Genomic DNA, 56,846 nt, shown 5'->3' on the forward strand with positions numbered 1-56,846 from the left:
AACTATCCAACCAATGGTCATTACCCGTCAATGGCTCATCAACATCGAACAAACTTTTAGCTAAATTAACAAGAGCCTCTACTCTCCTACATGAGATTGTCAAGACCAAACGCAAGGATGCTCAGGAGAAGCGACAGAGGACAAAACGGGGACTAATAGCCTTACAACGACTCCAACAGAGATACCCATCCTGTATTTGGATCGCAAGACAAGTCGCCACGGCCAAACAGGAACTTAGCATGGCAAAAAAGGCAATATATGACATGGAGTTTCATGGCAGCATGGCGCGATGGATTCGAGTAGGGGACAAAACCACAAAGGAATTCTTCTGCTCCAAAGGCCCGAGGCACACTAGAACTGTGATGCGCAGCCTCAACCGGGAGGATGGAACAACCACTGAGGATGGTGACGAAATGAGGAATGTTGCCTACTTACCGAAGACATGATATCTACAGGGGAAGACATAAGCGATGATATTATCCTCCAAAGCATACCCGAGAAAGTCACACCGGAAATGAATACATGGCTCGTGCGTCCCCTATCAATCATTGAGATATGGGAGGCCCTCACTGATTTAGATGCTGAGAGCTGCCCGGAATTGACGGTCTCACCCTGCAGTTTTTCACATGCCTTTGGGGCACTATTAAAGAAGACCTCCTCCAGGCATATGAGGAGATCATCACCTCTGGAAGCATGCCGAAGGAATTTGGACAGGGGATGATACATCTCATTCCTAAAAGTGGTGGGAATGCCAACGACATTCACAAGTGGAGGCCCATTACTCTTCTCAATATTGTCTATAAGTTGCTCGCAAAAATCGTGGCACGCCGTTTAACTCCACTTCTCCCTCAACTCATTCATCCATTCTAGACAGGTTTCGTTAGAAATCGGAGCATCCTAGACAACCTCTTCTCATTTTGGGAAGCAGTAGCCCTTGCCAAGCAGACCAACAAGAAGGTAGCGGTGGTGCTACTAGATTTTGAGAAAGCATATGACAGGGTATGTTGGAACTTTCTAGAAAGTGTGATGAGGAAACTCGGCTTTCAAGAGACATGGATCAAAGGCATTGCAGGATTTTATAGGAATGGCAGCAGTTGTGTTTCGTTGGCAGGTGAAAGGGGCCCCTTTTTCTGAATATCCCACTCTGTATGGCAGGGATGCCCACTAGCTCCATCCTTATTTCTATTATACGTCAAAGCACTCTCTTGCTTTCTCAACTCGCAGCATCTCAACCTACGTGGTCTTCCCATACCTCATTCTTACCAAAGAATCCTAGATATAGAATTTGCAGATGACATAGTAGTCTACCTGCAAGGGGACTTGGAAAACCTCCAAAAGCTAGAAAGTGGGCTAGTTTTATTTTGCAAGCGATCCAACGCCATGATCAATTGGCACAATCCTGTGCAATATGGCTCTCTCAGGAAACACATCCGGCGTGGCACCCACACCCCGCTTTCAAGTGGATCAATCAAGGAGCGAGCACCAAATATTTGGGCTTCCAAATTGGTTTCAACATACCGCCGAAGACTATGATTGCACCCGTTATCCTTTCCATTCGACAAAAGTTGATACATTGGAGCTCTAAAAATTTGTCGCTAGCAAGTCGCATCATAGTGGCAAATCAGGTACTCCTCGCAACAACCTGGTACAGTCTATCATGCTAGACAATCTCCAAGGAAAGTATACATCAGATTCAACGACTGGTCCGCAACTACATTTGGTCTGGTAAGGAAGACCATGTAGCTCGCACCAAGGTGGCGTGGCCTATACTCACAACACCTAAGTCGAGAGGGGGATTGGGTCTTATTGATCCCCTTTCACAATCAAAAACCTTACTTGCCAAATTTGTGGTGCGAGGACTCCAACCAGGAAATGATTGTTGGAAAATGCTATTGAGGTTACGTTTCGCTTACTTTAGGCCACGAAAAGGGGTCAATTGGGGCCCCCAAACGGGATGGAATCTAAACTTGGATCTCAAACCTAGTTTCTCCCGCCATTTGGAGGATAGATTCAGTGCATCCATGTGGAAGGCATGGTGTGACATTCATTGAGGGCTCCAGTGTGATCAACCGAGATCCGAACCTGCCTGGCTCAATCAACGTATCCTATGGAACCCATGTCTCAAGGATGGATCTAATCAACTACTAGGATCACGTAAGGGGTTGTCATGGGGATACATTGCAGAAGGTCCAGGCAAAAGTATAGAATGTTGGTGACGGTTTATGTCAATGCCACTACAAGATCAAGCGAACATACTCCATGGAATCAGGGGCGGATGGACTATGAGATCGGAAATCATTAACGCGCTACTGATTAGGGAATCTGCTACCCAAAGGATGACAATGGAGAAATGGATAGGCCACGAGGAGGAGGGTTCTCTGATCCCGAGAGGTAGGGGATCACCAGACAGGCTCGAAGGCCCTGAATTGCGAGACACTGAGGCACCCACACAAAATAACGCCATTCGAGTACTCGTGTACACTGGTCATAAATGGATTGTAGATCCTGATCCGATCAAAGTATAACCCGATTGGCATATATGTACTCATGAAAACACATGGCTACGTAAGGTCAGTTGGGACCCTTTGCAATGGATATGGCGTGATCCCTACGCGGGGCAAGGAAGCAAACCCATCCCTTTCTTCCAATTCACAACTAGATTGGGTCGCCACATTCTAGTTGCTCAAGCCGCCCGAGAACCGGCTGCTGCGAAGGTTTGGCACACATTTCAAGTTCCCTCCGCAATAATCACCAAGTCTTGGTAGAAAATCTGGAAACAACAACATGCGAGGCGAATTACCACTTTCCAATGGCTGTTAATACATAAGTCCCTACCAGTGGGAGCATGGCAACGTGGGAACCTTAGCTCTCCTAATTGTGTAGAGTGCCCACATGCGGTAGAATCCATATGACACGCTCTGTGGGACTGCCCAACGTCCCATAGAATATGGCGGGGGGTTGGCCGCTTGTTGCAATTATGCCAGGTGCAAGGATCAATCAAGTGGGGAAATATATGTTGACTATCATGGCAGACTGCAATTGGCCGATATGAGCATCAAGAGGAGGGGATGACTTTGGTGATAAAAGCACAAGAGGTCCTTTTCTCCTCCAACGGCAATGTCCACTCTATTCCTCTTAATGACAAATCTCAAGAGGTGTTGGAATTGGTCAGCCCAATAACCCTTTGGATTCTATGGAAACAATGATGTAGGCGAGTCTTCTCCAACCAAACCGCCTATCCAACAAGAGGTCCCACAAGAGGTCCTTTTCTCCTCCAACGGCAATGTCCACTCTATTCCTCTTAATGACAAATCTCAAGAGGTGTTGGAATTGGTCAGCCCAATAACCCTTTGGATTCTATGGAAACAATGATGTAGGCGAGTCTTCTCCAACCAAACCGCCTATCCAACAAGGTTACTGCAAGAGATATGGAGTGAAATTGTAGCCACGCTAAAGAGCCAATATGATGGCCTTAAAGGTGGCTCCGAGGGAGTTGAAAGACAACACATAGCCTTCATCCAACAATGGTCGTCCTCTCCCTTTCTTGAGTCAGTGGGCTTCCACATTAGATGGAACTATCGCGTCCCTTTAGGGATTTGTACATAATCGTCTCATTTGTAAAATTTTATAACTAATGGAAGGAGTTTTTTTTTGGGAAAAAAAAAAGTTATGTTTTTTATCACCAATCGACATGGTATTATGTTCTTTCTTACATCGTTATCCTTGATAAACAATCTGGTAAAGATTTTATGATTAGATGCGAGTCATGGAAATAATGGTGTAGAAAGACGATATGCTATGAAATGAAAGGATTTTTTGATATAAATGGCTATATTCTTTTGCATGTTGATTTTATCATATTTGTTAGCATTGCATTTATGAAGGATGCACACGACAATGCCAATACCATGAAGCCATTCGTTTAGGATGAAACCAAAAATGTGTATGAACTTAACTAAAATTATGAAGAAAAGTTTTCAAATAACACGATATCAAACCCATTCGCCAAGGCTCAAATCAAACCCTAATGTTGCCAAGCACACTTTACTCTTAGAATTTTACAATGCCAACATGTGAATTTAAAGTACAATCCATAAAGATCGTGCTTTTAAATCACAATTGTATTTAATGCCGATGCTATATATTTATTGCACCAAATAATCCAATGCCATTTTGCATGATAATACATAACACTCGAAAAGTAGGTGGATATATGACTAGACAAGAGTGGTTTATTGGCACATCTCCTCCTATTTTTGTTGAATGATTGCCAAATAAATAGAGTGAAGAAGAATTCCGAATGAGTTCTTGGAGGATGTATGGCTAGACAAGAGTGATTTTTATTGACATGTCTCCTTCTACTTGTTTTCAATGATTGCCAAATACATAGGGTGAAGAGGAATGAGTTCTTGGAGCTAGTTTTCTATTATGAGACCATCTACAAGTAATGCCATGTGAGGTTAGCTCGGAAAACGTCTACGTGGCATATTTTCAAATGACACCAAAAAGTTTATGCTAACATTAATTGGCATGTGTGTAGAAGGAAACATCATCTCTCAACGAATGTTCAAGGTGTTGTGTGAAGAAGAATGAATGAACTAATTTGCTTTTCATCATTGAATAATCGATTATTCAATGGAATGATACATGGAGAGGTTAACAAAGTTTCGGGTGGCATATTATCAGCAAACACACGAAACACAAAGCATGACAACTCATGGCAAAAATATATCATCAAGGATTCCCTAATAGACACAGAAGATGATGCAAACAATATATTATCATCATTCCTCAAAAGGCCTAGTCCAAAATTGATCTATGGAAAATAATGCACTTCACATATATGCCCTTCTCGATTGATATACGAGTATGGCGCATAAAATTATCATGCATGTCTAATGAAAGTCATCATACATCTCGAGGATGACCATATATGCAAGGAATGCAAGGAATCAAAAGTGATGTATTCATCCTGCAACTAGGTTTTCCATTCACATACATACATACATACGTCACATGTCTCGATACTTGAGTGGCAAATGCATGACGCGACCTCAGTATCTTACAACTTGTGTGAGTTAAGCTAGGAGAAGTGTTAAGGGGTTCTTCTAAGAGCTAAGGGAGTCTCAATCGACACTGTTGTCCACAAAGAGAGAATCGCTTCAGTTGGCCGAACAGGGGCGCTGGCATGGATAGAGAGCTCACATAATGTGATGAATAAAATACATACAGAACAAATAGATAGTTTAACATAAGATTTCATTATGTACATAATATAGTAAGTTGTAAGTTGTAACCATAGTATGAACCATACGTGCATTCGCATTCGAGACTGATTCAAATATTCGAGTATGGTAAATAGTAAATACCATACATACTGTTGTAACTTGAATTCATGATTTATTATAAGGTAAATTTTTTTTAAGGTAAAAGCTGTAAAAAAAACAAAACATAAGAATGTTGTGAGATCATACGCATTCGTTTTCATTCGTATTGAAAAGAATGTTTGCCAATGCATTCGAGTATATTAGGTGCTATGATAGTGAATATTAGAGAGAGAGACAGACAGACAGAAAGACAGAACAGAGACTGGATCAAAAAAGGCTGCTGCTTTCAGCTGGTTCTAGCTCTCTGTCTCCTGCTCTTGCAAGCCCCCCCCCCCCCCGCCCCTGGTTATCTCGGAATTCCCCAGGTTTCTTTGTTCCCCCCTCAGATCTGATTTGTCGACCCAGAATCAAAGAGAAAACAGAAGGATAAAAGAGAGAAAGAGCTGCTCTGAAGGAAGGGAGGGAGCAAGAAAATGAATCGCATTAGGCAGCTCGATGCCTTCCCTAAGATCAACGAGGATTTCTATAGTCGATCCTTGTCTGGAGGAATCATCACACTACTATCTTCTGTCGCCATGCTGCTTCTGTTCATCACAGAGCTAAGTATGCAATATCACCTCTCTCTCTCTCTCTCTCTCTCTCTCTCTCTCTCTCTGGCTCTGGATGTTTGAGACTGTCTTTAAGGAAGCCCATTGCCCTTCTTTTTTTGGATAAGTTTGTCATCAGGTTCGAGTGTTTAATGAATGTGTTCGAGTCAATTATTCTTTATTTGCCGCCGGTGCTTAGATCTAAAGCCCATTTTTAGCGTTGAAGGAAGCCTACAACTTTTCAAATCCTGCAAAAATGATCCTTAAAGAGCTGTCTGAGGTCACAAATACAGTATCTAAAACATTAAATTAGGCATACAAAGTTCTTGATTAAATGCAAAAACTCATGTTAACCTGACAATGGGCTTCAAATTTAAATAAGCTTTTCATGGTTCTTAGAAGTCCTATTGCTTTTAATCTATATTTCTGATATATCTTTGTAGATTGACAGGTATTTGATAGAATTTGAACAACCTATGCAAACTGTTTTTTTTAACATGGTGATGATTTTATCTTTCTCTAAACTCTTTATAGTGTATCCACGTGGGGTTGATGCTCCAGAATTTCCAGTGTCATCATATTGTCTGTATCATAAATTCTAATGTGATTTATGCTGAGAAACTCTGCCAATGGCATTCTTATTGAATTGATTAGTTGGCAAGAACATCAATAGTATTTCTTAGGGTTAATAATCAAGAATGCACCAATCAAAGATCCTTAGAGGAAAATGGTACATATAACAGGTTGTGAGATGGGGACTTTTGTAGCCATAGTGAGATCCTGAAAATACTAGAATGGTGTAAATATATTTGTCCTTCACCAATGGTGGAGTCCTAGCAGAAATGTGCTCTAATTCCTCGAGTGGTCCTAATTGGCAAGCAATTGTTAGATCCTACGAAATTCCGTTCAAGAAAGCTTTTCTCTCAATACTCAATTAAGATCACTTGAAATTTGACAGCCTTTCATGCTTACTTCATAGATAGATTTTATACTTTCTTGTTAGTCTAATCTTGATGTTGTTTGAGGATTCCATGACCTTTTGCTATTTATATATTCCATGATCTTTTGCTATATGTGATCTTTCGTCAGGTTTTATTTGTTCCTTAAATTGCAGGAATATTCCTCAACCCTGCGACAAAAAGTGAGCTCATTGTGGATACATCTAGGGGTGAAACTCTTAAGATTTATGTGAGTATACTATCAATCTTTCTATGCAACATGTGCTGATATATTCTATGATGTTGCAACTCTAATATCTCATGCAATCATACACAAACATAGTTCCACATTCAAAAAACGATCTTTACAATCTTGGAGTTAAATTTTCTTAGTAGAAGATGAGGCCTCAATGAGCAATGCTGAGAGTGTGCATCATAGTCATAAGGGGCTGGAGGGTGTATGGTGGGGATGTGTTGGACAAGTAATTGGGACATCCTGTGCCACATACAAGATTCATCCCAAACATTGACATTCTAGAAATGTCAATGTGAATTTAGCTTTTAGAATTAAGTTTCAAAGAAAGTTTTAGAAGGTTCTAATCTCCTTTGCCTCAACCTTTGGATGCCCCTATTTTTCCAATTCTAGTTGAGAGAGTTTTGCAAGATGGTTCCTCACAATTCTTGTCTTGTAATCCAATCCTTACTGACATTATGTCAAGTTTCCTTTAATAGGGATCTAGAAATGAAAACTATTAATGATAAGAACCTAGTTTTACCAATACTAGTTGGGAGACTCATTGAAGGGGAGACCTCTCAAGCTACCTTGGCTCAAGCCTTACATTGAGAGGTATCACGTTTTAAAGCATTGAAAATTTGTACTCTCTCTTATGTTTTCTAACAATAATATATTTTTAAGTCATACTGATTTTGTCTTATGCATTGAACTCTCAAAACTCAATAGTAACTGGCAAGACTAAGTGACTTTTAACACTTGATTTCTATTTATATTAATATCAAAAAGTTACAGCGTTGTCGAAAAGCCAAAGGAGGTCAAAACCTTTTGAAAAGCCAAATGCGGTTTTTTCTCGTGGCAAAGAAGTTTGCCACATTCTTGAATCTTTTTTTGATGTCATAATTTTTAGAATATTCTGGAAATGTCCAAGATCATCTGTGATTGTGATATTAAGAGTTTACGTCATTTCTGCTTTGTCTCTTCAACGTCTTCTTATCTTGCAGATAAATTTATTGATGTTACAAAATTAACTCTGAAAGACAATCTGCCTGTGTGACGATCTAGTTGTGTGCTCTCTCCCTCTCTCAGAATAGAAGAAGATGATGATGATTAAAGGTGTGGTGTGGGTGTCTGCTAAAGTTTGTCCTCCCAACCATCAGACATGCCCATATATAGTAGACCCGTGCATAAGGGCTACTATGCATGTCCACTCCCTCCCTTGCCCGCACAACATTCATGCTATGTGTCCGCACCGACACCTAGGGACATTCTAGAATTGTCTCATGACACTTACGGTCACAACAGTTATAGTCACTTTTCAATATCACCTCCATGTTGGGTCAATGTCAGAAAACAAGGCATATTGACCTGTAAGACCGTGCTTCATGTTCAACCCAATTTCATATCCTTGGCTGACCTTGTGATGTTGCATCCTCTTCGGTTCTTCTCTAGACCTCAGTCTCCTGGTGATTATTGATATTGGCACATGCAACTACAAAAGAGTGGTAAAACACCTATAATTCACAACTTCAGTTTTATTAGCGAAAGACCACATTCTTAATTTTTTGGACTCATTAAGACATAATTTCACCTCTGAGAAGGTATATTGCACTTGAACAAGGAATTTGACATGTTGACTCCAATTTCCTGGCCAACTGCAAAATTTTAATTAAATCCAATTCCGTCAACTGAACGTGACCCATAGAGCCTCCAGAGAACTCAAATGATGAAATCTGTAGAAGTTTTAGCTCTCACATGCCTATCTGTAGAAGTCCTAAATCTGAGTTTTGAGTTTTACACACATCTCGAAGTGTCCATCTCTACAAAAATACCCTAAACACTCAATTATCCCGCTCACTTATAGCTTTTAAGTGATTATGTTGGGTGTAACCCCTAACTTTCAAGTGATTATATGGGGTGGAACAAACAGGTAAAGAAATGCAGAATGCGCAACAGCTTCCAGGGATGATCACTTTGATCTTATTGATTGACTGCGCGATGAAACACTGAGCTTTTGCCTTATTGGGCTATGAGGTGGATACCCCATTCGTTAGAGAATTTCCCGAAGACATATTCATAAACGCACATACTGCCACACATCAGAATCTAATATTAATTGGACTGAGTGCACAGGGACCCTGGGGCCTACTAGCCTTGGCTCATCCAGTATGGGGATCAATGGCAAGCTGCTATCTGGCACTGGCCATGGAACACCTTCTTCTCTGATTTTAAAAGTTCTGGGGAACAAATAAAATAAATAAAAAATGAAAATAGTTTAGCGATTAAATTACACTACAAAAGAAAAACAAAAATAACATTCTAGTGATATTTGTTGCCACAAGTGAAAGCTATTGAACACCCATTCTGAATATGGTCCCTGGCGAAATCCTTCCTGCACTACAACCTGGGTACAAGGTTTTTCAATAATTTAACTGCATGAGTTTATTAGGATATGCATATACCCACAACTTTTGATAGTGTCTTTCTTCCCTGAAGCTCCATTGTCAATCTCTTTGTTTATGTGCAGTTAGATATAACGTTTCCAGCTCTTGCATGTTCTGTTGTCACCCTTGATGCAATGGATGTCAGTGGAGAGCAGCATCTTGATGTGGTATGACATTTTCCTTTTCCTATTGATTGGAATGTATATGTGATCAAGTTATTTCTCAGTGGATTAGTGTGCGCTATCTTTGATGTGTCTATATTCTTCTGTACCTTTGGCAGAAACACAACATCTTTAAAAAAAGGCTTGATTCAACAGGAAGGGTTGTGGAACCACCAAAACAAGAACACATTAATGGAGGCCATCAGGTTATTAGTATTCTGTTCGAAATCATTTCACAACTAAATTAGTCAGCTATTGTTAGGATCTGCAATAATTAGCGCTAGTTTCTTTCAATTAATCTTATAGAAATGCAATTCCTTATTGAGAATATAATAATATATGCTAAAGCCTATTACCATTTAGTCTACAAATATTAGTTTGTTCTGATATCCAATGAAGATTAGACAATAAGTGTATGATTAAGAATCAATCTTTGCTGTGAATTTAGAATTCTCCTTATATAGTTAGGAGAACTACTAAATAACTAAATGTACATATTGGTGTGCATGAGATCTCTATCCAAGTAGAGATGTGTGTGATAATTAATTAACGTTGATAGCTAGTGAAGTAATCACTGATTCAACAAGCAGATTATATCACAAAACCTAAGCCATTGTTTATCTAGCCAATTTATAGAGAAAGTAGGGGAGCAAAGCTAAAGTTGTAACTTGCTATACTAGCTAGACCTTACACGAGCCTATTATATTAATGCACTCTTCTTATTCATTCCATTATGGATCTAAAGTTTAGAGATGCTTGTGAGCTAATAAAATCTTTGCTCAATATTAACAGCTAGTAAATCAATCACGAATTTAACAACTAAATTGCACCATCAAATCTTAGCCAAAGTTTTATCGAACCATTTTGTAGAGGAACTATGGTAGCATTGCTAAATTTGTAGTACACCGTATTCATAACTAGACCTTATGCACTGCTCTTATTGATTCCATTTTGGGTCTTGCAAAGAGACAGATGCAATCTGGCAACAGAAATATCATTCATGGAATCCATTTTATCTGGCCCAAATTATGATTGGAGGGGAACTTAGATTTGAACGTTGTAATGCACCCTTCGTATTGATTCCATTTTGGGCCTTGCAAAGAGACAAATGCAATCGGTAACAAAAAAAATCATTCATGGAATCCATTTTATCTGGCCCAAATTATGATTGAGGGGAACTTAGATTAGGGGCGACTTACAAGTCAAATATTTACTCATGCTTGTGAACTCTTTTTCTGTGTTACTTTGAAGCTGATGAAGAGAGGCTTATGTTATATTACATTTATATCGTTACGCGATCTGCCAATTGATAAGGCAATACAAAACTCATTCATGAGAATCCATGAATGTCTGGCCCAAATCAGTGATAGGAGGTGCAAACTCTGCATGATCTGCCAATTGACAAGACAAGACAAAAATTATTCATGAGAATCCAGGACTACTTGGACCAAATCAATGATTGGGGGCGCAATCTTTACAGTGTGCCAATTGGTAAGACAGTAGAAAAATCATTCATGAGAATCCATGAATACCTGGCCCAAATTGGTGTTTGGGGATAGGGGTTACAGCTAGTTGAGTTGCAATCTTTGCATGATCTACCAATTGATTACATGAACTTCAAATTGATGAGTCAACACAGAAATCATTCATGAGAATCCAAGAATATGTGGTCCAAATTGGTGATTATAGACAGGGGTTACATGTTATTGATTTTATGGAAATTTATAAGGCAACACAAAACGGATGAGAATCCATGAATAGCTCAAGTTGGTGATTGGATATAGGGGGGGGCACATGTAGTTGATGCAAGCTTTACATGGTCTGCCAATCAATGAGGCAGTAACATGTAATTGACATGAACCAATATCTCAGTATAAGATGCCATTTCTAATAATTGTAATGAACTCTTTTGACAGGTCCCCTTTGTTCATGATGCCTGACTTGTTTTATGTAGATTACATTACCCATTATAACCTTGCTAAAGTTGTTAATAAAGGGCTAGTCATAGTTTCTTAAAAATAATTCGTTAATGATGAAATCAGCATATTTATTCCATGCACTAAGCAAATATGGTTATTTATTTGTGTAGGTTGAGAAACCCTTACAAAAGCATGGAGGAAGGTTGGAACACAATGAAACATACTGTGGATCTTGCTATGGAGCTGAACAGGTGCCTTTCATGATATCTATGCTAAATTGTACATATGCTGATTGTACAGTACCATTATTCTATGTTTTCTCTGGGATCATGATCTATTTTAAATCAATGGCTAATTGGACAATTTGGTGCTGCTATTAGACTGGTATTCTGGTGGATTCTTTAAATCCAGGTCTTTTATTTTCTGTTAAAACAGCATCCCCTTTTTCTTGGTTGCCATTGCTTTTCTTTAGTCACTTTTTATGTTCTCTTCAATTTATGGTTACAGTCTTGGTTTGTTACGAGGACATTATCACTGGAAACATGGTGAAGTGGCCTCTCAGTTTCAGATCCCTAGGGGATTCCAGAAACAGGAATAATCCATTTCAGGCAACATTCACGAGCAGAAAGAATTTCTGGCTGTTTGTCTTTTTATATAGTTTTTTATCAGCCCCTAAAACAGCGAGATAACTTATGGAACTAAAAAAGAGCATTACAAAGACTGTTCTCTGTTGGTGCAGAGGATGTAACCACATGTGGCTCATGGATTATCTGAAGGTTCTCCAAATATATGTGCCTAAAACATGCGCCATTCTTAATTTCAAGATTGTGGCTATGAATGTGGAGGAGAGTAATAGTGCTTCCAGCTTTAAATGGCATGGAGTGAATAAGTTGCTTGTGCGTGTCCCATCATTTCCTTTTTGGTGACACTTTCGGTTTATGTGAGTGCAATGGTATTGCAATTGGCTATTCTTAGCCTCCTTTTACCATTTGACTGTGAGTGCCTCTACAAGCCATAATCCAATGCCATTGTGAGCACATCATTGGTGGGTAGCACAGGTAAATCTTTCCATATTCTATCTCTTAAACCACTGGCCTGTGTCACATGAGTAGCTGCGAGAAATGAAAGGAAATGCTATATTAATGTAGTCTAAAGGTCAAAATGGTCTCAAGAGTTTAGGAAGTTATTGCTAACCTCGGAACTTTACCCATTATATAGTCAGATGAAGATTGCTGCAACTCATGTGAAGAGGTGCGAGAAGCATATAGACGGAAAGGATGGGCAATAACAAATCCAGATGTGATAGATCAGGTATATTTCTCTTGATTTCTAGTGTCTGATTTTGTTTGTAGCATTGCCATTCTTTTATAATCATTCTTGTCGCACAACCTGTATTGCTAATAAAAAAAAGTATACAACATTCTTGCCTTCAATTATTTGCATGTATATTCATGAATTAAAGGATGCATAATTCAACTAGGAGCTTTGATATTTCAAAGCTCAGGTAAGTATTTCAGGGTTGTTCACATGTGCAACTGAGCTTGCATGTATAACCCAGATTGGTTTGTTTCATCTTTAACAGTGTAAAAGAGAAGGATGGCTTCAGAAGATCAAAGATGAAGAGGGTGAGGGTTGTAATTTGTATGGTTCATTGGAGGTGAATAAAGTGGCTGGGAACTTCCATTTTGCTCCTGGGAAAAGTTTTCAGCAGTCCAATATGCATGTTCATGACCTTTTGGCATTTCAGAAAGAAAGCTTTAATGTAAGCACAAGGAAAGTTTTACATTCACTCAGTGAATTGCGCTTTTTTCTGATTTTTTGTGTTGGTTGACAAACTGAAAACTTCAAATAATCAACTTGTGCATCATTTATTAATTTTCAATATTTGATATATTATCATATTCTTGTTTTTGTCCTCTTTATCCAGGTAACCCATAAAATTAACGAACTCAGCTTTGGTCCTCACTTTCCTGGGGTCGTTAATCCTTTGGATGGGTAGGTCAGATTATTGTTATTTAAGTAGAACGTGTAGCTTTTTAAATGCACATATTTTTTGCACTTGTAGGTTTACCAACTTTTTATGAAATCATAAGTTCTATACGAGAGCTTGTTTAACATAGGAACTTGTGAAAGAATACCAAAGGATACTGGATACTTACTGATAGGTACTCATCCTTTCAATGAAATGCAGGGCTCAAAGAATACAAATGACTCCTACTGGCATGTATCAGTACTTCATTAAGGTACCAAGACATAATTTTCAGAAATAATTAAAGAATGGAATATTAAATATTGTCAATGCCTATTATTAGTTCGGAAAAAGTCAGATATATGTATGGACGTGCAATAATGAATTTCAAATTGTTGTACTCGTATCTGTATGATAGTAAATTGTCAAACTTTACATCAGTTGCAAAGGTCCATAATTGTGCTTTGTAAAATGTGAATAATTAAGCTATAAGGATTCCTATCAGAAGCCCTTTTGCAGACCTTTATATGTAACCTTGGACCTTGATTTCTTTGCAATTCGTCCTGTTTATGATGAGCTGTTGCACAGATTCTCACAAAATTGTATATTGAATCCTGGCACACTTGTGTCTGGATGTTTTTGTTCTCATGTATATTGTATGAATAATCCTTATACTTTATTTGTTTGTGGAATGATCTATTTTATGCAACTCACTAAAGTACCCTACAAAATCTGGTTTTGTAAAACAATATAGTTACTACCTATTCATATTACTACTTTTGCACTGTACAATGTCAAATTGTTATATTTTGTTTGATTGAGATGTAACACTTACTAGACTAGTTTTATGAAACAAAATGATTCTACCTGTTGTGTTTGTCATTTTCTGTAGAGTTATGAGAACTGTTTTTGTCATGTGGTACTTTTCCTGAATGAACTGTCATTTTATGTTGCTTTGTGAAAGATCAAAGTATAGGCAGATTGTTAAATATTTTTTCCTCTCTTTGGTTAGGTCGTTCCAACTGTATATAGAGATATACGGGGCAATAGAATTCAATCTAACCAGGTAAATTGAGGATATAAAGCCTGAGATCTATTACAGATGACTGAGACATGAGTATTTATGTTATTTTCTTTTGTGTCCTACAGTTCTCCGTAACAGAGCACTTCAGAGCAGTAGAATTTGGCACAAGTCGAGCTCTTCCTGGAGTTTTCTTTTTCTATGATCTATCTCCTATCAAGGTTAGTGTAAGGTTACCCACATGATCTTAGAGTGGAAGGAGATTATATCCAAGGTTTATGAAGGAAGGAGTTCAAAACTTCCACTAGTGCTATAAAGGTGAAGCGAGGCTGTCCACATAAGTCAGTATTTAGAAGGGCCTTCAAGTTTTTTATAGCAAAGTTTAAGAATCTAGGTAAAGGGGATTATTTATTAGAAAATTCATGGTGATCATTTAGAGTAAACAAGATTACATTTAGTAATTTCTCCTGTGGCATTTTTGCTGAAACATTACTGTCCTGAGAAAAGCAACAACACAATTAGATACATGTATGCATGTCTGTCAACTGTCTAGAAACATATGGCAGACGAGACAGTAGTAGCTGTTTTGGTTTTGCCAGTACCTTCAATTATTCCTGTGCCCGTGGCACATTTAGGATTATTCACAAGCACTATACATGCGTCATCGCTTGCCCCTCTAGCTGTGGCTTATACAGCGGAATGGGATGATCATCATCAGATGAATAGCTAGAAATTCATGAATGTTAATGCTCATATGTTCCCATTTGCAGGTGAACTTTGATCAGACAAAAACTTCCTTTCTTCATTTTCTGACTAATGTCTGTGCAATAGTTGGAGGTAAGGCTCTACATTTTGTTATTTTCACCCATATAGTGGGAAGTGTTACGATATATTTCTGAACTCCATTATGTACTTCCGTATGGCAGGTGTTTTCACTGTCTCGGGGATTATTGATGCATTTATCTACCACGGCCATAGAGCAATAAAAAAGAAGATGGAGATTGGTAAATTTAGTTGAGGCTTGAAGCATAGGAAAGTCGACATGCAGCGTGTGAAATTCACATATGAAAACCAAGGGCTCATGTTAGCTGTGTACTGCAATGATGCACATGTTGAAAATTTGAGGTTCCAGCAAATTGTCCTTTGGTTGAAAAACCCTTGAAGGAACTCAATTTGCTCATCATTCTTGTCAGCTGATGCCAGTGTTGGTGTTGTATGTTAGAAAAGGCATAAATGGATCATATATGAACCTGCCCTGTCATATTGAGTGCAGGGAAAATCCAATTGTACCCAAATTTATCGATTTAACAAAATTTGATCATGTTGACATTGTGATGTCCACAGCTGGTTTACTTATGCAAGAATAAAGCCGAAAGTCATAACGTTAAGCAAAATGTTGTATTGTGGGTGGTTGATATAGTCAGGATGAAATGGAGTTCTTATAATTGATGATGCACAACGTCAGAAGTGTCATATTTTGGGAGCACTATATTTTAGGAAAGAAATCCCATCATACCACCTCCCAAGGAGTCAACTAGATTCCTTTCTTTCTTTTCTTGAAAATTTCACAGCCTTGTCTTCTCCATTGCATGCTGTGTGTTGTTTTTAAGTATTTAACAACCTGGAAATTCCTTTTCATGCATCCAATCATTGGGAAATTTGGGAGAGAAGGTTCCAAATTTATAGGCTAGGCCAAAATTTTGTCTTTGGAGGTGTAGTTTCCCATTATAAATATTTACAATTGCCAAGAAATACTAATCTAGACAGTAGCTCCACAAGAAATTCCATTAATCAACAATAATCAATTGGGCACAACAAGTTTTTATCTTTAGTTCAAAACTACAGGCTTTACACCCGTCAAGGTAAGTCATTGGATCAACAAGTCTCCACAAATCATCAAATATAGTGGCAAAATACACAAATTCTTAGGTTTTGATCTAGGAAAGATTTATGAAGATAGAGATGTCAAAATGATCATCCAACCGTTGGATTTGAAGAAGAGTGTTAGGAACAACATACTAAATTTTGGCGATGATGAGAGGTTGTTTGGTCATCAATCGGTTACTGTTGCTACCTCTCTCTCTCTCTCTCTCTCTCTCTCTCTCTCTTGTTGCGTGAGGAGAGTTCTTCTACATGCCCCAAAGTAGAAAATGAGGGTGTGTTTTTTTTCAAAAAGAAGATACTTTCCCATTAGTTAGGAGAGATTATTACAGAAAGATGGCTTATACATAAATTGGGGAATCACCCTCCGATCGAGTTCAAGAATATGAGACTATGTACATACCCTTTCAATTGTTATATATATATGTATATGTATGTATGTATGTAGGGAAGAGGTCCAAATATTGATTTGGGTCTCCGTTACAAGATACACATCCACAAAGCATAGACCCAAATAAATAAATATTTGGACCTCTTGAGTCTTCCTCCGTATAGGTGGGAACAACCCAACATGACATACAATAAGACTGCAAGTGTTTCATGCATTCTCTACAATGCATTTATCGATGTAATTTCTGATATGCATTGCAGGTGGGAATGCTCAAGCAAGGCATCTCCAATACTAGCTTTGTCAATCTGGCAAGAAATGGCACTCATACGAACCAATCCTCTGCAGGAAAAGATAACGATAATGAGGTTGCATGAAGATGATGTTGAGGTCCTTGCAGACATGATATTTTTTTTCCATTCAAAGTGGGTAACAATATTGTCAACATTTGAAGCACTATGTCCTCAAAATTTATGGAAAAAAGTCCTGTTTTTCATTGGGCAGCATGGAATTTTTGCACCGAAATTCAGTTTGCATGAGTGGTCCTGGTATAACATCAGATTTCTGGAGCACACACTTGCATTATACTTCCCTTCTCCGACATTTAGAAGGAATGGTGCTGCATAGCATGTTTGACCTCAATTCTTATCGGGAAGTGCTCAAGGCCCATCGAATAAAGATCCAGTGAGTTCTCAAAATAGTTTTTGGGGTAATCTGGTTCACAATAGAGAAAGTAGAGATGCACAAAATGGTGCTGCATAGCATGTTTGATTTCAATTCTCATCGAGAAGTGCTCAAGGCCCATCGAATAAAGATCCAATGAGTTCTCAAAATAGTTTTAGCAGTACCCTGGTTCACAATAAAGAAAAGTAGAGATGCGCAAAATGGTGCTGCATAGCATGTTTGACCTCAATTCTCATCGAGAAGTGCTCAAGGAGTATCGAAGAAAGATCCAATGAGTTCTCAAAGTAATTTTTGGAGTAATGTGGTTCACAACAAAGAAAATAGAGATGCACAAAATGTTTTGGTGGACGAAAATAAAATGAAGTTGTCAAGCCATTTTGTTCCTCCTGTATGAACCACCCATGATGGCCTAGATAAAATGCACAGCATGAGAGCTATCCAGTAATGCTAAGACATCATTATGATCAGGTTATTCCACTAATTGTGTGTAAATATTTGTGGAAGTATATGAAAATGATATGAAGATGAGCTCTCTCTCTTCTAGTTTTTTTACGGATCTTAATAATGCCGTGTCGACTTTTGGGAGGCCTATGAATGAATGTAATTGGTTAAGGAACACTGCTCGCATATGGGATTCCCCTCACCAATATCCATCTGTCAGCTGGTCTCTCTCCACCCAGTAAACAATGATGGTTTCTAGTAAACATGTGTACACAAGGCTCTATAGTGCTGAATGGAGCACTATCTGGCCTTTGGTTGTATTACTTACAAGAAAAAATGTTAACACCAGTTAGTGATCAAGTGACAAAAAAGCTCAAAAGCCAATTTGCACAAACCCCATTTGAATAGGTATTTAGTGACCAATTGGTAGAAAGTTAGAGTGCACCATTATTTTTGTCTTAAATTTGAAGCTAAATGGTGAGGATCTTCAATCAATATCACGACCAAGTTAAATTCCATCGCGTCCACATAGAATTAAATTAGTTTGTCGACAGCGTTCTACATTACATCCCGAGTTTTCCTAACTAACTAAGAAGAATGTCACTATGCATTTGAAAGTTGGATTCCATCAATTAAGTGTCTGAGCTTCAGCAATCTTTGCTGGCAATGGTCTCACAGTGTAGATTTGACAAGTAGTAACATGCATAGATGTCAAAGTTGTGACAATTTGAATATCATCGTTATTATTGATTTATTTCACTTCTTCATCTATTCTATTTCACTTTCATGGATGGAACTAGTGTTTACAATAGCCAAGGAATCTAAGGAAATAAGAATGTTGATCAATGTTGTCTTGAAATGGATGGAAGTTCTCTAAAAGGATGAATATTTATCTTCTCAATTAAACAATGTAGCGCACTGATTTTCTCACCCCAAGTATCTAAAGCAGAACTTAGAAACATAGCGTCGCCAAGGAGCCAAACATTGTTTCTAAATATTGATATTAGCAAATCCACATTCGTGTACACTTATTGGGCACATTATTTCCAAGAAAAGCATGTCAAATTTTCCCAAACAAGTTGTGAAGATGAATGGATGGGCCCTACCACACACTGATTTCTATACATAAATATAATTTAATACCATTGGTGATGACTACAGACAGAGTGTGCACCAAATGGTATGGAAAATTTGTCCATGTTCCAAGAACAGAACAGAACAGAACAGAACAGAAGTGATCGTTTTCTGTTCTCTTCTAGACCACTATGGCCTGCTTTGGTCTTGGTCTTGGTCTTGGTCTTGGTCTTGGTCTTGGTCCTCCTCTTCTTCTTCTTCTTCTTCCTTCAGTCGGTCAGGTCAGACTGTCATATTCCTCCATTCGTTGACAGTGCATCAATAACTACCCGCAGTCTCTTATGACTCCACCTTTCAATTCTGCACTTAAAAGAAGAAGACGTAACCCCCTGATTCCTTCAAAACCAACAGCATACCACAACCCAACCAAGCTCTGCCAGCAGGGTCGCCTCACCGAAGCCCTTCAAGCTGCCAACTCATTGTTTCAGAAAGGCTCTTCTGTCTCCAGGAAGGCTCTGTTTGATATCATTGAAGAATGTATAAGAAAGAAGGATCTGGCATCAGGCAATGAAGTGAAGTCTTTGATTGCAAAGAGGGGTTTTGAATGTGATGCATTCCTCGGCAGCCATTTGATTCGTATGTTTTCTTCGTTTGGAAACTTGGTTGAAGCTGATTTAATCTTCAGCAAGTTGTTGGATCCGAGCGTCTACACATGGAATGCTATCATATCAGCTCATGCCAGTCTCGGACAAAGCGAGCGAGCCATTGATCTATACAATAGCCTTGTGAAGTCAGACACCAGAGCAAACGAATATGTCTATGTGGCAGTGCTGAAAGCATGCACCAATATGTTGGCCGTCACACATGGTAACTTGCTTTTTTCTTGCATTATGGAGGATGGGCTGGAATCAGATCTTTTCATTTGTAATTCGAGTATGGACATGTATGCTAAGTGTGGATGCCTCAAGGATGCACACAAGGTGTTTTGTGATATGAATCAGCGGGATGGAGTGTCATGGAATTCGCTTATTACAGGTTATGCACAACATGCAAATGGTGAGGAGGCTGTCCGGCTTCTGCAGCAAATGCTCGTGGCTGGCCTGTGCCCTGATGATGTCACTTTTTCTAGTGTTATCAAAGCATGCGCTGTTATACATGATATATGTCTGGGTGAATTGGTCCATCAATGTATCATAGAACATGGCCTTGCCGATAATGTCCATGTAGGTAATATACTTATTCACATGTATATGGCATGTGGGAATGTGGAAGATGCGAATAATGTTTTTCAGAAGCTAACAAATCCTGATGTTGTGACATGGAGTACTATGATGTCTGGTTATGCTCATCATGGACATGGTGACCTAGCTTTAACAACATTTGCATGGATGCAAGGGGAAGGGTTGAAACCCAACAAGGTAACATATCCTAGCATTCTGAAAGCTTGTGCGATTATACCGGCCCTTGATCAAGGTAAATCAATCCATTCTCATATTATAGAGAATGATTTTGGGTCGGATGCTTACATTGTAAGTGCACTTATTGATATGTATGCAAAATGTGGAAGCTTGGATGATGCATCTAGAGTCTTTGATCAATTTTCACAGAGAAGTGAAGTGGCTTTGAATTCTATGATTTCTGCTTATGCTCAGCATGAGCATGGGCAAGAAGCCTTTCGACTTTTCCATCGGTTTGAGCAGCTGGGATTCAAGCCAGATAGAGTTACATTGCTTAATGTGGTAAAGGCTTGTTCTATCATCGTAGCACTGGAATGGGGAATGTTGCTTCACGACCAAATAGTGAGATGTGGATACGTGGACGAGTTATCCATTTGTAATGCTCTTATTGACATGTATTCGAAATGTGGAAGCCTGGCTGATGCATGTACTGTCTTTGAGAAAATGCCTACCCGAGGTGTGATCACATGGAGTGCAATGCTTGCTGGCTATGCCTTGCACAATGAATATGATATTGTTCTTCAGTGCTTTGAAGAGATGCAGAATATAGGTCTGAAACCAAACCATGTAACGTTTCTTTCTCTTCTATCTGCATGTGGTCATAAGGGTCTCATTGATAAAGCATATGATTACTTTTATTCGATGAAGGCTGGGTATGGTATTAAGCCTGCAACTGAGCACTATAATTGTATGATTGACCTTCTTGGTCGAGCAGGCCGGGTGGATGAAGCAGAGTATCTGCTTCTTACAATGCCGTATAGAAACAAGTTTTTATCATGGAAGTCGTTACTGAGTCACTCTAAAGTTTACAGGAACGTACAGCTTGGAAGACGATGTTTTGATCATCTTATTGCCATTGATTCGGCGGATGCTTCTCTCTACGCACTCATGTCAGATATCTATGCTGATGCAAATATGTGGGAAGAAGTACGCCAGATTCAAGAGATGAAAATGAATGCATGTGCACGGAAAAGTCCAGCAAAAGCCTTTATTCCAGTTGAGAACATGGTGCATGACTTTATTGATGGAGACCGAAGGCACTCTGAAAGTGATAATATCTACACAAGACTTAAAGAAATAGACAACAAAATGAAAGAGCACAAAATAATCTCGCATTTACCACCTATATGGAAATTGAATTCTGTTGATGAAGACAAAGAGGATGTGCTAGGGGGTCATTGTGAACTGCTTGCTATAGCATTTGGACTCATTACTACCCAAGCTGGCACAACTTTGCGAGTGGCCAAGAATCTGAAGGTGTGTACTGATTGTCACACTGCAATGAAGTTTATCTCCAAAATTGAAAAGCGAGATATAATGCTCATGGATAATTATTGTGTCCATCATGTAAAAGATGGTATATGTTCCTGTAAGGATTTGCCTAACAAAGGAATGGGTTCTTGAGCTGAATGACTGTGCTTGCTGAAAGTGATATCATCCATAAATGATTTAACTGTAACATGTGACATTTTCAGAGAGTTGGCAACTAATAGCAACGATTAATGCTTGGATGGAAAAGGACATGTAAAGGGCAGAGTCTGTCTATTGCTGACAAAATAGTGTCCTTTGTTGCTTTGTTGTTTACAATGGTATCTCGAAAGCTTAGCCCTTTTCTCATAAAACATTGTTAAGGAAGAGAGTCACCAAAGTAGGCACTAAAGAAAGTGCAGTTTGGTCAACAGTCTGAGGATGATCAACAGCCCCAGATCAAACATATTCAGTACTTTATGGCCACAATCAGATAAAATTATTATTGTGACTCCTGTCAGTTTTTGACAAACTGACAAGAAACTCTCCACTGAAATGCTTGCCAACATTATATTGGGTAATTGAAATGCTAACGAATTGCTTACCTTGAGGTGTGGCATACATGTTCAACAGATAGGACACTAGATTACATACTCATAAATATCCCGGTGCAACATACAACAAGTATCCCTGCACAAGGTCAAGCAACAAAACTGACAGACATACATTTGGTGTATCCTATGATGTCCTGCACTACTACTAGCATGACACCCTGTCAAGGATATAGTACCAAGTGTCATGGTCTGTAGGGACATGAACTCTCCCTTATGGAAGTAACAACCCATTTTCAGTGGTAATGTATTCTTCCATTGTCTTTTTTTTCTGAAGTAAAGTAAGAATGTGATGTGGGCAAATAACTCTTGCAACCCTCTACATAAGTTAGACCTCATCGTCTTTCTACGAGTTGTCACACTATCTTATATGCAGAGTCATGCCTATATCTCCCACTAACATCTCTTGCTCGTGATGTGAGTTAATAAAAAACCCGATTTTAGGATATAACTAAGGGCATCCGCTCTGAGTTCTATCAGCCCTGATGCTATCTAAATGTAAAAGTTAAAACCAAACTCAATAAATGATATTCATCGAATGAGTCTTTACCAATGACCCAGCACAACAACTTTCACTCATCAATCAAATAATTGTCTTAACACATTAGGTCTCCCATCTTTGCGTAACACTAGCAAATGTATCCAACAGAAACAGTTTATTGGGGTTGATGTTGTCAACGACTATGTGGCTGCGAGAGGTCTTTATCACTGTCAATTTATGGTTAATTAACAATCAGCAACGGTTCGGTTTGAACCGAACCAAACCGCGCAACCGTGGCTTAATGGTAAAAATGGTTTGGTTCGGTTCGGGTTCGGGTATTTTTAAACAGTTTGGTTCGGTTTGAACAGTCAAAACCCGTGGTTTTAACGGTTTAACGGTTTCTATTTTTTCTTTTTATTTTAAAAAATGTAAAAAAATTAAAAATTTGTTTTTAAACCATCTTTTCATTTTCCTGCCTTATTCTCACATTTTTGAAATATTTTAAATTTTTAAATTTGAATTTTGACCTAAGTTGAAAATTGAAACCAAGCCACGAAACCGCGGTTTTACCGGTTTAATGGCTTAATGGTTTGAATTTTTTGTAATGGTTCGTTTAAGGGTTTCCTAGTTCGGTTCGATTTGGTTCAAGTTTCGAAAATTTTAAACGGTTCGGTTTTTACCCTCTCGAACCGAACCGAACCGTTGCCGATTGTTATGGTTAATCCGAATTACAATTAAGGTTTGTCGGGCATAGTTTTGCCAAACTCTTTTAGTTTTTTGGCTTTGTAGATTGTAATTTTTTAACCATATGTAACTATGCTTTCATTTGAGTTAGAATTTGGGCTCAATGAACCCTTATTGTCTTGTAACCAACTTCACTTCAATTACATACATTTTGGCAATTGCAATTGCTTGTCTCTAAATGCTTGCTTCAAATTTTTTAGAAATTTAGAAATTATCAACCAAGTTGAAATCGTTAATCTAAATCTTCAAGGTTTAGAATAACAATTTGAATGAAAGACGCTCAACCTGTGCAGGCTTCCTCTTGATGATCTTGATCCCACATAGGTTAACTTCATGAATGAAAATTCTGAAGAAAAGTTGTTAAAATTCAACTCTGGTTAGATATTTGTAAACTAAATCTCTTTCCTGAATTTGATTTTGCTTTAAAAATTTTAGATGATGCAATAGGTCTTTGAGGAATCTTGATTTGCATAGGTTTTGACGAAAAACACAGTCGAAAAAAAAAGAATAGGCCTCAATTCTCTCCTTGAAATTTTGAGAAGACACTTTACATTTGGAAACTCAATTGTCTACATATGTCATCATTCAGAATGGCGATACATCATCTCATGGGTTTATTCTATGCATTTTATGTTTGATAAGCAGAACTCTGGACACAAAAATTTGGCATTTTTTGCATCATCAATGCATCCCATAACATCCAAAAATCCCCATAGCCAGTTTTGAAGCACCTTGATCAAATGTCAAGAGGGATTGAGAGTCTTGGCCCGTGGGGATTTTTTGGTTATGTTGAACACATTGGTGATATCAACCGCAACCAACTCCACAATACATCATATGAATTTCTACTCATTGTTGAGGTTTTCCCATCAAATTTGGCTCCCCTTAAGGCACTTGAAAATGAGTAAAATTTCACAAATATTTTTCCAACAAGGTAGATATCCAAGCCCAACCATTCCAAGGTTGACCCTCATCACTCTCATTCCAATACAAGTACGTGTTATACAAAGATTTGTCTAACATTCATTGGGAAGTAAAAGCCCATGGTGAGGATTGAAGTTGGTTGTCATCAATTCAATTTTAAAAGTATAGTGTAAATTATCAAGTAGACAAAGAGACACCATACAAAACACGAAGGTCATGATTTAACCCCTACATTTTACAATGGCATTTAGCAAATTAACACAATTCATGGGATTTGAACTTACGCTATCCAGCATTGTAGGTTGATTAGTGGTATTGGACCTTTGGTGCATTGATATATAAAAACCATTTCTTACCACTACTTTAGCATGTTAAGTAGAAGAAAACAAGAATTTACTTCATATAACAAATCACCTAGCCCTTGCTTCGAAATCGCTTGTTAGAAAAAATCATAATAATAATATATCAATATATTAATCTACATGCAAATGGTAGATAAGCAATGACACTTTTTGTACATGAATGGCAAGGTCAAAGTCTAGTTCTTTTTTATGACATTTCATTCTTTAAACACAAAATCACATGAACAACCCTATATTTGCAGAATGTTTTGTTCCAAAATTGGAGAGTTGTGAATAGTTAAACCCAGCATCTATTGTTGGGAATGGAAATAACGTGATTGAAGTAAATTATTTAATATGTTTTTCAATGTCAATTGTCAAACTAAGATTGAGAATCGTTAAAATGTCAATCAAAGCTCCAATTCTAACCTAGGGCCAGCCAAAAGTTGACTTACATTGTCACCATTTAGGAATGGAAATGTGTGAACATGCATTTTTTATATTGTTGCACTCTTAAGATTTGAAATGCATGCAATAAGTTATAACACAATGTGAGTAGATCAAAGTCAATTCATGAAGTCAATTCATTAATTCATTTGTCTTTAAATGTTTGTATATACTAAGATTGGCCAAGACCCTCAAAACCATGTCTTAAAGATGACAAGGGGTGGATAGATATATGGCCAAAGTTGTAACTTATGGCCATAAGGTGGCCTACATACTTAGCAGTTGGGTAATGAACTAAACAATAGGGAATGGTATCCTTGGGACATGTGTGAGTTGACAAAGTCCGTCCACAATATTGTGAATTTGAGTGTACATGGCCACAAGGCATAATGTACAAATGAGCTAGAAGGCCCAAGGGGACCAGCAATTCATACGATCATCATGTAGCTCCGCACTAGAATCTCACAAATCCTTGACATAATCCATTATCAGCTCATTGACCCCATTTTGCATGAGCCTAAAATTATTGTATGCCATTAATTTTCTATAACTCATCATTTTTGTAACAAAACCAAAACATATGATTCCAACCATGATCATGCATACAAAAGCTCTTTCATAGGGTAGTATATTGATGTACATTATCCTACAAATCTATGAGAAGTAAACAAAGTATCACTTGTCTATCTTATTACTTCTAGTAAGTTTACGTGGTGTTGATAGAATAAGTTTACCGGGAGGAATCTAAAAAACAAGGGATGTGTTTATTCCTGATTAAAGAGTTTGAATAACTACTCACTAAGTCAACACTAAGAGTTACTTAGATAAGACAATGGAAAATATAGAGATATGGGTATCCCAATACCCGCAAACATGCTACTCTCAACTCCATTATGTCCCAAATAAATAGTATGGTTGTATGTTGCCAAGCCCTCAAATATGCTAACGTCAGCTCCATTGCCTCGCACATAAGCATCATGTTTTTTTGTTGCAAACCCCTCAATATCCAACTTTGAACTATTTGTGCATTCGCACATAATCACAAAATGTGGTCGTTTATGCTAGCTTAACATTGCAATTGTAAAGACATAAGCAATGGTTCATTTCTGCGATCACTTATTCTCAAAATGTTGTGTTTGTTAATATGATTTGAAATATATCACAAGCATATTGCTGATAATTGATGCAGTCTCAACGTGTAGGATCACCAATTCAGTCCAGTATGTGTTACATTTCTATATACATGATAATAAATGCCCACTTTAGTAAACACAGATTTCATGGCCATGGTTATGAAATTGATCTTACATTGGTTCATGGATAGTTACAGAGTCAAGGATGTTGGTGCTATCATCCCAATCATTTCCAAGGAAGTTGAGTTGGAGACCTTTGCTTTTATATGCGAGTGAGATGGAACCCCGTCTTCCTCCGCCCCATTTGCCATCTGGTTCTCCAAGCACCTTTACAATGTCCACTGCCCGCATGTCCATCCTGTAACCAAGCATGAAGGCGAGAGATCAACGAGTGATAGCGATTCTGTTCAAAGAAGACCTACAGAACTAATTGCTATTTGGAAAGGAAAGTGAGATAAAAGATACATGTGGACAAAGAGTGATGCAACAGGGAAATAGCAAAATACATAGCAAGCTGCCACAATCCACATAGGGAATCACTACGGTATCATGCTTTTGTGTTAGGCAATGCCACCCTTTGCTCCAGACATAAAAACAGGGATTGGACATATGCAACCAGAAATGCAAATTTCTCACTACAGTCGTAACAGATATGTTTGCATAGAAAAAAATTTCAAGGCCAACCTCTTTGAGGATCAATAGACATTGCTAAATACATTACCAAAGGTAGAATGTTGGTCCTGAGTTAGACGAGGCTAACCCCTCTGGAGACCACAGTCTGGAAATTGCTGTATATGCTAATGAAGGATTGTCCTCAGGCGGAAATACAAATTGCTCACTACAGCCATAAGGCAAATATACTTGCATAGCGATAGTTTTGAATCAAAATGGTGCTCGTGTGAGTGCACTATGATTGCAAAAGGATCAATCATGATAAGTATGGTGAACTCAGAAAGCACCTTATACCTTTCCCTAATTTCAAACAATTGAACATCATCGACTATGTACTAGTCGAACATGATGCCTTCAACTTTATACAAAATTTCAAAGTAACAGAGAGATTCTTAAATTGGGATCATGTGACGATACATGTAAGGATAAAATTAACCCAACATGGGAAAGCCAAACCAATGCATGCCTCAGATTGGTCGCATATAAAATTATACGTCGAGAAAGACCAGTAACTGAAGAATGGAGACAATGGACTAATATCAGCCCTCAATCAGTAGTCTCTTGTATCTGTTGATGCAATGTACATGCATGCATGCATTGTTGTAATAAGCAAAAAATATACATGGAATTTCATGTCAATCTACATACATATTCGACATAAAAATAGCACAAGCATATATTGATATATATATATATATACATACATACATACATACATACATACATACATACATACATACATACATATATATAACATACATATATGTATGTATGTATGTATATGTATATATATGTATGTATGTATGTATGTATGTATGTATATGTATAAATATGTATACATATATATAACATACATATATGTATGTATGTATGTATGTATGTATGTATGTATATGTATATATATGTATGTATGTATGTATGTATGTATGTATGTATGTATGTATGTATGTATGTATGTATGTATGTATGTATGTATATGTATAAATATATGTATGTATGTGTGTGTGTGTGTGTGTGTATATATACATATATATATATGCATGTATATAGGTGTATGAGACAGAATGTGTGCTGACCTCAATCCATGGGGGAGGGGACCTCGGAAGATGGCATAACCATGTGTGCCATTGTAGACGTGGAGGGCTCGCAAGAGGGAGGCCTCGAAGCAGAGGGAGAGACCCAAGCCAGGATAGTTGTGGTAGACGCAGGGAGGCCGGTTGCCAAGAGACGAGGCTGCGAAAGAGGCTTTGGAGAGTGAAGAGGTATCGCCCACATTAGCTCCTCCTCCTCCATCGTTATCATCATCAGTCACCGCCCCTGCTGCAGCTGCCTCTGCTTCTGCCTCTGCCGCCGCCAAGAGGATGAATCGAGAGAGGAAGGGGTCATCATGCAGGCAGCCCAGAAGGCCGTATACCTCCTCCACTTCTCCCATCAGACTGCTCGCAAGCAGTCTGTCTGTCTGTAGGCTCTCTCTGATTTCTGTTCTTTGAACCTCTGTACCTATACACTCTGACATATACACATGTATGTATGTGTGTACGTATTTATCTAACGTATGTATCAATGTATGTATGTATGTATGTATGTATGTATGAACGTACGTGTCTATTTGCACCCAAATCATAAAAGAGGCGTTCTTGGTCATGGAATTGGGGCCTTGGGACGGTGCGCGACCCGGCTTATTTGAGGGTGTATGCGCGATCTACACCGTCCGATCCTTATCCAAATAAAGCACACCCAATCAAAAAGTTGTCACCCTCTGTCACTGGATGCCCGACCATTAAATATCCAAGACACCCTACTCACTAGATTCAGACGCCCTTGCCCTACTCACACCTCTCCAGACGCCCTACTCATACTAGGAAGATGCCCTGCTCACACCCTTCACACACCCTGCTCCGTGGAAGACGCCCTACTCACACCCTTCGGATGCCTTGCTCTGCAGAAGACGCCTTGCTTATACTTATTGAGGCGCTCAACTAAAATTAAGGGTTTAGGGTATAAAACCCTTTGTCGATCGGCTTTTTGACATTTCTCAAATCAGAGATTGTGGTTTTAGGAGGGATTGTTGACATCCATCGGCATGCACCAAAAAATCACCTACACCTGCATTATGATCAACATCACCACCTGCAAAAATACCATTTTCAAGCAACAAGCAAAAGTAGATACCAATAAAATACATACCTCCCAACTTAGCAAGTGGCAATGCAGATGCAGGTGCAGGTAATTAGCAATGAAGTTGGTGATGACTTCTTCCCTCCTAAAACCTTGGTCGTCTATTTCAAAAATGTGACAAAAATGACAAACATATGGGTTTTAGTTGACTATCATTATAAGTCAGGCTCCCCCAATTAGTTGGGCTCCTTTGAGTCAAGATCCCTTTATGAGTCGGGATACTGCCCTAAGATGGTCGGGCTCCTACCTTTGAGTTGGGCGACTGTAGAGTGTTAAGTTGGCCAACTAATTTGAGTCAAGCAACTAAGATTTGAATGGTCATTCTACTTGGGCTCCCAAATTTCAGTTTTTTTGATGACACTTTTTTTTTTTATAAAGATCGCACGCTGCAAATCGCACACGCCCTCAAAAACACGTTCTGCATCATCCATGGCCATGATTCTGTCGCCAAGCCTCATTATGATCTGGGTGCAAATAGACATGTCAATATGTATGTGTGTGTGTGTGTATGCATGCGTATGTGTGTTTGTATTTGTATGTATTGGCTTTTTACACTAAGATTTAGGACACGAGCCTTAATGTTATCACAATGATAGGTTGACAAACTTGCATCATTTGTAACATAGTAACACAAAAGTGGCTTCAACGATTGTGCATGTTACAGTGACACAATGGACGTGTCTCTTCTCCATATAAGTTGAGGAGAACACTCTCCATGGATTCCTTACATGCCCAATTGCAAACATAACATAATTATCCAAAAGCAAGTTGTTCTCCCTAGTGGGGCTCAATTTATTATTTTACAGGAAGGACAATATACATGGGAACTCTTGAATGTATATGCTTCTAATACTAACTTGGCTTGGAAACGATTTTGGAAGGATATCTTACATGCTTTACCTTAGCTTGATTGCCATTGCATTGTGGTTTATTTCAACATTATTGAGGATCCCATATATTGAGAGGGAGGTACTTTAGTAATTATACATGCACGTAAATCAGCAATTTGGGAATGATTGATTTTTTCCTTATAATCGATTTATGCTTGGCATGTACCTTTAGTGGGTACCTTCAATGGTTCGTACTGAGTCATCGCTCCTTTTTAACGATTAGATAGGGATAATAATGGTACTAATCTATCTAGATTAGATAGATTTTATGTGTTCGAAAAATTTACCACAACTATTGTTACAATACATATAATGTCCAATGCTACCTTTTCTAATCATGTTCCGATTATCTTTTCCACATTGGATCAACAATCCCATGGCATGTCTACTTTGAAGATACCCAAAAATATACTATTAGATTATAGCTTTTTGTTGCAAGTTGTCGATTTATGGTATTACAAATACGCTTTTGGGGACTCAAGTGCAATGAATGTTTACGCGAAATCTCTAAATTCTTTAAACATAAATCTAAGGACAGGTTTAGTATGCTTCATCAACAAGAAAAACAATGTCATGTCTCTAGTGTCTTTACAACGGTTGCAAGAATGTTATCCATGTTGTGCATAGACCATTGAGCAACTTGGGACAACAAAATAAGAACTTACTTTAATTCTAGAAAAGAGAGGAGAATTCCAGTATCATCACATGACATCTATGTGGACCCACATGGGAGACAAGGGAACATCATAATTTTTTCACATTATAATACCAAAACATAATGTTATTTCTATAATATGACTTCTTCAATATGAGAATGGGTTCATCACATTAGATCCATAAGAGATGAGAGCTTGCAACATGTTATATTTGATAGTTTATTATCATGTAGATCCCACGTATGGAATACTTTGGAACCAAAAGTAACATTGCACATGAATGTTCAACAATTGTGGTAGGTCTTCTATTACGATGAAGTGAGAGATGCACTTCAATCCTTGCCCAAATACAAGTGCCCAAGTATGGATGGTCCAACCCCACATTTTTTCATTGAATACTAGGATTTGCTCAAGGTGGACTTTTGTATAGCCTATCAACACATTTTCCATGATGGTTGTATACCTTCACATTTTACAAAAGGACTAATTTACCTTTTACCTAAGTTTGAGGGTTGCTCACTTTTCAATACTCAACATTGTTTATAAAATCCTTGCGAAATTACTTAGTATACGCCTTCAAACTATGTTATCTACAATTGTACATCCAACCCAAACATGTTTCATTCATGAACGAAGTATCTTGGATAATGTGTATATCATAATCTCATTTGTGGGAGGATAGCTTTATTCGAACTATTTTTTTTGCATCGAAGCAAGTATTGCCTAGATTGCTCCACAATTCACATACTCGAAACTATATTTTACAACATCAAATGGGTCTAGTTCTAGATTCTAGATTGTGGTTGGCGTACGGGGGAAATGGCAAAACAACTTACTAACTGAGCCAAGACTTGATACATATTTATATCATGTGCTTGGCAGGAAGAAAAAACATGATTAGCCAAGATTCATGGAGGACAAATAATGTATCAACATCAGGAAGCGACAAATATAGCCACCATATGACCCACTACCTCTCACTTCAAATGTATTTTTTTTTTCCAATATTTGAAGTACTCCTAGTTGTAAAGGGTCATTTTTAGGATATGACATTTTGTTATTGTGTTGTGAGTAATGCAAGTCATTTGTCTCCTTTGATGGAAATGAAAATTGATCATCCTTATGTTGTAGAATCTGTTGAGATATCAAGCTCAACTAGGTTCAATTATTTTGTCAAGTATTTAACTTAGTAGTTACACACATAGAACCTAGTTAGTGTGTTGATTTCAAAGCCTTAAATAGGATTTTATACTTGTACTTAAGTGTGGATACATTCTAGATCCTCCACTACCAAGTTCATTTAAGATAGGGCGTACATCCTTGTACCTATATTCTCATCACACATGTGCACCCTTGCACATGAGATGTATATATATATACCTCATTGTGGGTATTTTTGTGATTGATGATTCTTATTAATGTAGAGAAAAGTCTTTAGCTACACTCTTGTTAATCATCCCCCATATTGTCTTATTGTTCATAAGTGTTCTTTCTTACATGTGGTACCTAAAAAGGGCGGTTTGTGCCCGTAAGTGACAACGACGAAGATAGTGGCGACGACGCAAAATGGTGACAGTGAAGGGTGGTTTGTGCCTGTAAGTGATGACGACGAAGATGGTGACGGTGACAACAATGACGGTTTCGACGATGAAGAAGGTAAAATGTAGCCTGTCTACAAGTTGCATGATGGAACGTGGTGCGAGTCTCATCATATCCTAGAGGTCATCCTGTGCATGTATCTCACTCGTACCATTCGGTACACCCCACGATGGACTATGTACTGCTAATAAAACATGACTTTGTGTGAGTTGTAGCCTTCGGGCGAGCCAAAGATAAAAAATAATACTAAAGTAGTATAAAAAAGAAGAAAAAAAAAAGTTCTTTCTCACTTCCTCTCATACTCTCACATACACACACACACATCACATAATCTTCCATTGCTTAATCACATATGTGATTAACTATTCACGTAATTATATACTAATTAACCTTTAGTTAATTACCTAATTATTACAAAATAAAAGTAATAGGATATGTTGGCCGCAAATGGTAATTTGACCCGCCAATAGAGGATGTAAAATCATATTGGAAGTTGTGGGTGTATCGTAAGCAGCTGTTATTTAGATTGGCATGGGACTAGGTAACTTATGGACAGATCCATTTACTGGCAACAAAAATCAATTTTCTCTTAATATTATGTGCAATTAGGTTGACATATTTTTGCATGGTTCACTGGATGTTTCACTAACAACATTTCAATATTGGAGTCAACAATGTCTCGTTCCAAAATTTCTTTCTAAGTTTCACTCCAAATACTTTGCATCCAATGGTTACTTGTGCTTTGACCCTTGCTTGTGGTATGTGGCTACACGTAATGACTGTATCCTCTAATTGTGGTTACTGTCATTTGTAGGAAGAATCACAAAAACATTGTTCGTGGGACCGATTTGAGTCACAATTGGTATGGAAATGTCAGCTTAGAATAATTGCCAATTACTTTCCCACATCATTATTCCCATGGGGAATGGTGGTTTGGACATCAGTTGTCTCCTTTGTGTGTAAACAATTACCTAGAGTAATTATGTTAAGCAGAATAGATTAGATGTGTGTTTGTGTGTGTGTATGTCTAAAGAGACACAAGGTAGATAAAATATTGATAGAATGTAAGAAACTCAAATGTATATTAACAAGGAATAAGAAAATGCACTAGCAACCAACCAAGTACAAAGGAAGGAGGGAGGTGCTTCCGGTTTTCATGAAGTTAGGATCTCACTAATTAAAGTCGTGCTTAACATTTGGTTCGACATGATCCATACATTAAAAAGACAATGGGATTGTCTTATCGGGGATTCAAATGCTACAGTTGCTCAATGTCTCCAATATATTACTCCTTAGACGAACAACTCACTTTTTCCATTCAAAGATGGTAGCCCTTTTTTAGCATTTTCAACCACCAAGATGGTTGTTCCCTCCATTAATCACTTGAGAATAACATCTCCACGCTAATTTCTTACTATTAATGAATGGACATCTTTTTTTTAAAACATAACAATCCAATATAGTTATCAATGACTGGACATATCCAAAATATGTGTTCGACATCATCCTTGATTCTTGTACCAAAGAAAAAAACATGTCCATTTGAAATTGGGTCAATGTTTCAAAGTTGTTGCCAAAGGCAGCCAACCAACCAAGCACTATTGTGTTCCAAAGGAAAAATGAGCTTGTGAAGTCATTTTGAGTGGTGTATGACCATAACAATATCAATTTACAATGGGTGCCATTGGTGTGCACCACAAGTGTTAATTTATTGTTGTCAAATGACCAATAGTTCATCGATAATCGATAATTGAGAGCAAGGTGCACGGGAGTAGATAACGTCGATAATGATAGCCACACATAATGATTTGTGCTTGTGACACATCAAATAGAATAGTGCATAGTATACAAAGCCAAGCTTTGCCATGTGATCGAAGTTAGGTGGAGACATTCATTTTGATTCGAATGCAAGAGTTTCGGGTAACTATGCTAGTTTATTACTATATATCTTGCACTGTAGCGGCTGATATTTAATCTATTCCAAACTTCGTTGTTGGGAGAGCATTGAGCGCTTGAGGTATGAATGATGAAACGACCGAGCACAATTGACGATATGCCATAACAAGGCTTCAATGCTTGTTTTACCAATGTAGATATGTACTTATTTGATATGCTTGAGCGAGTCCTTAAACAAATCTTGAGGAGAACGATGTACCTTCTGAGTCCACGACTAATTTTGGTTCGTTCTCCAAACTTGGATGGGGTTGGGTTGGGAAACTCGAGAAGCCATGCCCAACACGGACGCCGGTCATCCCCTCGTGCTCTTGCGTGGGTGTCTGTAGGTAGCTATTAGTAGACTAAGGCACACACTTAAAATACGTGTTGACCCATCCAACTCACTCTTGCACATATGTATACATATACATAACACCTAATAAATTATACATAATATACATATACGTATACGTATAGATATGCGTATACGTATATGCCTCTGCTGTATGTAGTCATTGTCGAGCCATTTTAGTGTGTGCCTGCGGGGGGGAAGGAAGGAAGGATCGATCGATCAGAGAGAGAGAGAGAGAGAGAGAGAGAGAGAGAGAGAGAGAGAGAGAGAGAGAGAGAGAGAGAGAGAGAGATGTCCATATCCAGCATGGACGATGACGACTTCGGTGATCCAGAGGAGGAGGAGGAGGAAGAGCTTCTGCAGAGGGCGTTGGAGGCACAGGCAAAGCGTGGAGATCATGAGGTGCAGCAGTACCCGTATGGCAGATCCCCCAATCATCCTCCCCCCCTCATCTCCGCCGCAGCTGCCGGCCCTCCGTCTCGACAACCCCCTCCCGCCCCGCCCACTCGCCGTCCCCCACCCCCTCGCCCATCGCAGCCTCAGCCCCAGCCCCAACCTCGCTCACGCCCCCTCCCTTCATCCGCCCACCATCATCATCATGACGTTGACGATGATGAATCCGAGGTTGAGCTCCTCAGTTTATCCTCCGACGACGACGAAGAAGACTATGACGATCCTAGACGGAGGAAAGGCTCGGCGCCTCATCGAGACGAGGATCTCTATTCGGACGATGATGAAGATGGGGACGATGAACCCGAGAGCTGGAAGCGTGTCGACGAGGGAGAGGTTATGTGATCCAATCCTATTTCTTTTCCTGTTTTCCTCTAAGGAGGGGAAATAATAGATAATAATTTTATGCGAGGAGACGTCCCCACACGAATCAAAAGCTACTACTTTGGTCTTAATTATCTCACCAAGGAGCAAACAAATGCAGCACATAAGGGAAATTATAGATCAAACATTATTTAGAGACGCTGTGAATGTGTTAGTGATGCTATAATGTCACTACATGTGTATGGAGGGAAGCACATGGCATTGAAGTGCTAGTTCATCAAAGCCAGATGTACTCAGATTAATCAAGAGTCAATGCTGCAATGATGCATTTGGGACATTCTTTCTCTTTTTCTTTCAATAGACCAGTTTTATTTTGTTTAGGTTTTGGAAGAATTGGTAAAGTTTGAAGCTTTATTGGATTATCATTCCTCTGGAAATCTATAGAGTGTTGAATGATGGTCGATGCACCTACATAGATATATGTTCCCTAGTGTCCATATGGTGACTGCTGGCTTTGGGTCTTCTCCGACCAGCTTGAGATAGAGTGGGGATGAGCAACGCATGTACGTTGGGTGGACTAGAGATAAAGAGTGAGGGGCACTAGGAATGTAAATATAGAGCTTCCAATGCCATGGGGAGAGAGTCCTACTTTGAGGAGATCACCACCACCCCATGTTGCATGGCGTGAGTAGATCAATGCCACATAGGACAGCTCCTTTTGCATTGGATGATACAGAGACTCACAGACAGATCTGTAGACATATGTGAGGGCCACACCAGCCATACTAACAGAGTAGAGGGTGACACTTGAACAAACAGAGATTATTGAATTGAGTATGATACTTCTATTTACCACACTATCGGATGCCAAAGCTTTCTTGAGCTGTCGTAATAAACATATGTAGGAGAGGGCAAATCGTCCTAGAGTTATCCAATGACCTTACGACAATAATTTTTAAACACTATTTTGCATGTTAACCATCACGTATCCCATCATGAGTTTGGTCTGTACAGCAGCCATATAGTTGGATATTTTGTGTGTGCATGTCATATAACCTATAGGATCACATCCAATAGATCATGGTTATTTTCTGCATTGTTCATGGGTGCATAGGGAATGCTACCTTTGTACTTATAAATCATCTCATCGGAAAACTGTGAGTTCTAATATACTTTAAGACAACTTTATTCCTCTCTCTCAGCAGTCATAAAACTGAGGAATCCCAAGTTTGATCATTGCCTCATAGATCGCGATTGGTCTGTTTGTGTGTGCATGTCATATAACCTATAGGATCACATCCAATAGATCATGGTTATTTTCTGCATTGTTCATGGATGCATAGGGAATGCTACCTTTCTACTTATAAATCATCTCATTGGAAAACTGTGAGTTCTAATATACTTTAAGATAACTTTATTCCTCTCTCTCAGCAGTCATAAAACTGAGGAATCCCAAGTTTGATCATTGCCTCGTAGATCGCAATTGGTCTGTTGTGGATATTAAAAAGATATGTCTATCTATCTATTCTGCTTGAGGGAACCTAGTTGTTAGAGCCAATCAATTGGGCCTCTCAATGTCACATTGTAGGTGGTGTTTGCATCAAGTTCTAACATATCAAGAGCATCATTTTGTACCACTAAGGATGCTTGATATAAATACAACTAGAGAGACCAATGTGGGAGTCTTGACATGATTTCTCTCATGTGTTCCTCCACCTATTCTCGTGGACTAGTTGTAATGGTTTCTGATCCAGCTTATTATGGAGGATATAGATACAATTAGAGAGACCAATGTGGGAGTCTTGACATGATTTTGCTCATGTGTTCCTCCACCCATACTCGTGGACTAGTTGTAATGGCCTCCCATCCAGCTTATACTGCTCCTATTGCATGTACACTCATTGATACTTGTTTTGCTTACACAATGCACTGTCTTTTCTTTTCTTTCCTCGTTATTATGCTTTGTATTATATCTTTGCTAGGGTGTTATTTTGTTTCTCTCATTGTACATTTGGACCTTTCAAAGATTGTTTATATAATTGCTCTGAAACCGAAGTTGATTTCCTTGCTATGGAGATCTTTCTATCTTGAATTGGGTCAATTTGAAGATATTTCAAAAACAGAAGTTTCAGTCCATCTCACCTCACACCGTCAAGTGCTTAGTCAAGGATATATGGCACCATAAGTAGTTTCATTAAATCTTGTTTATATTTATTTTCGTTTGTTATTCTCATAAAGTAGACAACATTTTAAGATGTAATATCTCATTTGGTCTAACATGCCATTTTGGTCTCTTAAATGATGAGCAATTTGGTGTTCAGGAGCATGTTTGGCAGAGATATGTGTACTTAGCTATATTACTATATGCTAATGACACGTGTTGATTTCTGACTCCCTAGAGGAGACATGTAAATGCTTTAAAGACATTTTGTATGGACAATTCTTTTTCAGGAAACATTAATAAAACCAAAATGATGGCGTTTAACACCATAGGACCATGGGCAACAAGATAGATCTGAACCATAATTCTTATTGGGAGAGGAAAAGGTGGCGTACACACAATCCTCCACATGCCTTTACACAGTACCCCAGTTCTCCCATTGGGGGGGTGCTTGTGCTTGAATTTAAGACAATGTGCATATAAACAGTTTCAAGAATCACGAATTAGATGATGGTTATTTGATACCCTTGTAGCAGTGATTCTGTTCTATGGGTAAAAACTTTGGGAATGCCTCCATAAATCACACATAATTGAAGAGGTTTGAGAACTTTAGTCGCAAAGTATTTGATGCCCCCATGATATAAGCCATGCTATAAGCCATGTGGAGGTTCCAAAGCAAAAATACTTATGATTGACACTTACGCCATTAGAACAACTGGCAGAACATGGAGATAATCAGTGTTGTGCTGAAATGAATGGCACCAGTCACATGGCATATAAATGCAGACACATTTATCTACACTTGGACATGATCAAAGTGGATAACAATAGAGCAATTTGAAATTATATGATTAAATTGGATAGTTAAAGACTGTGGATCAGCCTCACAGTGCCTATTGGAAGGAAGATGGCCCATTATAAAGCCTTCTTTTTTGCACACCTCATAGGTTTGAAAGGTAGATATGCACACAAATCTATGGAAAAATAGATCAGCCAATTGCCCCTGCCTTTTTTATGGAGTAAGAGGGGGATATGACTGCTTTCTTAAACAAGATGTTGATTCACTCTACATGGTAACAGTTTTTGAAGACTTAACAATGTTTGTGACTATTGTTGCTTGAATTTAAGAGGCATAACGGGATGTTGTTGAACAACAATACAACCACAACAACAAAGAACCATCTCAGCTTTATTTAGCTCGTCAGTTTTTATGCCACAAGTCACACTAGGGGTTACACTCTCAACCACAACTTGGAAAGGGATTACAATAGATTGGGCAATAGAAATTTGTCATTCACATAGGCCACAATCATTTGGACCATGACCTCCAGTCTTGTTCTTGATAAATAAAGGTCATTTTCACCTATACTGAAGGTGCTTCCCTCAGCTCAAATACCTCTCCACCTTGGGTGAGCCCATGTTGGAGATCTTTTGAACGCAAAAATTTCAACAATTTAAGCTCAAAATGTTGAGCGTTTAGTTAAGCACATCCTCTGGCATCTTAGCTAGTTTTACTTATTTAATTATAATGAATTTGGGTCTGTTGTCAAAGATTAGACAACGTTTCAACATAATCTCTCACTTGATCTCGTAGGCCATTTTGACCTCACCAAATACATTAACATCTCGTTCTTTTGTTATTTCTCAACATATGAGAAAAAGGATATGTGACCTATGTGGCATGAATGTTTTAGAACCTGAAAATTTCACGCTGGGAGGTCTCACATATGAGGACATTCAGCATTATTTTCACATGTAATTTTAATCCTAGTTCATCAGGAATTTGAATTTGGTGCTTATTTGATTCTGGACGTGTTCATTGTTTTACTTGGTGTTTTAAACTAGGCTCAAAATTTGCAAATTTTGATGTGTAACAGCTTGCAAGAATGGTTAGAGAAATGAGGGAAGCAAAGCTAACAGCCATTCCAAATGTAAGAAAAGTGCCCACTTTTAGGCGGAAGGCTAGCATGGTAGCTGAGGGTTTTCCTCGAGGCAATGATCTCATCGATCCATTAGGACTGGGGTGAGTTGATTTTGTTTTTTACTTTATGTTATCTTACTATATATAGACACGATGCTGAATCATATGTTCTTGTTGTATAATGCAATTCTATGATAGTATAGCTATTTTATTATTTGGCATCATCTAATAAGTTTAATTTATGACAGTGTTATAGATCCACGAAATTTGTGTTTGGTACAAAAGGGTTCTATCGAGAATGAGGGTACAGAAGCAAGTGCTGTTAGAGATCCTACTTTGAGAGGTAATTAACACGACACCTTCACTATTTTTTAACAATCACAATTCACTTCTTGAGGTCTTTGCATCGTTATCGACTGTTTGAGTGTAATAAGGAAAAAATATTCTGTCTCTTCGTCTTATGATCTTCAGTGGGAATTCTAAACTGATCAAAGATATTTGGGGCACTTTGGTGCAATCTGAGTAGTATGGAGCGAGAAGATTGGAAGAAACCAATGGAAAAACTAGCTCAGCAACATGAGGATGAGATAGAGTCAATCTTGGCCAAGCTTCACGAAGCCAGTTGCATGTGTGCATGCCTTTTCCTTATTGTCTTCTTGACACTTTTACTCTGCTTTTTTCTCAATCTACATATCTTGCAAAGCAGCAAAAATGATGCACAAATATGAAATAAATGGTGGTGAGAAAGCTCTTTTGTCTAGGCTAGGTCATACATTATGAAGATAATGGTGTTGCACTTGCAGGATTGGCAGCTCTATGGCAGCTCTATTTGTCATTTGTTTTAAATTTCCGCATGGAAAATTGTACAAAATGCTGCATTTGGACCTTTACATAAATATTATAGAAGCTCACATCAAGAAATATATGTGCTCACAATAATGCAGTATTTCAAACTCGTTTTTACTTCTCTAGAGGGTTTTAATGATCTGAAATAAGGAATATAAATTAAATTTTGCTGTCTCATTTTGACAGAAAAAGTTATGTATCATTCTGAGAAATTCGACCCGAAGTTATTCTTAAGCCACATTCATCAAAATACAAGCCATGCAGACCTTGATACTGGGCAGCAATCATTGAAACTGGATCTCCAGAACCGGAAGCTACAATTAAAACTACTTGTTAAGGAAAATTTTGACTGCTTTGTGTCTTGTAAATCTACAATTGATGGTGAGGGCTTTTATAAAAAATCATCTCTTACAAGTTTAGCCTGTGGTGAACTGTGAAATCTGATTGGTTCATGTATACAGATATACACTTGAAGTTGCAACAAATAGAAACGGATATAGAAGGTGCTGGTACCGTTCACTTAAGTAACTCTATAAGTGAGGTGGTTAATGTTGCAAATAGAGCCTTTGAGCCTCTTTTTGAGCGCCAGGTATGCTAGAATGTCTTTGCGTTTACATCTCTTTGCATGTTTGTGTGACACATTTATGCTGAGGATAGATGAAATTGAGGAGTAATGTTTCCAGAATTATATTTTTTAAGCACTGTAGATAATAATGTATTTCTACTGTTTAATAGTTATTTTACTCTTTACTGCTTTCGATACTCATTACTTTATGAAAAAGTTATATATGCATGAATATAATGGGCTTGGTAAATCATATGTAAATGAAGCTTTTGGTGAATTGTACCTAAGGTTGCATTGTTTTTTATTTATACCCTTCCATTGTCTGGCTATTGCATTCAGTCTTTTGTCTTGAAAGTGAGTTGTATAAACTGTAGTAGGGTTCTGGTCACACTACATAATCTTCAAAGCAGAATCATAGTCTCTGCAGTGGTGTTCACATCTTATTTTTTGCATATTATGCATTATGCATTTTGAAGATTCGGCTGATTGGAAAATGATATTATGAGGTGCTCAAATTGCTCAGAAGTTTAGCTTAAATTTGAAGTATTGATTCCAATAATTCAGGTTCAAGCAGAGCGTATAAGGTCTGTTCAGGGGATGCTTCAGCGTTTCAGAACCCTGTTTAATCTTCCAAGTACTATTCGTAGTTGCATTACCAAAGGAGAGTATGACATGGCTGTGAGGGAATACAAGAAAGCGAAGTCTTTAGTCCTGCCTACCCACGTAATTCTGTTCATTTTCTCTTTGAAATAATTGTTTCTGGCTAATGCAGAAAGCAACACTCGACATTTGTAAAATTGGGATCAAAGATAATCATGCAGACATTTCTGTTGGGAGCTTTTGTGCAGGTTACAGTTTTGAAGAAAGTGCTTGAAGAAGTAGAGAAAGTAATTACGGAGTTTAAGGAAAAACTTTTGAAATCTATGGAAAATCCGAATATGGAGTTTAATCAAGTAAGCAAGTTCTTCAACTGAGAGGTTCTCAGATTAGTCACTCACTAGATATAAACTGTCAAGCAGAAATCAACTGTTATTTCAATTTGATATATTTAATTAATCCTTGCCTGCTTGTTTTTTTGACAGCTGGAGAGCACTGTTCGACTGCTCTTAGAGTTGGAGCCAGGCTCTGATCCAATTTGGCATTATCTGACAATTCAGGTTTGCAACCTGTTGTATGTCATTGAATTTACCTCCTATTGTGTACTGTTGCAATTATCTATGCATGTATTTTGTAGAGCTTGCACATTGAGGAACTTCTGGAGGGTTGCTCTCTGGAACATAGCGAAAGAGTGGAGGAAATGAAAAAAGAGTTTTCAGCGAAGGCAGAATTGGATGCACGATGGAAAGAACTTCAAATAGAGTCAAACAAAGCAGTATGAGATATTATGGTTTCTAATTTCCTTTCAGAAATAACAGACATATGCTTATGTTTCTCTTTTCTATTACAGTCTGATCTAGATTATTACTTGAATTTTGATGAACAAGAAAGAGGATCTCTCAATAAAGGCATTGAAAATCTTATGACGCAACACTCAGATACACTAATCAGCAGGCTTATTCATCGCTTAACCTTAGTGCTGGTGCAATATCTGCCCTCGTTTTGGCGTTTAGCAACGGCAATATTCAATGGGAAATTTGGAAAAGTATGTGAAGACATTCTTCCTGTTGGCTTATAATGATAGCTTTTTAATAACAAAATGCCTCAAGAAAAGCACGAATGTGAATTGCTTCGGTAATTGATATGTCCTGAATTCACTCCACTATTTAAAACTTTTGCTGTAATGACTCAGTCTGCGTTTTCAAAACTATAGGGCAACTGTTGGCAACATATCTTTAATCTGAATTGATAATACTCTGTAATCAAACATTCTGGGTTCTTATTAATCTTGTGAGAACACACATTATGAACTGTTTAAAAAGATTAAGGTTAGTACCCTCTTTAAACATTAGATTGTTGTGTGTAATGTGGTCGGTGAATTCGAGTAGATCTGTGCTGATATCCTCATATTGCCTTGCACACTTTGTTTATTATGCATCATCACACTTTATTTATTCCTCTGGAAAATTATCATAAATTGTTTTTAGAAAATGTTCCCTCTATGAAGTTGGATAACTGTCTTCTTTTCATCCAATTACATTTCTGAGGAGAGGTGAGAGAGATTGGCAGTTTTACAAGAAATATTCTGTGTTTCTCTAGTATAAAAACTTTGATGATTTCATACTGAATCTATTTAAAACCTTAGCGTGATGCAAATATGGGCACAAATGATATCCCTTGGTGGTGTAGAAAGAAAGAAAGATATATTAACGTCTTTTAAGATATATTAATGTGTAGCGCAACCTATTGTATGTAGGTGGAGTATGGGGAAACTACCTGGATGATTTCTGTCATCGCAATAATCCTAATTTTACTGTTGTTCTGTGATCCTTAAATCTATATTGATAATGTCAAGGCTGTGCAGTTGTGTAATCTGATAATTTTTTACGTTTATGGTCTCTTTTGGTTGGGGATTCTGGTAAGATGTAGGATAATATGTTTCTTACATATTGCTGAAACATGATTTTTTTTATCTATCACAGATTTCTCATGGAAGTGTAGCAAATGGATTCGGAGGAGATAACAAAGCTGCAGGAAGCAGTGGAACCTTGCATGGGCATTCTTTAAATGAAGTTGTTACTATGATTGTAGGCATAGTATCATTGTATCAAACCAAGGTAAGTAATTTGTGGGTTCTTTGGTGATGTTTTCTGTGTTCAGATCAAACTATTCATGTTAACTGTTTATAAGATTTCCAGATGGAAATATGTAGCTTACTTTGATTTCTTCTTTACTGTTGCATATTTAAGCACTGTGAATACCTTTGATAATGAACACATGGATAACAAATGTATCATAGAACAAAGAAGTAGAATATTGGTTTTCAATATTCTTGGTTGGTCCTCTGCATTGAATGAGACTGTTTAGATATTTTGGAACTTGAGAGGACTTTTAGTGTTTTTCTACAATAAGTTGAGCTTGAAACAATGTGCGTTGTGGTTGGTTTGTGCTGCCAGGACAATGGACTCGTGTTGCAATTTACCATTTCATTTATCTTTGCACCCAATGTCTCTATAATGTTTGTTTTACTTAGTAAATGTATATCTGATAGATTCAGAGGTGGATGTTCTCCCTCCCCCTATCTTTTCTATAACTTTTGTTAAAGCTTTGAGAACTAACACCTCATACATTTCTCAGATAGCACATATACTTGCACTTTCTGGGTTTAACGAAGGGCAGGGAATAACAGAAACGCATGAGTATTTACGTAAATAAAGGAAAACTCAGATGTCTTTCAGAGTCTTATTTATTAATAGGATACATGAATTTATAAGAACAAAAATAAGCTTCCTCCCATTCCGAAGGGCTCTTAATAAATGTTTGTGAGTGCCACCCTAGTAGTTGAATATGATGATAACAATGATAAGCACTAATAAACGTATAATGCGTAAAAGGGCTTCTTCTGAATCGGCTTCTTCGGTGAGGAGGGATAGTACCGTCATCCTGGAAATTCTAATGTTGCTAGCTATACCGATTTTTATGCATTGCCTGAATAAGGGAATTTTGATTGGAGAAGGTTTGTTATAGGAAGATCCTTCTTAAAACACTGATCTATAACCTATTTTGTTTGGGAAATGCTAATTCAACCCTTTTTGATGGAGTCGCATGCTATCATACTGTTTTCTTTGCAAACTTGTGAATATGCTATCTCTGGTTTGGTGTTTGCAGTACATAACTTAATGTTGTTCAAGCTTGCAGTGAATTAGTATTTTCTGTGATGTTTGGAGGAGGCATTATATCAGCTGTTGGCACATTTTCTAACTGTTTCAAACACATGAATACATTGTTTTAATTGTCTGCTTATTGCATTGCAATTTATGTTTCCAACTCTTACGTTTTCTAAAGTGTTTCTTGAAGGCTTGTAGATGACCTCATTGTGGATATTGTTAACAGTGTTATTCACACTTTGCTCAGTTGAAAGGGTGACATGTTTGATTCGAATTTTCAACTTAATTTTGCTAGTAATTTGATCTTGTTTGCTGCCTTAAACTCTTATTCTTCTAACGTTATATCACTGCATGGTCCCACTGGTTCCTATGACAAGGTTCAAATTTCCTTATGTTTATCTGGGTTAGCTATTTATTTGTGCATACCATCATAATAAAAAACATCTTTTCAAAGAAACCTTGTATAATCTCAGTTGTTTAAAATTCACCATATTGTCCTCTATACTACGTTTCTGGTAATGTGCTCTTCGTGAGTTGATATGATGTTAATTGGTTATAAATTTATTCTTTTTGTCTTGAAAGTAGGTCTTGAATGCTTTCCTAGCTTTAGCTGAATCAAATGCCTTGGGCCATTATATGCTGAAAGCTGTGGAAGAAGTTTCCAAGGCATGTTTTGCACTTGAAAATAATGATGCAGGCCCTTCTAGCGCAGGTATTTTCTTTTATTCTTGCGTTATTAATTGTACTCTATCCTGATAAAAGATAAGAGTACGGAGCTGAACTGAGTTAAGACAATGCATTAGTGTCTCTTGACGAAACACTGTTTTTTATTTTCTGCATCCTTTGTTTCTAAACCTATAAGCACATTTATTGCGAAGATTGATTTTTTAATACCATATTCCCTTTACATCTCTATTTGATTTTATAGTTAAGTATTTGTGCTTAAGTAGCTTGCTTCTGTCAATAGTACTGACAACATTTTTTATGGTTAAATAGCTTGCTTCTGTCATTTAGAATTGACAACATATGTTATGGTTTTACAGTGCAACTCCTTTTTGTCCTGAAAGCTCAAATCACACAGAATTTTGTATCAAGGCTTTGTTCTTTCATTCAAGATGCAACATTGAAAATTGACAGTGAAGAAGATTGGTTGCCGGTATCCGCTATCGAATGTGGTGGGACAGCATTTGCTATTTCTGGGCTTCCTTTGTGCTTTCGAGCTATGATAATGGCTACAATGGGTCAAATTGAAGAGTAATTTTAGTTTTTAGATAAAACTCTATTTTAGAATACCATATTATGTTCTATATGCTTAGAGAACTCCTTTATTGGAACAACCAGAATCTTGGAGATGCTTAAGGTGCGAACTTCCAAGGTTAATGATCTGAGTGCAGAAATATGTGCTATTCAAGATTCTGTTAAGTCCACGTTCTACAACTGCTTTTTCACCTTACATGGTTGGTGTTTTGTTTAACCTTGAACATTGTTGTGAAAATGATTCATATTTTTAACTTGATGGTACTGGATTTTTCATTATTACTGATTTGGGGTGCAGCTTAGTTTGAGTTTAAGCTGTCCTGTGTAGGATGGACTTACATACACTTTTTTAATCTCATACATGGCCACATTAATCTAACTCTTTAGTGTCACTGTTTTGAACAGAAATATTGGATAAGATAGCCGCAAATCTTTCAGAGAAATGTCGGGTTTTTGAAAATGAGAGCTTAGATGGCACAATAGGAGACCACTTTACTGGTCTTCAAGCAGGGGTCAAAGTCATTAGTCCTCATCAGCGATTGCTGATGGTCCTGAGCAATGTGGGATACTGCAAAGCAGCATTACTTCCTGGATTATTACAGAAGTACCAATATATCTGGTCTTCATCAGGGTACTGCTTTTATTACGCTATCAAAATGATGTCAAGTTTACATAGAATGATTGCCAATATCGCGAATTTTTGCTGATAACTTTGTATAATTCTAAGCATATCAGTGTTATTTTAATCTCTCTTCAGTTGGGAGATAATTGTTTGAATAGTGTTTAAATTTAAAATGCATCATCACGAGAGAATGTATATGAGAGGTGATACATCAGAAAAAATTAATAGAATTATTTATTCTGATGAATATTGAGACATAGATAAATCGACAAATTCACCATTGTTCAAGTCTTTATGCATATTTTGTAATTCTAACAATAAAATATTGCACATAAGTGCTTCAGAGTGTTGGCAGTCTAAATTCTTTGTAATGTATGAAGGAGTGATTCTCTTGTTTGGCCCAGGATTCTATTAGTGAAAAATCTTTCTTAGGGTGATGGAAAAAAGTAACTATCTTAACAAAATTACATTCTTTTGACATAACGATGAAAATGGTTATATGACGTCAGTGTTATATGATCTCAGGCAGCCAGGACTTTCTGAAAATGGTTCCAGCCTTTTAGATAAACTAAGAGACGCCTTCTGTGCATCAGAAGAAAACATACTGGTGAAATATACAGAAACAAAGGTTAAGCAAATCCTGATGCCTTCCCCTTCCCTAAATCCACCAATCACAATGGTGAATATATTACTCTGGTTCATTACAGATCAGACATGACTGAAAAAGTATTATTTTCAGGCAACTGTCATAGGTACTGCTGCGGGTGCTTACTTTTTGGAAGATGGTATTCAATGGGGAGCTGCTCCAGATGTTAAGGTAGCTGTCTTTTTTTCCAAGTCTTTATTTGAAAGGAAAATGTGTTCAGACTTCTTTTTTCTGGCTAGGGAATACGCGATGCAGCAGTTGAGTTGCTACATCCTATTATTGCTGTACATGCAGAGGTATGACTTTATGATAAGACTATTCAAGTGTGTTTCTGTTTTTCTCTAACTAAGTTGTTTTTGAGAGGCTAGGTTATTTTTGTTTGTAGTTGTATGCTGGAGCAAAGCCATACTTAGAAAAGGCGTTACCAACCCTGATTGAGGGGTTAATGGATGCTTTATTGAATGTGTTGAACCAAAATTTGCTGAAGCAATTACGAGTTGTTGATCTGAATGGTTTTGCTCAACTGGCATTAGAGGTGATTCTAATTTTCTTGTTACCTTTTGAATTGTTCTGGAATCATTGTCTGATTTCGATGAAACCCATATGTTTAGCTTAAGATTTAATGGAATTATGGAGATCTCATGAGCTTTCACATTGAGAGATGGCAGAAGAATACATGGAAATTTAAAATTTGGACATACACCACTTAAGCACAACAGAGGCAGTTGGAGAGGGGGATTTGAAGCCCCGATGAGGAATTGAAAAGGTGTTGCCTAACACTGCATTCATGCAACTGCAGCGAACATGGTGCCAGACCATTATCATGCACCCCAAAGTGGATTACATTTCTTGTATGCACTGGATGTAAATATGATTTCTCTTTTATTTCCTTTCTTTCTAGATGAAAGGAGAGTGGGTATATCTATTTCCTTTAGAGTGCGGAAGAAAAGGTGAGACAACTAAGCTTCAATTTGGGATAGCCATACTCCGCACACCAAGAAATGCAAAACAGTCACACACAGGTCAAAACATTGGTATTATTGCTAAGTACATGAATGCCCAATATTGGGAGAGCTACCAAGAATATATGCCAGAAGTTCAAGTACACCTATTAGCATGATGGACATAGCTAGAGATCTCGTATGCTCATAGTAGAGAAGGTTGCCAATGTGTTGATGAGAAACAAACATGCCATGTTTGTGATCTTAATAGGCCAGAAACCCAGGAGTACGTTGTTTTGAAATGCATGGTATATGCAAGCATACAGGTAGATTCCCAAACTTCTCGGCAATGGGCACTCTGAATCTGTGTTAGGAAAAGTGTGGTCTCCCAAGGGTTTGTCAAAGGCGGTGGCCAGCATAATCGGAGTGAAGCAAGGGCGCCCACTATCGGTCTATCACCCACTCTCTTCGGTCTCTATATAGATGAGGTATCCCATTATGTAGAGAGATTTGGGAGTTCAGGAGCATGCCTAGCACGTATAGCTATACAAATATTGCTATATGTTGATGATATTGTGCTGATTTCTGACTCTCCTGAGGAACTACAAAGACATCTCAATGCCGTAAAACTATTTTGTACTAACAAAGGTTTGTCAATAAACATGGATAAAACTAAAGTGATGGTGTTCAACACCACTCAAGCATGGGCAACTAGATCAGAACCAGAATTCTTCTTGGGTGAGGAAAAGGTGGAATGCACATGCTCCTACACATACCTATGAGTAACATTTACAGGGCCTAGGTTCTCCATATAGGAGGCTGCTTGTGCCTGACTTGTGGATATGCAACCCTTTGTGCTCTTAAGAGACAATGTGCACATTTGTAGTTCCAAGAGCCACAAACTAAGTAGTGGTTACGTGATACACTTGTCACACCAACTCTTCTCTGTGGAGTAGAAACATGGGGACTGAGTCTTAACAACGCGAGAATCATTGGAAAGATTTAGAGAGACCACTAGTATCAATGATTGCCCGCATGATAGGGAGCAGAGCATTGGTGCCCCATGATATAATCCGGGCAGAGATGGGAACGACACCTATAATCACCGAGGCATTGTTCCAATCAGTGACATGTACCCAATGTCTTTGGGAGCTCCCGAAACGAAGGTACCGAAGGTTGGCACTTATGTCATCAAGACAACTGGCTGAAAATGGAGATGTTCATTGTTGGTATGCTGAAATGCAGCAATGGTTCAAGTCACATGGCATTGAGTATAAATGCACTACCCCCATTCCAATATAGCTTGAACTCTCCCCATCTAAATATGACCAAAGTGGAAAAGAATAGAGTGATCCGAACTGATATTATTAACTTGGAAAACAAGATAACATGGATCAGCCCCAAAATACCACTTGGTACAAAGATGGCCCACTATAAGACACACTTCTTACATACATCGGAGGATGGATTTGTCATCAGGCCACCTTATAGGGACATACATCTATCCTATGCGCTGCGTAGTGTGATAGGGCAGCTGCGAACTTCATCACATCAGCTACAGATTGAGGTAGGCAGATATACACGACTACCTCTAGATTGTCTTTCCACTACGGATTCCGTTTGTGTAGCACTACATAATTCTGTATTCTCATCTCCAGATCAGATTTCCGTTTTTTTATCTGATTCTCTGATGCACTAATGTTATCTTTAAATCGTATCTAGTTCTCTTTTTTTTGTAACAAGTCATTTAACGTGGATGACTTGCTTATATCATGCAATCATCTATCTGTGAAGAAGGAAAGTTCAGTTTCATTCTAACTGTGATTGGTATTGTTTGCAGCTTATGTACCTAGAAACTGTGCTTCAGGCTCATTTAACTGTATCAGCAAAAGCTACGTTAGCAACACTTCGTGAACAACTGAAAAAGAAGGTAATCGAGACAATGCGTGAGTTTGAACTTCATTCAAAGAGATCGACTAGGGGTACTATTGATGAAGGAGGGCCAGAGGAACGAAAAAATCTTCCCATTTCACCTGAAGAACTGAATGTAAGTGGTTTTTTACATGTCATCCATCTGTTTCATGAAAGAAAGAAAGATATATTAACGTCTTTTAAGAGTCCAAAATGGCCTATAAGACCGAACAAGAGATTATGTCTTAAGCGTTGTCTTGTCTTTGAGAACAACAAATTATAACACAGACACTCCTGTCGAACCTCTAGTGCTTCCCGGTGTCCCAGGTTGGGAACGACATATTGACTCCCATCTATATCCTTGTACATCAGGGAGTTTGCCAGCCATGCATTGGTGGGTCACTGTATACATAGCACTATCCATGTTTTTGAATGTATCTTCAAAATATCCAACATCTTTCCGTAGAGAGCCATTGCACTTCCATATAGTCATGTGTAGGGTCTCATAGAAGAAAGAAAGAAGAAAGAAAGATATATTAATGTCTTTTAAGAGGCCAAAATGGCCTATAAGACCAAATAAGAGATTATATATTAAGTGTTGTCTCGTCTTTGAGAACAAATCAAAATTAAATAAATATTACACAGTAAAGATAAAAAGTAAATAACATGAAAAAAAAAGAAATGAGGGAATCTGGTTTTTGGCACATGTGAGATCCTCAAGTTAGGTATATTGTAGCTTTTGTCTTCGAAAGATCTCTAGCATAGGTCGATCCAGAATGGAAATGTCTCCGAAGCGAGGGAAGCACCTACGATAGTGGGAGATAATGGCTTTTATCTGTCGATGACAAGGGTGTCGAGGTCGTGGTCCATGAGGCCGAGGCCTACGTGCATGGCAAATTGCCATTGCCCGATCAATTGTAACCCCTTTGTTATGTCCTGGTCTGAAGCCCATTTGTGTATCCCGGGGTTGACTTTCTAGCATTAGGAGAAAGAAAGAAATAAAGATATATTGACATATTTTAAGAGGCCAAAATGGCCTGTAAGAACAAACAAGAGTTTACATCTTCAAATGTTGTCTCTGTCTTGGAGAACAACCAAAAAAATGCAACTAATTAAAGAGAATCCAGTTATCTATACTGTAAGCCTCTCAAATCAGATAGAATATAATTTCTGTATTTTAAATCTTAAAATGTTGTCTTGTGTTGGATAACAAACTAACTAAATGTAACCAAAACAAAGAAGAAGTGGCTAAAAGAATCCTGTTATTTATACATGTAAGATTTTGAAGTCAGCCGAATATAAGTTCTGCATTTGAAGGATCTACGGCATGAAGCAATCTAGAATAGAGGGTCACTGAAATGAGGGAAACACATGTGATTCCAGGAGATTATGGCCTTTATTTGTTGATGACAAGGATGGTGTGGTCATGGTTCAGAGGGCTGGGGTCTATGTTGACGACATTTTGCTATTGCCCGATCTATTGCAATCCCTTTGCAATGTCTTGCTGAGGAGCCCAGTCCTGTAGCCTTGATTAACTTGTTGCATGCATATGAGCAATGGGGCTAAGGAAAGTTGTGATTGTTCGTTGTTGATGATCTTGTGTAGTTAAACTGTTGTCCAACAATGCCTCCATGTTACTTCTAGTCCCAAGCGCTATTGGTTCTCATATTTCATTACCTTGCATAGTGGGCCAAAGCTTTAGTTAAAGATGCAGTGGCATCTCCCTCTTATTTCATAAGAAACATTACATTGACAAACACAATATTCTTCAGATTTCACTCCCACCTTCTGATAAATGCAATTATCAGATTCTTTCTTTCAGAGGTGTGTGTATATCTGCCTACCTCAATCTCTAAATATTTCAATCTGCAGCTACCTCAATTTAGTTCATGGCTTTTCAGAAATACATAAAACAACAAAAATTCCTCTTTTTATGGGCTCTATGCTCCATAGTAAGGGCTCAAAGGGTCAATATGCGATTGAAAAGTTGTGAGGCTCTTTCAAAAGCCTGCCTATCCTGCTGAACGACAGCCTTACCTCTCTGCCCATATACTCAACTCTGGCCGTAGTATCAAGCCATATAGTTTAGCCAAATAATGGTCAATCATGATTGTCCTATTGTTGCTCGGCATCATGGGGTCTCCACTCTTGAAGATTGGTATAATGATATACTCTATCTGGCTAGTAGGGAAACCTTCACACGTAGCTCTATTAAGGTATGGATCATCAGCGGACAAGTTGTGACAGGTATAGATCAAGTTCTCAGGTATCAATCCATCATGATGTTGGGCCATTCCAAATTGTAACTGATAAATGTCATTTCTTGCATATTGTGGATTAAAAAAAGGTAGATCCACATCATCGTGTGAATGTGGGTGGATGAGTGGGGTTCCTCAGGGATATCATTCATGCCACTATGGGTGAGGTCAGTTCTGTGGTAGATTGGGTCTCCTAACACATTTTCCTTGCTCTTTTACTTTCTTGTCATGGGAACAAAAGATACATGTGTGCTTCAAATTTAGCCAAATCTGATCTCTTTCCTCATAAGGTGCTGGAAGGTTGTTATTGCTTTTTTGTGCGTATAAATTCCGATTTTCCTTGTACCCCAACATTCCTCATGATACCAACTATTCTGTGGGGCTCTACCAGGTTTGGATGTATTGACAGTTATGTGAGGAAAGGCATTTGTGGCTGATTTATGCTGTGACTTCGATGATCCTTGTGTAACTTCCTCTAGGGGTGTGAAAGGGTCCAAATCTAGCATGCATATACTCCACAGCTATACACAAACTATTTTCCAGCTAAACAATTATTTTTCAAACCACTCTTCTTCTTAGAATACACATCCTTTATGCATTCATTCACCTAGCATAGCTATTCGTGATTTGCTGCCAAGGTGGTAGGTCTGCCAGAGATGGAGATAGCTATCTCTCTTATATTGGCTATAACAGATGGGGATACCATCAGGTAATCTGTTCTTGCACCACCCTTTGGGTTCCATAATGTCAAAGCATCTGATCTGGACCATTGCGATAAAGCATTACATATCACAAATCCATGTACACTTCCCAAGTCTAGAAAGTGTTTGCCATGTACACTTCCCACTCCTATCATGAGCTTTTTGCTTTAGACCAACTTCTTTTGCCATAAATTCTCAATACACGGCTTCATTTGTGTTGAATATAGTTGTTTGGTCATTTTTAGTTGGTGCATTGAAGTCTCCTAGTAGTGCAATATTCCCCATACTAGCAAATCTTACTATAGCATTGTATAATGGTAGATATGCTGATTACCTTGCCTTCTTTGACATCTAATGAAATGTGCCTTTTGGGTACTTTTGCACCATTCAGTCACTACCTGGGGGTGCTCCTATCTTGTCCTTTCTTCTATGGTATCTTCTTGGGGTTCTTTAGTAATCCGGCCCATCTTCATATGTGGTGAGAGCCATGTCTTCATTCTCTCTCCATTTGGAGTCCATGCCATGATTTTTTGTAGTTAAGATTGAATCTCCTATCTTAAAAGATCTCCAGCATGGGTTGGTCCAAGATGGAGGGATCCAAAGTGATGTCAGGTGATAATGGCCTTGATTTGTTGACAAGTGTGACGAAGCTGTGGTCCAGATGGATATGGTTTACATGCATGGCAAATCTCTATTGTTCATCTATTGTATCCCCTTCCTAATGTTGTGTTAAGACCCTACTTGTGTTGCTCTTGATTGTCTTGTAACATGGGAAGGTAATGAATTGAAATTAGATGTTAACATCTTCAAAAAGCCATTACCTATGAAACCGACATATGTGTATATGAAGCCAAATTAGACTTTATTATTATAAAGGTACATGTATGGATACTTCATATTGCATTATATTGGATACTACTGAAAAATGCTTTATATACTCACCAATTTCTGGTTGCAGGTATTGGAACAACAAATTTGTGCAAGGTTTCTTCAGGTAGAGTTAAACAGAACGAGACTGAATACAATTTGCTTCAGACATGGGCATGAAGTGCAGCAATCAGAGTATGGTCCTGAGAGTCGTCTTGCTAAACTCTCTGATGTTATCAATAACCGGTCTAGTCCAGCAGCAGCTTCAAGACATCGAAGACGGATGTCTGGTTCAAGCTTGTCAGATTCTGAGTCTGGAAAGCCGTCCTACACCGGATACCCGCCACAATCACCGTTGAGTCAGTCAGGCTATACTAGCTCCGATATTGGGAGTGAAATTAGCATTAATGATAATCGATTGCGAAACACTGACCGATATAATATCCAAAGATCCCTGAGACATTGAGTCTACTCTCATGTGATATTTAGAGTCAGATCCTGTGACATGCCCACGGCATTTTAATGTCAAAAGATTCCTCCATTTTTTAAGCTAGATGGTATATTTGTGTGGAGGGGCGGGATTTGTTGATGTCAATGTATTGTGGATGCTGTCGATGGATTATCATCCAAAAGTCATTATACAGTAGGTGTTGCTATTCATTATTGCTGCATTTTTATAAGAATGAACTGTTTGTAAATAAAACAATAATTGCTGTATTGTGTACCATATGGAACAGTGCAGTTTGTTTTTCCACTGAGTACAAGTGCTACATTACAATAATAACCCAGGTGTTCAAGGTGCTCACTAAATACTGTAGAAATATATTCAGGCATTATAAAATAATCATTGATTCAAGTATCTTGCCACTGAGTGGGTTGAGATCCTAAATACTGGAAGGTGCTAGTGAAGCAAATATGGATGTAGTTATTCAGAACAATTGACTGGTGAGTTTGTTACAAAGTAGTGGGCTTGAGCTCCATGTTAATTTTAAGCCAAAAGATTTTATGCCAAGGGGAAATCACTTTTTGTTGGGATGTTCCGATCACTTCTCTGTCAATTTTTTTTTTGTCTGATTGGATCTCCTCTTTAATGCAAATCTAACCGCAGGCCATTGTAAAATACTAATTTAACCCTACGCTTCAATTTTTTAAAATGTTAGAAATGTGGAAGTAGTTAAAGCTAATTTTCATCTTTGTCTTTCTAGAGGAAAGAAATTATATTGTAAAGTCAACTCATAAAGAGAAGGGTGGTAACTACAAGATTATACTCTTGCTTGACTGAAGGTCATGTGTGTGCTCAATGAAGAACTAAATGTAGGTATGTTGAAACCTTTGATAGCAAAAATGTAGTTTTGTTAACTATTATTTATTTATGCTTGAGCTGTATGTCTTCCAATGCTATTTGTAGAGGATCTAATTAACGGGTTCTTTACTTGCAATTATTGTATGCATATATGTATCTATTGTTAAAAATACAATAAAAGATGTAGCTCTGATATGTAGTGGATGAACAAGTATTTGTTTATTCTAGGATGGTGTGGGAGCCAAGGAAAGAGAGATATAAAGCAAGATTGTTTTGCGTCATAATATAATCCTTCCATAATCCATCATGAAACAAACCTTTTTGAGTCATGTAATAATAGACATGAATATGTTATATTTTCTTTTGATATTTCCAATTGTAACATTAAAATTTCCTTTAATCAACGCTTCACCAAGATTCTCAAAAAAGTTATATTGTGATATAAGTTTGTGAAAGGATCATTATTTTTCAACTCAAATCTACGATAGCAATATGACCCTTTATGAGGAATGTGAATGTAGAGCTTATCTTTTCCCAAATTAAACTTTATCCATAAGTATCACTAATAATTATCATACATGTTTTTATGTAATGATCTAAGGTCTTATGGTATGTATATGTTATCCCTACATTCTTGATATTCTCTTTGAAGCGAGGCCATATTGAATTTATAAAAAACCATCTATCGTAAGTATGTGTTTTTCCTCGCGCTCTAAAGTTTTAGCCAAAAATATATTATCAATACCATGAGCTATATCACTTAGACGTAGCCCTTCTTCCATGGATATTTTTGTTTTACCATTCCAAAACATGATTTTTAAGCTTGAGTGTGTGTCCTATATGTCTTCGATTCATTTTGAATTGCTTTTCTAAATGCATTTCCTTGTGTGTGTTTTTACTTGAAACTTGTACCCTTTAGATACACTTCACTACTATAAAAATTATAGCCCCTTTGCGTTCATTTAGATTGAGCAAACAATAGCTTGATAAAATGTTCCTTCTAACCTTTTCTTATCAACCCTACGTGTGGCATATACGATAACATCTTGCATAACAAAGTGATCTTTGAATAATTTTGCAATACTCTTTATAAGGGAAAGTGTGTTTTGTGATTCATCCTATTATATGCCTCTAATAACAACATTATTCTTTCTGTTTTCAATTTCAAATGGTTCTTCTATATCTAGCACATTCTTACTAGTACATTCTTACTGTTGGACTTCATTCCAAATTTTGCATGCATTATGGTTTTTGGTGTTTATTTTAGGAGAATATCTTTTTGAACATTACATATCTATGTGCATCTTCATTAGCATCTCTTTTTCTCCTTCTAGTCTTAGCATTTTTCTTTCTATTTCAAGCATAGGGTTAGCTCATGTTTGAAGAGTCATGTTCAATATATAACCTTTAGACCTTGAGCATTCTGGAAGTATATAAGGTTTTTGTATCACTATACTCAATGACTTGATGAGGAGATTCTTCCAAACCTTGCCGTTATTTCTTAAAGAAATCAACAATGGCCAAGAGTTATTTATCATGAACTTGGTCTTCATAATGTTGAATTTTTGTGAGTAA

General features: G+C 37.9%; 4 protein-coding genes across 5 annotated transcripts; 3 read left to right on the top strand and 1 right to left on the bottom strand.

Annotated features, from left to right (window-relative positions):
* The first annotated feature begins 5,740 nt into the window (after positions 1-5,740).
* LOC147857847 (uncharacterized) lies at positions 5,741-15,923 on the top strand. The gene is made up of 13 exons (XM_087327794.1): positions 5,741-5,930; positions 7,029-7,102; positions 9,612-9,695; positions 9,809-9,895; positions 11,779-11,859; positions 12,827-12,919; positions 13,191-13,370; positions 13,536-13,603; positions 13,800-13,851; positions 14,590-14,643; positions 14,727-14,819; positions 15,369-15,435; positions 15,525-15,923. Exons 1-13 carry the CDS (start codon positions 5,801-5,803, stop codon positions 15,614-15,616), a joined length of 1,155 nt encoding a protein of 384 aa, XP_087183920.1. The 5' UTR covers positions 5,741-5,800; the 3' UTR covers positions 15,617-15,923.
* Positions 15,924-19,222: 3,299 nt separating this feature from the next.
* Positions 19,223-22,632, top strand: LOC147857848 (pentatricopeptide repeat-containing protein At2g03880, mitochondrial-like). Of its 2 annotated transcripts, none has more exons than XM_087327792.1 (2): positions 19,223-19,300; positions 19,340-22,632. In XM_087327792.1, the coding sequence occupies exon 2, from the start codon at positions 19,408-19,410 to the stop codon at positions 21,925-21,927; it is 2,520 nt and encodes an 839-aa protein (XP_087183918.1). In that variant the 5' UTR covers positions 19,223-19,300; positions 19,340-19,407; the 3' UTR covers positions 21,928-22,632. The 2 variants fall into 2 exon arrangements, with proteins under 2 accessions (XP_087183918.1, XP_087183919.1); XM_087327793.1 differs by having other exon boundaries at positions 19,272-19,306.
* A 3,803-nt stretch (positions 22,633-26,435) lies between these two features.
* On the bottom strand, positions 26,436-28,608 carry LOC147857849 (uncharacterized). The gene is made up of 2 exons (XM_087327350.1): positions 28,201-28,608; positions 26,436-26,810 (listed from the first exon to the last, which is right to left on the bottom strand). Exons 1-2 carry the CDS (start codon positions 28,554-28,556, stop codon positions 26,624-26,626), a joined length of 543 nt encoding a protein of 180 aa, XP_087183476.1. The 5' UTR covers positions 28,557-28,608; the 3' UTR covers positions 26,436-26,623.
* A 6,417-nt stretch (positions 28,609-35,025) lies between these two features.
* Positions 35,026-54,722, top strand: LOC147857850 (exocyst complex component SEC5A-like). Its single transcript, XM_087327300.1, has 21 exons — positions 35,026-35,520; positions 39,547-39,692; positions 39,839-39,933; positions 40,623-40,817; positions 40,898-41,025; positions 41,566-41,724; positions 41,850-41,954; positions 42,084-42,158; positions 42,236-42,373; positions 42,449-42,643; positions 43,581-43,715; positions 45,351-45,477; positions 45,809-46,019; positions 46,107-46,222; positions 46,428-46,653; positions 47,170-47,272; positions 47,384-47,461; positions 47,530-47,586; positions 47,676-47,825; positions 50,072-50,278; positions 54,060-54,722. The coding sequence occupies exons 1-21, from the start codon at positions 35,026-35,028 to the stop codon at positions 54,432-54,434; spliced, it is 3,516 nt and encodes a 1,171-aa protein (XP_087183426.1). The 3' UTR covers positions 54,435-54,722.
* The last annotated feature ends 2,124 nt before the right edge of the window (positions 54,723-56,846 follow it).

This window comes from Azolla caroliniana, unplaced genomic scaffold (assembly GCF_043228905.1).
Source record: "Azolla caroliniana isolate FFs.n. ecotype wild unplaced genomic scaffold, voAzoCaro1.0.p SCAF_11, whole genome shotgun sequence".
Taxonomy (NCBI): domain Eukaryota; kingdom Viridiplantae; phylum Streptophyta; class Polypodiopsida; order Salviniales; family Salviniaceae; genus Azolla; species Azolla caroliniana.

Excerpts from the sequence above, each read along its gene's own strand:
- LOC147857849 (XM_087327350.1), bottom strand. The coding sequence starts at position 28,556 with ATGGGAGAAGTGGAGGAGGTATACGGCCTTCTGGGCTGCCTGCATGAT. Across the intron at positions 26,811-28,200 it reads CCCCTCCCCCATGGATTGAG|GATGGACATGCGGGCAGTGG; the intron begins GTCAGCACACAT and ends GCTTGGTTACAG.
- LOC147857847 (XM_087327794.1), top strand. The coding sequence starts at position 5,801 with ATGAATCGCATTAGGCAGCTCGATGCCTTCCCTAAGATCAACGAGGAT. Across the intron at positions 9,696-9,808 it reads GAGAGCAGCATCTTGATGTG|AAACACAACATCTTTAAAAA; the intron begins GTATGACATTTT and ends TACCTTTGGCAG. Across the intron at positions 13,371-13,535 it reads TTCAGAAAGAAAGCTTTAAT|GTAACCCATAAAATTAACGA; the intron begins GTAAGCACAAGG and ends CTCTTTATCCAG.
- LOC147857848 (XM_087327792.1), top strand. The coding sequence starts at position 19,408 with ATGACTCCACCTTTCAATTCTGCACTTAAAAGAAGAAGACGTAACCCC.
- LOC147857850 (XM_087327300.1), top strand. The coding sequence starts at position 35,026 with ATGTCCATATCCAGCATGGACGATGACGACTTCGGTGATCCAGAGGAG. Across the intron at positions 42,644-43,580 it reads TCAATGGGAAATTTGGAAAA|ATTTCTCATGGAAGTGTAGC; the intron begins GTATGTGAAGAC and ends TATCTATCACAG. Across the intron at positions 47,587-47,675 it reads TTATTGCTGTACATGCAGAG|TTGTATGCTGGAGCAAAGCC; the intron begins GTATGACTTTAT and ends TTTTGTTTGTAG.